The following is a 72,089-nucleotide window of genomic DNA, read 5'->3' as shown; positions in this document are numbered from 1 at the left end:
CAGAATCTCTCCTCTCTCTCATCAATTGGATTCCTTGAGCTCAGCCTGGTGTCTGGCCATGGATCTCTGCATCTGCTTCAATCAGTCACTGGACAAAGACTCTATGATGACAGCTAGGTTATTTGCTAGGCCAGTCACCAGAGTAGACCAGTCCAGGCACCCTCTGGACCACTGCCAGCAGACCAAGGTGGGATCATCCTTGTGAATTCCTGAGAGCTTCCCCAGTACCCTGCCTCTTCCTATTCCCATGATGTCCTCATCTGTCATGGTATCTTCCTCCCTGGCCTCCCACTCTGTCCCTGTTCCAGCTTGACCCTCCAATTTCCAGTTGTTCTCATCCCCCACTCCTCACACTCTGCCACCCCCTTACACCCACCCCACTTATGTCGATCTCATCCACTTCTCCTTCGTGTCAAAACATTCTTGTAGAACTAGATTTTGTTCCTGGGTGAACAAAATCCTTTTCTTTTTTCAGTAATTTAATAAAGAAAAAATTTACTACATAGAACTAATAAATTTTTGTACCATAAAAAAGAGAGACTTTGGTTTTTTCCCTTTTTTTTTATTAAGAATTTTTTCATTCATTTTATACACCAATCAAAGATCCCCCTCTTCCTTCCTCCTAACCCCAGGCTCCCCCTCCCACCCCACCCCACTCTCTCACCCACAAGAAGGCAAGGCCTCTCATGGGGAGGCACATCCAGTAGAGGCAAGTCTAAGCCCTTCTCCCTGCCTCAAGACTGCACCAGGTGTCCTATTATAGGTAGTCGATTCCAAAAAGCCGGCTCATGCACCAGAGATGGATTCTGATCCTACTGCCAGGGGGCCTCCCAAGAAGATCAAGCTACACAACTGTCTCACAGCAGAGGGGCCTAGTCCAGTCCCATGTAGACTCAACAGTCGTTGATCCAAATTTCATGAGTTCCCTCTACTTTGGTTTGGTCATCCCTGCATGTTTCCCCATCATGATCCTGATGCACTTGCTCATAGAATCCCTCTACTCTCTCTTTAACTGGACTCCTGGAGCTCTGTATGGTGATTGGCTGTGGATCTCTGCATCTGCTTCCATCAGTCATTGGATAAAAGCTCTATGATGACAGGGTATTTACTTGTCTGATCTCTGGGGCAAGCCAGTTCAGTTTAGGCATATTCTCCACTATTTCTAGTAGTCCAGGCTGGGGTCATCCTTGGGGATTCCTGGCAACTTCCCTAGCACTGGGTTTCTCTCTATCCCCATGATATCTCCTATCATGGTATCTTTCATTGCTTTACCACTCCACCATCCCATTCCCTTATGTTTTCATTCCCTATCACCTACCCTCCATTGCCCACCACAAATCCCCAGTTTACTCATGGAGATCTCATCTATTTCCCCTTACCAGGTTGGTCCATGCATCTCTCTTTGGGTCCTCCCTGTTAGTTAGCTTCTCTGGAGTTGTGGGTTGTTGCCTGATTACCCTTTGCTTTATATCTAGTATATATCTAGTATAAGTGGGTGCATACCATGTTTGTCCTTCTGAGTCTGGGTTACCTCACTCAGGATATTTTCTAGTTCCATCCATTTGCCTGCAAATATCATGGTGTCATTGTTTTTCTCTGCTGAGTAGTACTTCATTGTGTATATGTACCACATTTTCTTAATCCATTCCTAAGTTGAGGAGCACCCAGATTCTGGCTATTATGAATGATGCTGCTATGAACATAGCTGAGCATGCGTCTCTGTGATATGATTGAGCATTCCTTGGGTTTATACCCAAGAGTGGTATAGCTGGGTCTTGAGGTAGTTTGAGTCCCAATTTTCTGAGAAACCACCATACTGATTTCCAAAGTGGCTGTACCAGTTTGCACTCCCACCAACAGTGGAGGAGTGTTCCCCTTGCTCCACATCCTCTCTAACATAAGATGTCTGCAGTGTTTTTGATCATAGCCATTCTGACAGGTGTAAGATGGTATCTCAGAGTCATTTTGATTTTCATTTCCCTGATGACTAAGGATGTTGAGCAATTCCTTAAATGTCTTTTGTCCATTTGAAATTCTTCCTTTGAGAATTCTGTTTTGCTCTATGGCCCATTTTTTTAATTGGATTTTTTATTATGTTGATGTCTAGTTTCTCGAGTTCTTTATATATTTTGGAGATGAACCCTCTGTCAGATGTGGGGTTGGTGAAAATATTTTCCCATTCTTTAGGCTGTCATTTTTGTCTTATTTACCATGTCCTTTGCCTTACAGAAGCTTCTCAGTTTCAGGAGGTCCCATTTATTGTTGTTCTCAGTGTCTAGCTACTGGTGTTATATTTAGGAACTGATCTCCTATGCCAATGCGTTCAAGACTATTTCCTACTTTCTCTTCTATCAGATTCAGTGCAACTGGTTTTATACTGAAGTCTTTGATCCACTTGTACTTGAGTTTTGTGCATGGCAATAGATATGGATCTATTTGCAATCTTCTACATGTTGACATCCAGTTATGTCAGCATAATTTGTTGAAGATGCTTTCCTTTTTCCATTGTACAGTTTTGGTTTCTTTGTAAAAAATCAGGTGTTCATAGGTGTGTGGTTTGATGTCAGGGTCTTCAGTTTGATTCCATTGGTCTACATGTTGGTTTTTATGCCAGTACCAAGCTGTTTTTATTACTACAGCTGTATAATAGAGCTTGATGTCAGGGATTGTGATGCCTCCAGAGGTGACTTTGTTGTACAGGATTCCTTTAGCTATCCTGGGTTTTTTGTTATTCCAAGTGAAGTTGAGTATTTTTCTTTCCAGGTCTGTGAAGAATTGTGTTGGGATTTTGATGGGGATTGCATTGAATCTGTAGATTGCTTTTGGCAAGATTGCCCTTTTTACTATGTTAATCCTTGCATTCCTTGAGCATGGGAGATCTTTCCATTTTCTGATATCTTTGTAGCTAGAGTTTTCCTGCCTGGCCCACAGTCAGGACAAATCTCTCTCACCCGCCAGTCCCGCAGCAGCTCAGACCCAACCAAGTAAACACAGAGACTTATATTGGTTACAAACTGTATGGCCATGGCAGGCTTCTTGTTACCTGTTCTTACAGCTTAAATTAATCCATTTCTATAAATCTATACCTAGCCACGTGGCTCGTGGCTTACCGGCATCTTCACATGCTGTTTGTCATTGTGGCAGCTGGCAGTGTCTCTCTGACTCAGCCTTCCACTTCCCAGCTTTATTCTCCTCCTTGTCCCACCTATACTTCCTGCCTGGTCACTGGCCAATCAGTGATTTATTTATTGACCAATCAGCAACACACTTGACATATAGACCATCCCACAGCACAGTGTTTTATTTACCAACAAATCAGAGCAACACATTTGACATACAGAGCATCCCACAGCACTTCCCCCCCTATTTTTTCCAAAAAGGAAGGTTTTAACCTTAACAAAGTAAAATTACATATAATTTGGGAATTTGTGCGTAGCTTCTCTTACTACTTCCTGCTGGAGGGGGGCACTGTATCTAATGTGGACACAAAGAAAATTTTAGGATTATGTAATAGTCCATGAGGCTGTATCATCTGAGCCAGATGCCTTCAAACCATTCTGGATGTTGTATCATCTGGGCCATGGTGTCATCGGAGACCTTTCAGGGGGTCTTGGCTGGTCAAACCTAATGTATCTTAATCTGGAACAAATCCATAGCCTCTGGCTTTCTGTGGGAACAAAAGCAGAGTCTCCTTTCCAAAGCAACACATCCTTACATCCAAATTTTGAAGTCAAGGTATTTTTAAAATATACATATTGGTTTAACTCAACATCTTTTACGATCAAATGTTTTTCTGTAGTTAAAAATCCCAAAGACAACGCAATCCAGATTCTCTGTGTAATATTCATCTTTACATGGCTTATTTTTTATATTAATTTTACTGTCTCTTTAAAGACTTTATTTTTTAAAACTATGTTTTTGTTTATATAACTGTATATATCACCTTTTTTTGTCTCTTTCAAGCCTACGTATATTTTACACACATTGTAAACTATTACATCTGAATCTGTCTTATTGTGAATCTATTGCTTTAAACTGCAGCATTTGTAAGACTGAAACGGTGCTATCGCTGCTGGCTCCGCCCACCTCAGCTTCCCAACATGGCAGTGGTGCATTTACCGCCAGCTCTGGGAGCTATTGTGGGTCTATGCTTTTATCCAAGCAGCGTGTAGCCTAGAAACCTTTTTTGTTTTGTTCTAGCAAAAGCTAAATCCACCATGCAGCTTAATGTGTCACTTGCAGAGGCCTCATTCCCGCCATACTACAGATCGAGCATGCACGCCAGGAGCCCACCAGTAGCTCAAACTGGCAGCTGCCGCTCATTTGAGAGAGACAATTAGGAACTGTTTTTAGCTCTGTTTTAGAATCTTTTTTCTCAGTTTTTAGGTGGAAACTCTTGCCACCACATTGGACACCATTTGTAGCTAGAGTTTTCCTGCCTGGCCCACAGTCAGGACAAATCTCTCTCATATCTTCTTCAGTTTCTTTCTTCAGAGACTTAAAGTTCTTATCTTACTGGTCTTTCACTTGCTTAGTTAGTTACCACAAGGTATTTTATATTATTTGTGGCTATTGTAAAGTGTGGTGTTTCTCTGATTTCCTTCTTAGACCATTTATCATTTGTATATAGGAGGACTACTGATTTTTTGAGTTTATTTGTATCCTGCCACATTACTGAATGTGTTTATCAGCTGTAGGAGTTCCCTGGTAGAATTTTTGGGGTCACTTATGTATACTATCTGTCATATTATCTGCAAACAGTGAAAGTTTGACTTCTTCCCTTCCAATTTGTATCCCCTTGATCTCCTTTTGTTGTCTTATTGCTCTAGCTAGAATGTCAAGTACTATATTGAATAAATAGAGGGAGAGCTGACAGCTTTGTGTTGTTCCAGATTTTAGTGGAATTGCTTTGAGTTTCTCTCCATTTAATTTGATGTTGGCTGTTGGCTTGCTGTAAATTGCCTTTATGTTTAGGTATCTTCCTTGTATTCCTGATCTCTCCAAGACCTTTATCATGAAGGGGTGTTGGATTTGGTCAAAGGCTTTTTCAGCATCTAGTGAGATGATCATGTGGTTTTTTTCTTTCAGTTTGTTTATATGGTGTATTACATTGACAGACTTTCATATGTTGAACCATTCCTGCTTCTCTTGGATGAAGCCTACTTGACCATGGTGGATAATGTTTTTGATGTGTTCTTGGATTTGGTTTGCCAGCATTTTATTGAGTATTTTTGCATCAATGTTCATGAGGGAGATTGGTCTGTAATTCTCTTTCTTTGTTGCATCTTTGTGTGGTTTGGGTATCAGGGTAACTGTAACCTTATAAAAGGAGTTTAGTAATATTCCTTCTGTTTCAATTGTGTGGAACAATTTGAAGAGTATTGGTATTAGCTCTACTTTGAAAATCTGGTAGAATTCTGAGTTGAAAACCATCTGGTCCTGGGCTTTTTTTGGTTGGGAGACTTTTAATGACTGTTTCTATTTCCTTAGGGGTTATTGGACTATTTAAATAGTTTATGTGGTCTTGATTTAACTTTGGTATGTGGTACATAACCAGAAAATTGTCCATTTCTTTTAGATTTTCTAATTTTGTGGAGTAGAGGTTTTTGAAGTATGACCTGATGATTGCTGGATTTCCTCATTGTCAGGTGTTATGTCCCCCTTTTCATTTCTGATTTTGTTAATTTGGATGGTCTCTCTCTGCCTTTTGGTTAGTATGGATAAGGGCTTGACTATCTTGTTGATTTTCTCAAAAAACCAACTCTTTGTTTCATTGAATCTTTGTATTGTTCTCTTTGTTTCTATTTTATTGATTTCAGCTCTCAATTTGATTATTTCTTGGTGTCTGCTCCTCCTGGGTGAGTTTACTTCTTCTTGTTCTAGAGCTTTCAGGTGTGCTGTTAAGTCACTAGTGTGAGATTTCCCCAACTTCTTTATGTGGGCATTTAGTGCTATGAATTTTCCTCTTATCACTGCTTTCATAGTGTCCCATAAGTTTGGGTATGTTGTACATTGATTTTCTTTTTTTGGGTACTATTTATTTATTTATTCATTTGTTTATTTATGTTGAAGGATGGGTTGCTTTTTGCTTTTAAGGGCCATATATCTGTCTGTCTGTTTGTCCATCCATCCACCTATTATCTATCTTTCTAACTGTGTATCACCTACCTTTTTGCAAATGTGAGAGGAATTTCTGGGCTATATATTTATCAGGCAACATATACCTGCTAGGAACAGTTAAAGAGCAATGTTTAATACTCTGAGGGCAGGGAGTTCTTCAATGTGGCTACAAAGGACATTTCATAGAATCAAGTACATTCATTTTCATTGATCTCTAGGAAGTCTTTAATTTCTCTTCATTTTTTCCTTGACTCATTGGTGATTCAGTTGAGCATTATTCATTTTTCATGAGATTGTAGGCTTTCTGTGTTTTTTGTTGTTGTTGAAATCTAACTTTATACCATGGTGGTCTGATAAGATACAGGAGGTTATTCCAAATTTTTTTATGTGTTGAGATTTGCCTTGTGAACGAGTATGTGGTCGATTTTAGAGAAGGTTCCACGGGGTGCTGAGAAGAAGGTATACTCTTTTGTATATATATATATATATATATATATATATATATATATATATATATACACACACACATACAAATATATATACATTTGTAGAGAAAAGGTGCTGGTGAAAGAAACCCACCCTGACCGTGGAGCCCAGAACTAAGGAAAGATTGCTCATGTCAGGGCAGTAAGAAACACAGTTTGACTCAGTCAGATCAGAGCCATCTCTGCCCCTGGCCAACTGACTTGTGAAACCAGCCAATCACAGAGCAGGATAGTATAACCCTGGACCTGGGGCTGACTTCACACCCCCCCCCCCCCCCCCCCCCCCCCCCCCCCCCCCCCCCCCCCCCCCCGTCTTCCTGCATAAACTGCTCTGCATTGTCAGAGAAAAAGGTTGTTCTCTCCACCCTGGTAAAGGCAGCTACTCTCCTGGACTCCTCCTTCCCAAATAAATCTCTTTCTCAAAGGAGTTTTGGGTGTGAAAACTTCATTCACTGGCATAGAGAAGATCCTTGGTGAGATGTCCCCCAATGGACAAAACAAGAGAGAGCTAAAAGAGCAGAGCAAGGAGGAGCTGAACAGAAGATCTTTGCTGAGATATCCCTCAGTGGACAGAGCACCAGAGAACTAAAAAGTAACACTTTTCTCTGAAGCAGGAGGAGATTGCTACATTTCTTCAGGGGTTTCCCCTTTTTCAAAGTGAAGCAAAAGAAGAGACATCTTAGGCTGGAGAAGCAGAGCTCTGCTAGGAAGCCCCCTTTTGATTGGAAAGACTTTCCCCAGCCTTTTATTCTTAGGTAGTGTCTATCTTTGAGTATGAGGTGTGTTTCTTGCATGCAGCAGAATGATGGGTTCTGTTTTCATATCCATTCTGTTAGCCTGTGTCTTTTTATAGGTGAATGAAGTCCAATGATATTAAGGGATATTAATGACCAGTGATTGTTAATTCCTGTTATCTTTTGGTGGTAGTGTGTGTGTATTTCTCTCTCTCTTTTTTTTTTGAGATTTACTGCTGTGGGGTTATCTATTGCTTGTGTTTTCGTGGGTGTATCTGACTTCCTTGGGTTGGAATTTTCTTTCTAGTGCTTTCTGTAGAGCTGGATTTGTGGATAGATATTGTTTAAATCTGATTTTGTCTTAAACTGTCTTGTTCACTCAGTCTATGGTGATTGAAAGTTTTGCTGGGTATATTAATCTAGGCTGGAATCCACTGTCTCTTAGTGTCTGTATTACATCTGTCCAGGTCCTTCTGGCTTTCAGAGTGTCCATTGTGAAGTCGGGTGTTATTCTGATGAGTTTGCCTTTATAAGTCACTTGGCCTTTTTCCTTTGCTGCTGTTAATATTATTTCTTCATTCTGTAGGTTTAGTTGTTTAATTATTATGTGGCGTGGTCTTTTTTGGAGGGTCTAGTCCGTTTGGTGTTCTATAGGCTTCTTGTGTCTTCATAGGTATTTCCTTCTTTAAGTTGGGAAAGTTTTCTTCTATAATCTTGCTGAATGTATTTTCTGTGCCTTTGAGTTGGTATTCTTCTCCTTCTTCTATCTCTATTATTCTTATGTTTAGTCTCTTCATGGTGTCCTAAATTTCCTGGACATTTTGTGTTATGACTTTGTTGGCTTTAGTGTTTTCTTTGACTGATGAATCTATTTCCTCTGTTGTATCTTCAGTGTCAGAGATTCACTTTTCCATCTCTTGCATTCTGTTGGTTATGCTTGCATCTGTGTTTCCTGTTCATTTACTCAGATTTTCCATTTCCAACCTTCCCTCAGTTTGTGTCTTCTTTATTACCTCTATTTCAGTTTTCAGATCTTGGACTTTTTCATTCATTTGTTTAATTGCTTTTTCTTGGCTTTCTTAATGAGACTTATTGATTTCTTCCAATTTTTTTTTGACTTTTCTTCAAATCTTTAAGGGTAGTTTAAATTTCCTCTTTAAAGGCTTCTATCTTCTTCTTAAAGTCATTTTTAAGGTCTATTTCTTCTGCTTCTTTTGATTTGGGATGATCCAGTCTTGGTGGTGTTGTACCACTAGGTTCTGATGGTGTCATATTGGTCTTTATGTTGTTGACTGTATTCTTGCACTGGCATCTACCCATCTCTTCCTCCACTTTGTGCAAGTGCTGTCTGTGTCTGAGGGAGCCTCTTTTGGTCTGATTGATACCCTTGTTCTAATGGGAGCTCTTGGTCTAATCCGGTCTCTTGGTCCAATCATTGCTGATGTGTTCTGTGTCTCAGAGAGCAGATCTTAGTCCAATGGGCACCAGTGGGCTCTGTCTCAGGGAGCAGCTATTCCCAATTAATAAAAGATGGGACCTGTTTTCTGTTTCTAATTGGTACAGGGTGGGCTTATGTCTCTGGTTTTCACTAGTTACACAGGAGGCTGTTTTCTTGGCAAGGGGACAGGGTAAGAAGCAGCTAACCAGTCCCTGGAACTCCAATGGCTTGGGGGAGGGGTACAGGTTGTATCCCCAGGGCCTATGTGCTAGGGACCTGGTCTGCCCAGTCTGGAGAATGGTGTCTTACCTGTTCCCAATCAGTGCAGGGTGTGTTTATGCCTCTGATTTTCACTGATGTCATAGGGGGGCTGTTTTCCTGGCCAAGGGTCATGGGAAGAGGCCACTAGCTGGCCCCTGGGCCTCCAATGGCTTTGGGAGAGGCACAGGGTGTGCTCTTGGGGCCTACGGGCTAGGGACCTGTTCTGACCAGTCTGAAGATGAAGCCTTACATTGACATTGAATTCTTATCACCCAGAATTTTTCAGTATCCAGTACTTCAGCAGAGAGCAGTAGTGTCCCATGAGTGTTCTCCCCACCCATCATGCATTATTGATGGGCTTGTCTTGTGCAAGCCCTTTGCAAGCAGCCTCAGTTGCTATGAGATCATGCTACACTTGCTCTGTCATGCCCACAAGTCAGCATTTTCCAGCTCTTCTATTTCTCTTCCCATCTTCTACTTTCTTCCCATTCCCTCTCCTGCAGTGGTCCTGAGCCTTAGAGGTAATTGCATAGTGTTCTATTTAGGAGTTAACATCCAACCATTCTGTATGAATTTTAAAATTCATACAGACAAAAAACACAAGTAATAGCTCATGTTAGAGAGGAGGTAAAGTAAGTGGAACAATCCTCCATTGCTGGTGGGAGTGCAAACTTGTACACCTACTTTGGAAGTTAGTATGGAGTTTTCTCAGAAAACTGGGAATCAACCTACCCCAAGACCCAACTATTCCACTCTTGGATATATACACAAAGGGTGTTTAATCATATAATAACAATATTTGCCTAACTATGTTCATAGCAACTTGATTTGTAATAGACAGAACCTGGAAACCCTGATGTCTCTCAACCAAGAAATAAAGAAAATGTGATACATTTACCCAGTGGAGAATTACTCAGCTCCTTAAAACATGGACACCACAAAATTTGAAAGCAAATGGATCAAACTAGAAAAAAAATCATCCTGAGTGAGGTAACCCAGACTGAGAAAGACAATCATGGTATGTACTCACTCATATGTGGATATTAGCTATAAAATAAAGGATAATAATGTTATGATTCACAGAACCAGAGAGACTAGGTAGCAAGGATGATTCATGGGGGGAGGTACACCTAGATAACTCTGTGAAAGGGAAATAGAGGAGATTTTGTGAGTGAACTGAGGGCAGGTGGGCATGGAAATTTGATCGTTCAGGTTGAGGGAGGGAATGAAGGGGGAAAGTACTGAAAAAGACTAACAGAAAAGGATGCATTTCAGGTTCAGGTAAAAACTTGGCACAAGGCATTGCCAAGAATCTCCAAGGAAGACTCCAACTTAGACTCTTAGCAACAGCAGATATGTAGTCTGAACTGTCCATCTCCTATGACTAGATTGGTGCCTAGCCCAATTGTCATCAGAGAGGCTTCATCCAGCAGTTGATTGAAAGAGATGCAGACCCACAGGCAAACATTAGGTGGAGTTCAGAGAATCCTACAGAAGAGGGGAGAAAGAATTGTTGGAGCCACAGGGGTCAAGGACACCACATGAAAACTCACAGAATCAACCTGGGCTCATAGGGGCTCACAGAGTCTGAACTGCCAACCAGGGTGCCTACATGGGACTGATCTAGGCCCTTTGTATATGTATTATAGTTTTTTAGCTTGGTGCTCTTATAGGAATTCTAATAGTGGGAACAGGGGCCATCTCTGATTCTTTTACTGGCTTTTGGGACCCTAATCCACATACTAGGTCACTTTGAGAAGCTTTAATACATGGGGAAGTACTTAGTCTTACTGCAGCTTGATATGCTATATTTTGTTGATACTCATGGGAGACCTGCCCTTTCCTAAACAGAAATGGAAGAAGAGTAGTTTGGAGGGTGGGAACAGGGGGGGGGTTACTGGGAAAGATACTGTGAGGAGAGGACATAGAGGAAATTATGTCTGGAAAGTAAAATATACAAATAAATTTATTTTAAAAAGAAAAGGAAAAACAAACAAACCCCAAAATCAAACCATCTTACCAATCTCTCTGGGCAATAACATGTTCCTCTATCAATGGCAGTCTTCTCTCATACCAGTCAAACATGTTGTGTCTCCAGTTCCAAAAATACTTATGCCACTTTGTTACTCCATCTTTCCCACTTCTCCATCACATATTTATTCATCATAATGACATAGGGAGCTGAGGCATGTCATGCAGCACACCCTTTTGCCCAGACAGCTTTATTTGCAAATGTTCATTGCAATGAACTGTTGGTCTGCTTCAGGGCCTCTGGCTTCTGCTACACCTTCAATACTGACTCCTCTCAGATATCCTACTATTCTCTGGAGTCATGGAGATACTGTGGCTATGCTTCTGCAGGACTGACCCTTTCTACCTTCTCTAGCAGCTCATAGATAGGTTAAATATTGGGGGGAACCAATTCAAAGCCCTAGATCTGGGCCTTGGTGGATGCTGAGTAATTCAGCACTGGTCTTTGCTATGCTGTCCTCCACCCCAGAGGTGGGGGCAGGGCCAGTCCTGACTATTTTTAAGGTTCATATTATCTTATGTGTAGAAGTATTTTTCTTGTATGTCTGTGTTTGTTACATATGTGTCTGGTGACCATAGAGGGTGGGAGAAGGTATTGTGGGTTATCATGTGGGTAGTAGAAACTGAGTCCTTATTCTCTGAAAGAACAGTGAATGCTTTTAACTGCTCAGCCTTCTCCCCATCCCTACTTGTTTACTTGTTCAAAATATCATCTTAGCTTAATTTTGGTAATTTTTAATCTATGCAGAAATTCATCCATATGTTTTAGATTTTCCAGTTTGGTGGAATGTTCTTAAGGTAAACTCTAATAATTTTCTGAATTTCACTGGAGCTTATCATAATGACTCCATTTTCATGTCTTACTGTATTAGCTCTGTCATTCCTTCTTCCTTTTGGCTAGTTTATCTAAAGTTTGTCAATATTGTTTATATTGTGAAAGAACCAAATCTACTTCATGACTCTGTGGTTTGTTTTGTTGTTGAGCTGTTTTTGTTTCACTAATTTCATTACTGTCAGTGTTTTCTTTCCAGCTAATGATTTTGGTGTTTGACTTGTTACTTTTCTACAGCCCTAAGGTGAATCATTAAATTGTTGGACATCTCTTTGAACTCTTAATATAGGAACACTGACCTTTAAACATCTCATGTTTTTTTTTTCTACAGCCCTAAGGTGAATCATTAACTAAATTATTGGACATCTCTTTGATTTCTTAATATAGGAACACTGACCTTTAAACATCTCTCTTAGGACTGTCTACATTGCATCTCACAGATTAAAGTACATTGGTTTTAATTTTCATTTTATTGTAGGAATCTTTCTGCTCTTGATTTCTTCAAGAAATCATTCATAATTATATTGTGAGTTGTTTAATGTCCATGAGTTTGTTTACCTTCTAGAGTTTCTCTTGTTTATTTGTAATCATTTTATTGTTATTGGGTAGAATATAAGGAAATATTTCAGTTTCCCCATTCAGACGTTCAGACGTTCTTTGTGTCCTAATATACAATCTATTTTAGAGATAGTTCCTTGGGCTGCTGAGAACAAGCAGTATTCTGCAGTGTTCAGATAAAATATTCAATAGATGTCTTTTAAGGCAATTTTACATGTGATGTCATCTAATTCTGTTTACTCTCTATTGGGATGAAGCATTAATTGTTGGGAATGAAACTACTATGACACCTGGTGATAGTCTGTGGCTTTATATCTAATAGTATTTTCTTTATAGAACTGGGTACACATGTGTGTTGAATTGTAAAGTTCTCTCCATGAACTGTTGCCTTAATCAGTAGGAAGTAATATTTATCATTTCTCACTAGATTTACTTTCAAGTCTATTTTGTTAGCTTAGATCAGCAACACTTGTTTGTTTTCTAGCTCCATTTGCCCTGAACACCTTTTTTCATCACTTCATTGTAAGGTTATATCTGTCTCTTATGATGGAGTACAAACAAATATATACTCCCCACATTTTTATTCTAATCTTCTAGCCTGTGTTCTTTTAATTGGGAATTCACATTAATATTCAGTTAGTAGTGAAAGGTGCCTATTGATTACTGTCATTTTGATGATTTTGTCAAGGCGCTCAAGCTGTTTTCTTAACTGTTGTTCTAATTTGCTTTATTGTTTCAATGACAAAACGCACTTGTCAGAAACAATGTAGGGAAAGAAAGTGTTTATGTGGTTTCCACTTTCAGGTCACATTTATGGGAGATGTCAGGGCAGTATCTCCAGAAGGAACTGAAGCAGAATCTATTTTACTAATCTGCTTGCTAAATCACTCAGTGTTCCAGGCTAGGTTGATTCTTCATACAACCCAGGACCAGCTACCTATTCTGTGGGTGCTAACACATCAATCATCAATAAAGACAACATCTTAAATCCCTGGTCACAGGCCAATCTAATAGGGACAATATCTTAACTGAGACTTTCTCAGATAATTCTAGGTTGTATCAAGATGATTGTTGAAGTAATCTTATGCTTTTTGCAGTCTTATGGACACATCTGTTTTTTTCTCTTCAGTCTAAAAGGCTCCTATAATATGTTTTGTAGAGCTGTGTTGATGGGTATAAATTCATTTACATAATTTTAGCATGTAAAATTTTATTTCTCCTTGAGTTATGACAAGCAGCTTGGATGAGTACAGTAGTTGTCATTGGTTGTCTTTTATAACTTGAAGTATAGCTTTCCAGTCCCTCCTGCAATTTAAAGTCTCAGTTAACAAATCTGTTATTCTTACAGACCTTCCTTTACATTTGACTTGGTGTTCCTCTCTTGTGAATTTCAATGCACTTTATTTGTTTAGTTATAATATTATGGAGGGAGGTTCTTTTCTGGTCTAGTTTATGTGGTGTTTGAAATTTTGCCTTTATCTGAGTTGGCATCTGTTATAACAAAAAGCAACTTAGAGAGAAAAGGATCTGTTTTGCTTACAACTCCAGGTTACAGTTTATGATTGATGAGAAGGCTTGGCAGGAAGTTAAAATACTACATTCACAGTCAAGAACAGAGAGACAATAAATATGTTTACCCTTGCTTTCTTGACCACAGCTAGCTTCTTTCTCTTTCCTTATACTTTTCTGGATTCTGTAAGTAGGGAATGATGCTCCATCCTTCTACATTATCAATGAACTATCAGCACAACCTTTCAAAGACATGCCCACAGGCCAATGTAATCTAGAGTATTCCTCATTAAAAAAATCTCTTCCAAGGTGGTTATAGGTTGTGCTAAGTTAACACTAAGAGCTACTAAATACAACATCTCTTTTCCTAACTACAGGAAATGATCTTAAAAATGTTTTCTATATCTATGAACATTAGATTTCCTCTTTTCAGAGTGACAGATATCTTGGAATTCCCACTCCTATCTTCTTATTACGTTATCTTTGTTTTTTATTGGATTGTCTCAAGTACTCCACCTTGCCTTCACACTGTGATTTTTTTCCTTTAAAAATATCTTATATATTATGATCTGGTGTGTATGTGTGCATGAGTGTCTGTGTGTGTATATGCATCTCACAGAACATTTGTGAGAATCTGAGAACAACTTTGTGGACTCAGTTGTCTACTTCTAATGTATGTGGGTTACAGAGACAGTTTGGTCATAAGGGTTGTATGATAAGCACATTTTTATCCATTGTTATTTCATAATGCCACCATTCCCTTTTGTATCTCTATTTACTTCATTTACTATTTATTTGTTGCATAGATCACTTGTGCTAATTTCTACTCTTCCTTGTGCAATAAAGTTGTTTTCATAACTTACTTTTCAAAACTATGTCATTAGGAGCTGGAGAGATGCTTTGGTGCTCAAAATAACTTGATGCTTTCTAAGGGAGGGGAGTTTGTTTCCCACTACCCACATCAAATGGCTCACAATTTTCCATAGCTCTAGCTTCAGGGGAACTGGCACTCTTCTCATCTTTGCAGACACACAAATACACTGACTCATACTCATATGAAAACACACAAACATATACAAAAAGAAAAAATAAATCTTTCAAAAATTGTTTCATTAACTACAAGTTTCTAGGGTCTTGCATATTCTCTGCATGCTCATTTATAAAATTCTTTCTCTCTCTCTCTCTCTCTCTCTCTCTCTCTCTCTCTCTCTCTCTCTCTCTCTCTTTGTCTCTCTCCCCTCTCCCTTTCCCACTCCATCTCTTCTTTCCCCATCTCTCTCTCTCTCTCTCTCTCTCTCTCTCTCTCTCTCTCTCTCTCTCTCTCTCATGACTTATTACCCTCATTCTGTTAATTGTGATTACTAATGATGTCATACAACCTTGATTCATTCATTTGGTTTCACTCAACTGCTTATTTTATTGATGAAAATCATTCTTTCCAATGTCATACAAAATGCTATTCTTCCCATCCCTGTCATTAAATCTTTGTGTTTTTCTAGGACACTTCACTAGGAGGCAGGTACTTACTTGTCTGCTTACTGAACATTACTCCCCACTGACACTCAGATCTTGTGATTTTTTTTGTTGTTAGATACAGCCACTAGGTCTCATTACTGGATACACATAAATTAATATGTAACAAAATAATATATATCCAGGCATATTAGTATGGTGCAAGCCTGCAGTTACAACATTCATGGGATGGATTCAAGTCAATCAATAGTTCAAGACCTTTGTAGTAGGACAGGCCCACAGGGTCGAGGAAACTGACTCAAACCAGTTGTCAAAGCATGCACATAATGTACTTCCTTACAAGCCAACCTGGAGTCTGCCTGAAAGCCCAGCAACAGGTGCTGTCAGAGTTTCTAGTCACTGTCAGAGTTCCTGATTCTGCAGAGTCTGCCTGAGGGCCTAGCAACAGGCGCTATCAGAGTTCATGGTGTCTGTCAGAATTCCTGATTGTGCAGAGTCTGCCTGAGGGCCTAACCATAGGCACTGTCAGAGTTTCTAATCACTGTCAGAGTTCCAGATCATGCCCAGCCAATGAGGGACAACCATGTAATGCCACCAGATTGTGATACAGACTGGGTTCTGTGAGGAGCATATCTAAGGCCTTCCCCTTTATTTATTTATTTATTTATTTAAAATAAATATTTTTATTTTATAATTAATTTAATTTTGCATATTAGCCATGGATTCCCCTGTCCTCCCTTCTCCCACTCCCAGCCTTCCCCTCTTACCCATTATTTAATAAACGAGTTTGTTATTTGACTTCAACTAACTCTCAGTGTCTGTGCCATTGACACCATACCTTCTCACCACCTCCCCAAAGGGAGCTTTTAGGATCTGGTAACAATCCTTGTACATATTGAGACTGAGGTAGCCTTGTTGACACGTCTTTTCAATACCTACCTCCAAATAAACACATATCTTTTCAAATGACTTCCAAGGAAGATCCAATGTTAATTATCAGCTACATGTATGTCATTGGCTTATTTTTGGTGCTTGTACTAAAATGCTTTTGTTTGGTTTTAGACAGGACCTATTGTATCCCAGGTTGGCCATAAATTCTCTATGTACTGGAAAATGATATTGAACCTCTGGTCTTCTCTTGTCACTGCCTCCTGAGTTTTAGTATCATAGATGTATGACACCACATTTGGCTTGGCTTTTACCTTTTTTTTAAATATGCATAGGTAGGTGTGTTTATGATGGTGTGGTTACAAATGTGTAAATGTGGCTGTTCTTGTGCCAAAGCTTGAGGGTGGAAGACAAACACCAACATCAGGTGTTGAGCCTTAATTTTTACCTTGTTTGAGACAGAGTCTCTTTCTTCTTGTTCAGCACTGTGTGTGCCAGATTAGCTGGTCACAAGCTTCTGAGCATTCTCCCATCTCCACCTCCCATGTCATAGAAGGAGCACTAGGGTAACAAATTTACTGCATCACCATCTTTGAGTCCTTCCTGAGGATTCAAACTCAGGTCCTCACACATGCACAGCAAATGCTTTCCAGTGAGCCATCACCTGAGCCCAGCTTTCATTCTCTTTAAGTGGCTTAATTCTGTCGTGTGTTGTGCAGTTTATTTCTCTCTACTGCTTCTCTGTAGATCATTTACCCCCAGCTTTCAATCAAATTTTAGATTCTGTGGGAGCCCGTTCTCGGGTTCCTCGTGGCTTTACCCAGCATGTCCGCATAGAGAATGATTAGACCACGGGCCTGAGTGCAGGTGTCTGAGATGGTCTGCACTTGGCTGTGATGGGGAGGAGGTCTTTTGCTCCACCCCTTGGCGTCTCTATAAAATCCCTGGGGCAGAGACAGTCGGGGCCCGTTGGAATAGGTTCCAGGCCCTCTTGAGGCTATCCTTTATTTTCTATCTGTTTATCTCCGCAAGATTCTCCGCAATAAATCCTTCTATCTAATATTTCCTGCTACTCACACTCAAGAAAACTCTGGGGAACTGTGGGGGTGGTGGGTAAACGCCCCACAAGATTCCTTGAATTCATGTATCCTACTGCTCTGACCATGGTGTAACTCTTAACTTTTTTCCTGACTTGATTCAGTTAGTTCTTCAGATAATGGTGAACAATGCAAGTATGCAATGGAGACTGAGAAATGTAGAGAGAGCTCTAGACCAAGAATAGTGAGGACACTGTGACTGTTGAGAATATATCACAGTAGCCCTAGGAATGTAAGTGAAGCATTGGGGTGAAGGTAGAATGTTATTCCTGGAACGTCTCTAGTAGTCTGTTTTTAGGAGGCTAGGGTATTGAGGAGTCACTATTGAGAAGTGGTGGAAGCTTAGAGGTGGATGACAGGTTAAGGGGATCTCCCTCTGTAAGGGTTAAGATAGATCTTTAGACATGATGGTAATATAAAGTCCAAGCATGGCCATGCAAAGACCCCTCTGTCTTACTGTATTGGTATGATTGCTTTTCCCCAAAACATACCTCCATCATTGTAGCCCACCAGGAGGATGTCTCTATAAGACAACAGGGTAAATCTGTGAGATGAAGAGTTTACTAATGAACTTGATTTAATCAGCCCACTATCTTTGTGTATGTGTCAAACATCACATTGAATAGTGTCAATACTGGTTTGATTTTTCTTAGTAAAGCTGTGTGCCATTTGCAGAAAATTGAGGAATATCAGGCAGATCTCACTTTCATACTTTATAATCAATGTTTTCCTCTTCCCTTCACACAGTGGCATATGGATCATGGTTTGAGCACACCCATGCCTGGCTGTCCATGAGAGAAAGGGACAACTTTCTGCTGCTGAGCTATGAAGACATGAAAAAGGTAACTGACATTCTTACAGCAATCACAAAGCCTCTCACAAACTCACCCCATATGGCACCTCACATTCCTCAGTATCACCATGTCAGTGTTAAACCAATGAAGAGTCAATAAAAGTGAGATTATGCCCTATATCTTTTATTGACTTGAACTGGCATTTTCTCCCCAGCCTCCTTGTCCACCACCCACATCTTCTTTACCCTACTCCACCCTGGAGTAGGGTGGGGTAGCTCACACTTGTAATATAGGTGTTTTAATTCTTTCTATGCAATACATTTGATACACCTAATTATCCAGTGGTCAGTGGGGAATGGGTAATGTCATTCACTGTTATGCCCAAATTCATGTCATCTCCCCTTGATGGCAAGGAGAGGGATAAAGGCAGGAAATCCATCTATGAATCTTGGGAGAGCACAAGTATTGAAGTTACATGAACAGCACTGAGTGATACTCAAATTTGACCAGGCATGTAGAGGGTGTAGCCAGTCGGGGAGGACTGTGCCCTGTGATCTGCAGTACAGAGGGTTCTGCATGGTGGGCTAGAATCCACTGGAGATCTCAAAATTCTTAGTAGAGAATATCTAAAATGTTTCAACATTTAGTAATGACACATATGTAAATAGATGGATAGGTGATACCCTTATTAGATCATTGCAGGTTTCATTTTATTGAAATGCCCTACAGATGGTTGTCAATATGTTTAAGTACTGTGCATATGTCTCAAATTTCTCTTATTTTAAAAATTAAAAAAGAATCTTGGCAAGGTGTCACATGACTCTAAACTTAGCATTGACACAGAGAGAGTCAAGATTCAGGTGATCTAGGTTATCCTTGTTTGTATGGTGGGTTTGAGGTCAACCTTGGCTATAAGAGACATTGTTTCAAAAGATCATTAATTAAAGTAATTTTAAGTTCATTTGTGTATTTTATTTTCATATAGTTAAAAATACTTCCTCTAAAGATGAACACAAAATAACGACACCAATCATATAAGCATAAAAATATTCTCATTTGATCAGCAACTCAAAAGTTTAAGTAGTTTCAAAGTTATTAGTGAAAGGTAACCATCATTTACATATCACAGATAAAGAAATTAATTGTCCTTTTAACTGAAAAAGAAGGTTCTGTCCCTTGTGCATGGGCAGCCTTCTGGGAATCCGGTGTGGGAAGGGGCTTGGACCTGCCTAGGCTCAGTGTGCTGGGCTCTGCTGACTCCCCATGGGAGACCTCGATTTGGAGGATGTGGGGATGCAGGGTGGCTTGGGAAAGAGGGCTGGGGGGTGGGAGGAGGGGGGAGGGGGGTCTGTGGATAGCATGAGGATTGAGTAGAAAATTTCTTAATAAAGAAAAATAAAATAAAATAAAAAAAATAAACACACACACACACACACACACAAGAATACCAAAATAAGTCTGAATCTAAAAAAAAAATTCATAAGGGAGCTGGAGAAATGGCTCATTGGTTAAAGAGGAGTCATGCTTAGCAGAGCACCTAAGTTCCATTCCTGTCACCCATTTCAGGTGGCTCATAACTGCCTAACTGCAACTTTAAGAGATCCATCAACCTCTTCTTTGCTCCTTGGGAAACAAACACACACACACACACACACACACACACACACACACACACACACACACACACACATACACACAATTAAATATGAAATGTGTTTGACAAATACATATATAATGATCTCTCATGTAAAGAAGTAAGAGGGATCCTTCAGACTTTAAATGTTTTATTTACACTGAATTACTTTTATTTGCATATCTGAGTGTGAATATAAAGCATGGAACATGAGTAGAAGTCAGAAGACAGTTTGCAGGATCAGTTTTCTCCTTCCACATAGGTTCAGGGGATCAAACTCTGATCCTCACAATTGGCCACAACTACCTTTACCAGCTGAGCAATATTGCCCATAAAATAGGATAGGGGACATGCACTGTAGCATGGAAGTCCTAATAGTCATCACGACCCCCCAAAAAGGGAAATAATCTACCTCCCAAGCCATTAGAGCTCTTCAGTATGGGACTTGTCCTAGAGATCATGTGCCCCACCGATGACAGACTTCTGCTGCTTGACCCTCTGCAGGTATCCACAGCTGCTGTGATTTGATATTTGCTACATCATGATGAACACATGAAGATATACTATGAGGACTTTTGGAAATTAATTGTTCAACAAATGGTTTCTTCTTGGTTTCCCTATAACCTCTGACCCTTAACCCATTTCTTACTAAACATCCATAACATAAATATTCTCTATCCAGAACCCTAAGCTTAGGTCTGATCTTTCCATCATCCTTTTATATATTTTTTTATATATTTTATATATTTTATATATTATAATTTGATATATTCTCTTCATTATATCATCTAGGAATTTTTTTTTGTAAAATGATTTTTGAGACAGGGACAAACTATATAACCTTGGTTGGTTGTCAAATCTCAATGAAGAGCAGGCTGCTCTTGAATTCACAGAGATCTTCCTGCCTCAACATTCTAGGTACTGGTTGACCATGCCTGGCTATTTTTAAATTATAGCTACAGGGTTGAGGGGGTTTTGGAGGAGGGTTTGTGCACATGAGTACATTTGCACAGGAGACCAGAAGCTGTCATATACTCTCAAGCTGTTTTTATAGAAGGTTGTGAGCTCCCCAAACTGGGGTCTAGATATTGAACTCCGGAACCCTGGAAGAGCAGCAAGCAATCTTAACCTCTTAGTTATATATCCAGTCTCAGTATATTTTATAACTCCTTAAACAATTTTATCAATAGAGTGTGAAGTCTGTTAGAAATATTTTTAAAATGATTCAAAATTTGATATTTCTGAGAATCCCTGGAAAAAGTGACATAATATCCAAGAAGAGGAATTTGAAAATACTGGGAAACTTTTTCCCACATTGGTATTATTCTTAAATGTATCAGTATTTGATGAATAAGCATACTTCTTTTAAATTAAAATTAATATAAATACCATGTTACAAGTAATCTGAAGGGAAATGGGGAAAACAGGGATGTATACTAACTACAGAGGGGATGTAGATACATATAGAATAAGGAAAAAATGATGAATTTAATGTTTGTATAAAATATCATAAGGAATCATATTATAAAGAAATAAACATATAATTTCTAAGAAAATTTCTTTTTTAAAAATGTGTAAAACATTACCCTCTGGGTTTTTGGAACTTAGTGCCTATGGTGAGACACTTTGCGTAGCCTTGGTGCAGGGAGGAGGGTATTGGACCTGCCTCAACTGAATGTAACAGGCTCTGCTGTCTCCCCATGGGAGACCTTGCCTTGGAGGAGGCGGGAAAGGAGGGTTGGTTGGAGGAAAATGCTGGAGGGCTGGAGGAGGGAGGACAGGGGAATCTGTGGTTGGTATGTAAAATGAATAGAAAATATCTTTATATATATATGTAGCTAGAGTTTTCCTGCCTGACCCACAGTCAGGACAAATCTCTCTCACCCGCCAGTCCCACAGCCGCTCAAACCTGACCAAGTAAACACAGAGACTTATATTGCTTACAAACCGTATGGCTGTGGCAGGCTTCTTGCTAACTGTTCTTACAGCTTAAATTAATCCATTTCTATTAATCTATACCTTGCCATGTAGCTCGTGGCTTACCGGCATCTTCACATGCTGTTTCTCATCGTGGTGGCTGGCAGTGTCTCTCTCTCAGCCTTCCACTTCCCAGCTTTATTCTCCTCCTTGTCCCGCCTACACTTCCTGCCTAGCCACTGGCCAATCAGTGTTTTATTTATTGACCAATCAGCAACACATTTGACATACAGAACAACCCACAGCATATATATATACACTTTACAAAAATAAAATGTGTAAAACAAATCTACATTTTATTTTTGCAAAATTTTATCAAAGATCATACAGAATTTAAAACAACTCATTAAATATCCATAGATAACTTGGCTTAATGCAGACTTAATTCAGGGGATTACAAAGCCATGGGGATTTATCATCTTCATATGAAGGTCACCTGGTATGAAATGTAGAATTTCCAGTTTCAGATTTAATAAATCTAATATATTTACAAAATAGAATTACCTCGCACATTCTAGGGGTAGGTTTGGAGATCAAATATCAATAGAATAATCACAGCCAACATGCATTTTGTGGATTAAAAAAGGCTTCATCTAAAGTTAAGCTGTGGAATATAAAGGTAATTCTAAAGAATTAGTAATTTTAAAGCCATCAGAATCTATGACAAACACCTTGTCCTTCACTCACCATCAAAGATACAAAAATATGTTAAGATGTGTATGAGATAATGCAGTTGGTTTCCTAGTTTCTTTTTTCTTTCTTTTTTTATTGTTAAGGAATTTTCTGTTCATTTTACATACCAACCACAGATTCCCCTCTCCATCCCACCCCCCGCCCAACATTCCTCCAACCCACCCCCCATTACCACCTCCTCCAAGGCAAGGCCTCCCATGGGAAGTCAGCAGAGCCTGGTACATTCAGTTGAGGCTAGTTGAAGCCCTTCCCCCTGCATCAAGGCTATGTGAAGTGTCCAACCATAGGCACTGGGCTCCAAAATGTGCACTCATGCACTAGGGATGGATCCTGATCCTGCTGCCACGGGGCCCCTTAAACATTTCAAACAAAACAACTGTCTTGCCTATGCAGAGGGCCTAGTCCAGTCCTGTGGGGGCTCAGAAGCTATTGGTCCACAGTTCATGAGTTCTTAGTAGTTTAGTTTTATTGTTTCTGTAGGTTTCCCCATCATGATCTTGATGCCCCTTGCTCATAGAATTCCTCTTCTTTCATCAACTGGACTCCTAGAGCTTGGTCTGGTGCTTGGCTGTGGATGTCTGCATCTGCTTCCATAAGTTACTGAATGAAGTCTTTATAATGACAGTTACAGTATTCACCAGTCTGATTACTGGAGTAGGCCACTTAAGGCATCCTCTCCGCTATTGCTAGTAGTCTAAGGTGAAGTCATCCTTGTGGATTCCTGGGAACTTCCTTACCACCCTGTTTCTCCCTATTCCCATGAGGTCTCCAACTATCATGGTATCTCTTTCCTTGCTCTCCCATTCTGTCCCTGACCAGCTCAAACATCCCGTTGCCTTATGTTCTCACCCCCCATCCCCTACTCTCCTTTGCCCCTTTCACACCCAGTTTGCTCAAGGAGATTTCATCTATTTCTCCTTTGCAGGGCAATCCATCCATCCCTATTTGGGCCCTCCTTGTTTGCTAACTTCTTTGGAGCTGTGAGTTGTAGTCTGGTTATCCTTTGCTTTATATCTGGTCTCCACAAATGAGTGAGGGAGTACATACCATGTTTCTCCTTCTGAGTCTGGGTTACCTCACTTAGGATGATATTTTCTAGTTCCACCCATTTGACTGCAAATTTCATAATGTCATTTTTTTTTTTTACTGTGGAGTAGTACTCCATTGTGTATATGTGCCACATGTTGTTTATCCATTCTCTGGTTGAGGAGCATCTAGGTTGTTTCCAGGCCATTATGAATATGTTCTGGCCATTATGAATAATGCTGCTATGAACATAGCTGAGCATGTGTCCTTGTGGTATAATTGAGCATTCCTTGGGTATATGCCCAAGAGTGGTATAGCTGGGTCTTGAGGAAGGTTGATTCCCAATTTTCTTAGAAACCACCATACTGATTTCCAAAGTGGCTGTACAATTTTGTAGTCCTTCCAATAGTGGAGGAGTGTTCTCTTTGTTCCACATCCTCTCCACCATATACTGTCATCAGTATTTTTGATCATAGCCATTCTGACAGATGTAAGATGGTATCTCAGAGTCATTTTGATTTGCATTTCCTGATGACTAAGGATGTTGAGCAATTCCTTAATTGTCTTTTGGCCATTTGAGAGTCTTCTGTTGAAATTCTGTTTAACTCTGTAGTTTAGTTTTTAATTGGATTGTTTGGTCCTTTGATGTCTAGTTTCTTGAATTCTTTATACATGTTGGAGATCAGTCCTCTGTCAGATGTGGGGTTGGTGAAGACCTTTTCCCATCCTGTAGGCTATTTTTTTTGTCTTATTGACTGTGTCCTTTGCTCTACAAATGCTTCTCAGTTTCAAGAGGTCCCATTTATTAATTGTTGTTCTCAGTGTCTGTGCTACTGGTGCTGTATTTAGTAAGTGGTCTCCTGTGCCAATGCACTGATGACTACTTCCTATTTTCTCTTCTATTAAGTTCAGTGTAACTGGACTTATATTGAGGTCTTTGATCCACTTGGACTTGAGTTTTGTACATGGTCACAGATATGGATCTACTTGCAATGTTCTACATGTCAACATCCAGTTATGCCAGCATCATTTGTTGAAGTTGTTTTTTTTCATTGTACAGTTTTGGCCTTTTTTTGTGTGAAAAATCAGGTGTTTATAAGTGTGTGAATTAATGTCAGGGTCTTCAATAATATTCCACTGGTCCATGTGTCGATTTTTATGCAAGTACCAAGCTGTTTTTATTACTATGGCTGTATAGTAGAGCTTGAGGTTAGAGATTGTGATGCCTTCAGTGGATGCTTTATTGTACAGGATTCTTTTAGCTATCCTGGGTTTTTTGTTTTTCCATATGAAGTTGAGTATTGTTCTTTCCAGGCCTGTGAAGAATTGTGTTGGGATTTTTGATAGGGATTGTACTGAATCTGTAGATTGCTTTTGGTAAGATTGCCATTCACTATGTCAATCCTATCTATCCATGAGCATGAGAGATATTTCCATTTTCTAATATCTTTTTCGATATCTTTCTTCAGAGACTTAAAGTTCTTATCATACAGGTCTTTTACTTGCTCAGTTAGAATTACTCCAAGGTATTTTATATTATTAGTGGTTATTGTAAAGTGTGGTGTTTCTCTGATATCTTTCTAAGTTGTGTATAGGTGGGCTACTAAATTTTTTTGAGTTAATCTTGTATCCTGTAGAATTACTGAAGGTGTTTATCAGCTGTAGGAGTTCCCTGGTAGAATTCTTGGGATCACTTATGTATACTATCATAACATCTGCCAATAGTGAAATTTGACATCCTTTTTTCCAATTTGTATTCCCTTGATCTTCTTTTGTTGTCTTCTTGATCTAGCTAGAGCTTCAAGTACTATATTGAGTAAATATAGGGAAAGTGCCCAGCCTTATCTTGTTCTTGATTTTAGTGGAATCTCTTTGAGTTTCTCTCTATTTAATTTGATGTTGGCTGTCAGCTTGATATAATTTTTCTTTATTATGTTTAGACATGTTCCTTGTATTCTTGATCTCTCCAGGATGTTAATCATGAAGGGGTGTTGGATTTGGTCAAAGGCTTTTTCAGCATCTAATGAGATGATCATGTGGATTTTCCTTTCAGTTTGTTTATATGGTGTATTATATCGACAGATTTTTGTATGTTGAACCATCCTTGCATCCCTGGGATGAAGTTCACTTGGTCATGGTGGATAATTATTTTGATGTGTTCTTGGATTCAGTATGTCAATATTTTATTGAGTATTTTTGCATCGATGTTCATGAGTGAGTTTGGTCTGTAATTCTTTTTCTTTGTTGCATCTTTGTGTGGTTTGGGTATCAGGGTAACTGTAGCCTCATAAAAAGAGTTTGGTAATGTTCCTCTTGGTTCTATTGTGTGGAACAATTTGAAGAGTATTGGTATAAGCTGCTCTTTGAAAATCAGATAGAATTCTGTGCTGAAACCATCTGGTTCTGGGCTTTTTTTGATTGGGAGACTTTTAATAACTGCTTCAATTTCCTTAGGGGTTATTGGACTATTTAAATAGTTTATGTGGTCTTGATTTAACTTTGGTATGAGGTACCTATCAAGAACATTGTCCATTTCTTTTAGATTTTTCCAATTTTGTGGAGTATAGGTTTTTGAAGTATGACCTGATGATTCTCTGGATTCCTCATTGTCTGTTGTTATGTGTCCCTTTTCATTTCTGATTTTGCTAATTTGGGTTCTCTCTATCTGACTTTTGGTTGGTTTGGATAAAGGCTTGTCTATCTTGTTTATTCTCTCAAAAATCCAACTCTTTGTTTCATTGATTCTTTGTATTGTTCTCTTTTATTGATTTCAGTCTTCAATTTGATTATTTCCTAGCATCTGTTCCTCTTGGGTGAGTTTGTTTCTTTTTGTTCAGGTGTGCTATTCAGTCACTAGTGTGGGATTTCTCCATCTTCTTTACGTTGTCACTTAGTGCTATGCATCTTCCCCTTAGCACTGCTTTCATAGTGTCCCATAGGTTTGGGTATGTTGTACTTTCATTGTCATTGAATTTTAGGAAGTCTTTAATTTCTCTCTTTATTTCTTTCTTGACCCATTGGTGATTCAGTTGGGCATTATTCAGTTTCCATGAGATGTTGATATCTATTAAGTCCATTTGAGTCATAATATCTGTTAGTTCCCTTATTTCTCTGTTAAGTTTCAGTCTGGCAGATCTGTCATTTGGTGAGAGTTGGGTGCTGAAGTCTCCTGCTACTAGTGTGTGGGGTTTGATGTGTGATTTATGTTTTAGTAATGCTTCTTTTACAAATGTGGGTGCCATTTTATTTGGAGAATAAATGTTCAGAATTGAGACTTCATATTAGTGGATTTTTCTGTGATAATATGAAATGTTCTTCCCAATCTCTTTCAAATATTTTAGTTTGAAGTCTATTTTATTAGATATTAGGATAGCTACACCATCTTGCTTCTTAAATCCATTTGATTGGAAAATCTTTTCCCAGCCATTTCCTCTGAGGTAGTGTCTGTCTTTGAAGTTTAGGTGTGTTTCCTGTATGCAGCAGAAGGATGGATCCTATTTTCATGTCCATTTTGTTACCTGTGTCTTCTTATAGAGTCCATTGATATTAAGTGGTATTAATGACCAGCAATTATTAATTCCTGTCATATTTTGGTGATAGTGTTGTATGTTCTCTTCTTTGGTATTTGTTGGTGTGGGATTATCTATTACGTGTGTTTTCATGGGTGTATCTAACTTTCTTAGATTGGATTTTTCCTTCTAGGTCTTTCTGTAGGGCTAGATTTGTGGATAGGTATTGTTAAAATGTGGTTTGATCATGGAATATATTGTTTACTCTGTCTATGGCAATTGAAAGTTTTGCTGGGTATAATAGTCTGGGTTGGCATCCATGGTCTCTTAGTGTTTGCACAATATCTGTCCAGAACCTTCTGGCTTTCAGAGTCTCCATTGAGAAAACAGGTGTTATTCTGATGGGTCTGCCTCTTTATGTTACTTGGTCTTTTTTCTTTGCATTTGTAATATTTTTTCTTTATTCTGTATGTTTAGTGGTTTGATTGTTTTTTTTTTTTTTGGTTTTTCGAGACAGGGTTTCTCTGTGTAGCTTTGCGCCTTTCCTGGAACTCACTTGGTAGCCCAGGCTGGCCTTGAACTCACAGAGATCCACCTGGCTCTGCCTCCCGAGTGCTGGGATTAAAGGCATGCGCCACCACTGCCCAGCCTAGTGGTTTGATTATTATGTGGTGAGGGGACTTTGTTTTTGAATCCAGTCTATTTGGTATTCTGTAAGCTTCTTGTATCTTATATAGGCATTTCCTTCCTTAGGTTGGGAAAGTTTTCTTCTATGATTTTGTTGAATATATTTTCTGTGCCTTCAAGTTGATATTCTTTTCCTTCTTCTATCCCTATTATTCTTAGGTTTGGCCTTTTCATGGTGTCCCAGATTTATGGCAAGTTTTATATTATGACTTTGTTAGCTTTAATGTTTCTTTGACTGATGAATCTATTTCCTCTATTGTATCTTCACCACCAGAGATTCTCTCTTCCATTTTCTTGCATTCTATTGTTTTTTCTCATATCTTTAATTACTGTTTGTTTACTCAGATTTTACATTTCCAGCATTCTCTCAGTTTGTGTCTTCTTTATTGTCTGTATTTCAGTTTTCAAATCTTGAACTTTTTCCTTGATCTGTTTAATTGGGTTTTTTTCATTTTCTTGGCTTTCTTTAAGGGATTTATGATTTCTTCCAATTTTTTGTTTGTCTTTTCTTCAGTTCTTTAAGGGAATTTTTCATTTCCTGTTTAAAGAACTCTATTATCTTCTTAAAGTCATTTTTTAAGTTCAATTTCTTCTAATTTTTCTGCATTGGGATGTTCAAGTCTTGCTGATGTACAACAATTAAGTTCTTGTTATGACATATTGGTCTTTATTTTGTTGACTATATATTTGCACAGGTGTCTACCCATCTCTTCCTCCACTCATTGCAAGCAGTGTCTGTATCTTTGGGAGCTTCTCTTGGTCTGATGAATACTCTTGGTCCAATGGGAGCTCTTTGTCTAATCAGAGCTTTCGGTCCTATCAGTGCTGATGAACTCTGTCTCATGGAGCAGCTGCAGTCTCAGAGGGTTGGTGGGTTTCAGTGGGTGGGGTGGGTCTTGTAGATTACAGGGTCTGGTGGGTGATAGCAGTAGTCTGGGCTGGCTGCAGGAGACCTGCCTGCTGTCTTGAAACTGGGACTGCAATGGGTGGTGGTGTGTAGTACAGGGTAGTGCTTCTGGGCCCAAAGCCTAGAGGTTGGGGTCATCTGCTATGAGAACAAAGACCCACCTCTTAATCCAATAGGTGCTGGTAGACTCTCTCTATTAAAATTTCTTATCTATGTTGACAATGCTCCTCAAAACTGTTGTCTGATGAAAACACAATCACCAGGCATGAAAGCCCTCTTTTGATTTGTGGACAGAGTTCTCTGAGAAATTTTCAAAACTTATAAGGTATTCCTGTTGCCCTTATGTGCAACCCTCTCCCCCCAGGTGGAAAGTAAGTCCTGATTGCTGAAGACATCATACACTCCAGACACATGGCACAGAGGACACAAGCTGATATGAAAGCATCCTCTTTAGTACAAGCTTAAGTTGTACCAGACGGAGCCATGCAAGCTTCAAATGAAGGGAAGTAACCAATAGTCCCACCCACCTTAAAACCAATATACCACAACAATGGCATGACCTAACTTTAAGAGAGCAGTAGCATGCATACACTGATGTTAATCAACAGCTCACTAATTTGTCTTATGACCAACACAAGTGAGAAATCATGGTAGGTACTAGAAACCTAGCCAATTACCCAGGCCTATGATGTGATGGATCATGGAGGAGAACCTACATCTACCAGCCTACTAAACCAGCATAACTCCCAACTACACTGTAACTGTTTGTTCTTATGCCTACAGATAAATTTAACACTCACCCCTCATCAGTGAAACTTCTGTTTACAACAGATTTAGATTGTTACACAAAATGTAATAGTCATTGTACACCACAACCAAAGAAAATGTAGAGTTGTGGATCCCAGTCCCAACTGATGCACCCACAAAATAACTCCTGCATTTAAGGTCAGAGATTATTGTCCAAGAGGGAGAGGAAAGAAAAACTAGTGGACTAGGAAGATTGCCATCAGATTGTATCTTCTAGAAATGTCAGAGTTGCTTCACCTATGATGTCAAGTCTTACTAACATAGCTGTCTAAAGATGACCTGAGCAACAACACCAGTGGACATGATAGCATTTGAGGGGAAATCTCAAGAGGCCTCAACCCTAGACAAAGAATTACAGGCAACTAAGGAATTCTGAGAATGGAAGAAATAGTTTTCCCCAGGAGAAGAGAACAACAGTTGGGTATCTAATACAAAATGATAAGTCTTGAAAAAAATGTAAATAAAGGAAAATTGTACATACTGAGTAGGTTATACTTATATATTTAGGAATAATATATTCATATGAACAATGAAAGGAAAAGAGGTCATGAATTTGAAAGAGAGTGAGGTAGAGCACATGAGGGGGTTTGGATAGAGGAAAGAGAAAAGAAAGTGATGTAATTTTCTTTCAAATGCTAAAAGAATTTTAATTAAAATTATCCAAAACTAATAAATAAATGTGCTTGTTATGATTTAGTTTATCTAAAGGTCTAGAGACTAAAATACTTGCCTAGAGTCTACTAATAAGGGGCCGAGGGGTTGTGGCTCAGCAGTAGAACACAGATCTAGAATTGCTCAAGTGACGCACTGGGGGTGTGGCTTAGTGGCAGCATACCTGCCTGGAATCTACAGGTGAGTGATTGGTAACATTTCTCAGCCATTTTCCACTAGCATAGCATTAATGAGACCTTGGTTCAATCTCTAGCACCTAGAAAGGAAAACAAACAAACAAACAAACAAAAACAAACCAAAACCAAAACCAAAGAAAACATCTGCTATAAGTTTAGTTTAGGCTTCCAAACTCACCCCAAAGTATTTGTTCCTATGTCAGTCTTTATAAACTATCACCAAATTCATCTTTTCTGATTTAGCTCAAATTGCAACCCCTCTGCAGCTTTTCCCTACTTTCCTCTAACTTAGAAGTGGGGTTTCCCTTACTTTCCCACATCTGAGGCCATGTAGAAAACCTAGGTGGTAATTGGGAATCACAACACCAAGCACCCATGTTTGGGGTGCACACTGAACTGGGATGTGGGTGTGTTGCAGCCTCCTAGTGGCTATTAGCATCACAACAGCTATGAATGCCTAAGCTTCCCCTTTGCTCTGGCAGATAAATACCTTTGCTCTTCTTTCGGACACTCCTGGACCACAAATTGACAAGAAAAACCAGTCATCAGGGACTGCAAAGAACCCAAGTTCTTTTTCTAGTTCCCTTGTCAGGTGGTTAACAACTGCCTGTAACTCTCCATCCATACAATCCAACACCCTCATTACCTTGGAGGACCCCTGCACTTCTGTGGACTTATCCAATGCCACACATACATAACAAATAAACAAACAAAGAAATCCAGCTGAGGTTAAATGAAGTGTTTAATGATAAATAATTATTAAAAATGAATAATAATGTAGACATATATGTGTGTGGCTAGGGCCCTCAGAAACTAGAAGACAGCATCATACGCCTGAATTATGTGTAACTGGAGATACACATGGTTTTGAGCCATCATATTGGTTCTAGGAATCCAACCTGTGTCTTCTGCAAGAGTAGTATTTTTAAAGATTTATTTACTTCCTGTGTATAATTTTTGCCGTCATGTCTGTCTGAGTGTTATTTGTGTGCCTGGAGGCCACAAATGACAGGAGAAAAGATTCAATCCCTGGAACTGAATGATTGTGGGACACCATGCACATGCTAAGAACTGAACCCAGGTCCCCTGGAAGAACAGCCAGTTCTCTCAACTACTGAACATTCTCTACAGCTTCTACCTTTATTTTTAGCTGATCTCAACGTACTTTTGGGGATTTCGAAGTCTGACCAACACAGCTGCCTAAATATGAGTTGAACACAGAGCAAACATGTACAAGGGAAAGCTCAGGAGACCTCAGCCCTACACAAAGAACTACAGGCAAATAAGGAACACTGAGAGCAGGAGGAATAGACTGCCCCAGGGAAGAGCTCACCAAATGGTTCACCAATATTCTTGAAAATATACAAGGGATGGCTGCCCCAGTTGCAGGCCAGCAGGGAAGACTCCAGTGGGCAGGCATCCCCAGCAACAACCCCCCGCCATGGACCCTGCAATCTATAAAACCCACTCACTCCCCCCAAACCTACTCATTCCTACTGTGACCTCAGAGGCTCCCTGGGACACAGAATCTGTCAGCTATGATTGAATAAAGAGGTGAGTGACTCTACTTCGACCCAGAGAGTCCTGTCTCTAGGACATAGGCTCTGGGGCACAACTCACGCCCCTCCGCATCACTGCCCCAATTGCAGGCCAGCAGGAAAGACTCCTGCAGGCAGGCCTCACCATCAACACCCCTCATCAGAACCTACAATCTACAAGACCTTCTCCCTCCCCCAAAGCCACCACATCTGATACATCTGCAGTGAATCCATTCAACCTAACACTTGGAAAAAACACAGAAGAGGGGACAGAAAGGCCCCAGAGGCTAAGGATCCCGGTTGATAGTATATATACCCTAGACATGACAGGAAAATACACTTATGAACTCTCAAAAGTATATTTAGTGAAAGGTACCATCATAATCACACCAGTTGGTATAGAAATAAGGACAGGGAAATTCTACATGGTCTTACCTCTAGATGAGGGAATACAGCAGGCCAACAGCTGCTGAAAGAGAATCAGCTGCCTCAGTAGGGAAATCCCATATTGGTTGTCCAATCACAAGTGCTCAGCTCAGCATACATTCACATACAAACAGAACTAATTGGACTCAGTAAGTTATATGTACATGTGATCATATACATAACTACACATAAACTGAAAAGTAAAGAAGAGATCCTAAATATGGGAAGGGAGTGTGGTACTGGAGGGGGAGAGTGTGGGTGAGAGCCATAGAGCACAGCTAAGGAATTGAGTTTCTCAAAAACTACCACTACTTTTTAAAAAAAGAATTACATGTGGTAACATTTTGTATGATCTCTGTAACTTTTATGCACATTTGAAACTATTCTGAACACTGAATTGTATTAGAAAACACTTTAAATTAAGCCCCATTTCTATGTCCTAGTACTTGTTATTGAGTTTCTGGTTTGGGATCATGAACTCAGGCTCACAGATTCTGCAGAATGATCTCTGAATGAGTTCACAATTGCTTAACACAACAACCTTTGACTGGTTGTTACATTATTTCTTCCAGTCAGTAGTTATTTCACAAGGAACTGTGGGGTGTTACTGATTTCTTTGCCTGCACTATAAATATTACCCTCACCATTTGGTCGAAGCTGAAAAGGTGGCTAAAGCTGTATCCTAACAGCACCCACAAAGAGCACTTTGTCATGTCAGACTACCTTTGGTTTGAAGGGATACCTTTCCCTACTGAAGAGTATAAAAAAGAAACAATTGAAGAATCTCGTGATAAGTTTGTGATCAGAGATGAAGACACAGCCATAGTGACTTACCCTAAATCAGGTAAGAACTGTTAGTGAGAATGATCCTGAAGTGTATGAGGAAGGATAGGGCTTTGATCATCGTTCATTTGGGTGATGAGTGGACTGCTCTATATATCTGATGTTAAAAATGTTTTGTGGGCATGGAGAGCTGTGTGTGAGTGCATTTTCACTCAGACAAAGAACTCCAGCCTGGTCTGTGTGGGGAGAGGGTCTCTAAGCCATGCGAGCAATGCCAGTGGATCCTAAGGCAGACTCTGGCATTGTTCTGTCTCTGTGTGGAGGAGAGGTGAAGAGGGAAATGATGAAAATAAACAGAAGAAATAGCACCAAGGTGTAAAGGCATGGATGCAAGAATATGTGGAGGAGAGGACAAGGTCAGGTAGAAGAAGAATTACCATGGACCTTGTTGAGGGAGTGAAAACAGTCTCAAAACTCAAGAAACCAAAAAGAAAGAGCATGGGCTTTGGGGAGGGTTGTTTGCGGGTGGCAGAAGCACTGAACACAGGTAAGTTTTATGCTGCTGTCATTGACAGTGAAAGAACACGGAAAAGCCAAGGGCGGTGGAATGCATGAAGAAGATTCATACAATGGCCCAGAGAAGAGAGCTAGAGAAATACCCAAGGACAAGTGAACATATAAACATAAATACAAGTGTGTGTGGTAAATAGACAGAAGGGGATTTATTCACCTAAAGAGAAGCAGTACTCATACACATACTGCAGCATGGATACATCTCAATTGCTTTGCATTAAAAGAAAGGAGCTAGTCTCAAGGACAGAATCCACAATTATATCCCTGTGAAGTATCTGGGAAAGTCGAACTCACAGCACAAGAATGTAGAATGATAAGGGCCAGAACTTCAGGGGATGTTCAGGTGGAGTTAATTGAGTATAGTCTCAGTTTCTCCATGTGAAGCATTGGCAATGTACTGGATGAATATACTTTGTACTTAGAGCATGTGGACATTGTGAACCCCACAGGTCTGTGTGCTTGGAAACAGCTGCACTGTAAATTGTACAGGTGTACAATTTTCTTCTTGAGGCTTTTTAACAAGTACTGTTGAAATGAGTGACCATTATGTTTCCTTCTTCAGGAAGTCACTGGCTAATTGAGATTGTCTGCCTGATTCAGACCAAGGGGGATCCCACTTGGATCCAATCTGTGCCTATCTGGGACCGCGTACCCTGGATAGAGACTCAAAATGGATATAAAATATTAATCAGTAAGGAAGGACCACGCCTCTTCAGCTCCCACCTTCCCTTCCATCTTTTCCCCAAGTCATTCTTCAGTTCCAAGGCCAAGGTCAGTGTCCAGTGGTTGAGAAATCTTTGACCAAATGCTCTTTGAACTTCATCTACATTGATGGGCCCTGGAGCTCTTGCTGAAATGCACTTGGATTGTGTAGGTTGTGGGTGGGAACATGAGATTCTCATGCACTAAGTGGTGCAGATGTGTGTCCACCTCAGACTATATCAGAGTACCAGAATGTCAAATACTACACAGTGATCCTGGGCAGATAAATGAGAGAAAGTGAAATATCAACTAGAGCATTCGGGAAGTACAGATACAGGTCAAGCAGAGGGCACACTCTAGTGTACAGTGGACATTACTGTTTTGCTGTCATCAAAGTCAATTAGCTAATCTTGATTCTACATAAATCCCGTGAGCAGTGTGTGAATCACCCCAGATAGAGTTGCTCATAGGAAAGCAGCCTGACCAGGCATCAGTGCTCTAATCATGGAGATTGTTCAGCAGTCATGGCTCATCTGTACCCACTGTGTGTTGCTCTATCTAGGTGTCCATTGATGTGATTAGCCACAAGAATCATACACATCACTGATTGAGGATCTCTAGAAGGGATCAGAAATATCCAGGTTCTGACCTATCATAGTTTCTTGTTAGTAAGAAAGTTTTTTGGAAGTCCCTGAACCATGGAGCCTAAAAATATTTTATGCTTAAACTGCAAAGACAAACTTAGAAAAATTTCCTCTCTTGAAAATATCGTAGGGAACTTGTGACCATTCAGTTATATGCATGTGCATTATTGAGATTTGACACATACTTAGCTGGGAAAGTTGAGGCCTAAAGAGTTGAATTCTAGAATAATGTCACAAAGAGTGGTGGTACAAAATATAAATTTCCTTTTATTAAAATTATTGTTTATTTTAATTTCTTTCTTTCATTTTGATTATAATATTACATACATCATCCCCCCTTCCTCCCTCCAAGCTTTCCTTCTTTCTCTCTTTCAATTTTGTGGTCTCTTTTTTCTTTAATTGTTGTTATATCTGTATATGTATCTATGTATTTCTCAATATTTAAATGTAATCTGCTCAGTCTATATGTTATTGTATGCATGTTTTCAAGGCTGAGCATTGGGAATTGCATAACCAGCTGTTATGCTTTTCCCAGGGAAAGTCTATTTCTCCAACTCTCTGCATATCTGAGTTGCCTGTAGGTCTTTGTGTTCACTATTGTGCAATGACACACTGGCTTTGAGCTCTGCACCATGATTCTTCTGAAAATTATATTTGGTAGTTACAGTTATGGAAAATACTTAGTTTCTCATATTGTAGATAGATTTAGTACAGTATTCATCTCTGAGTATATAAGATGTTCTTTTACAGTAGATGGATGGTTTTTCACACTGTAAGATATTGATCTTTACAACTAGAGAATCAGTCTTAGATTTTTGTTATTGTTGTTTTGTTTTTTAAAGTATTAGTGGCCTGAGTAATTTTGCTGTTACATGTTTGTAAATGAAATAAAATTATGAAAGAGGATTCTCACTATAGATATTTTGCACTTATGTAAATATTTTGTCAAATAAAAATAATGTTTTTAGAAACCTCATGGAGATTTGATTGACATTTCATATAAATTGTGCAAGTTAAATGGTTTCAAATGACTATGTTGACCTTCATGTACATATTTTTCTGTTTCAGGTGATCTATTTAATCAGAAATCCCAGAGATGTTCTTGTGTCTGGTTATTTTTTCTGGAGTAAGATGAAATTTGTTAAGAATCCAGAGTCACTGAGAACTTATTTTGAATGGTTCCTCAAAGGAAATGGTGAGTGTCCTATTAAATACAGGACTTGGGGGAGCCTCAGAGCCATTTTTAATGATAAGGTGAGATATAGCTCAGGTTGGTCTTGAACTCTATATAGCCAGGGACAGTGTTGAAGCTCTGCTCCTCCTGCATCCACTTCTTGAGTTCGAGTACTAAAAGCACCTATTACCATGTTCCCTCAATTTAATGCTGGGGCTCACACCCACAAGATTATGTATTTTATCTAATTTGTTTATGTCCCTAACATTTAGTGTATTCTGTAGTCTTCAGTTGTCTTTATTAAGAAATCGGGTGTTATTCTGATGGGTTTGCCTTTATAAGTCACTTGGCCTTTCTCCTTTGCTGCTCTTAATAACCTGTCTTTTTTCTGTACGTTTAGTTGTTTAATTATTATGTGGTGAGGGGCCTTTTTTTGGGGTCTAGTCTGTTTGGTGTTCTGTAGGCTTCTTGTATCTTCATAGGCATTTCCTTCTTTAGGTTGGGAATGTTTTCTTCTATGATTTTGTTGAATGTGTTTTCTGTGCCTTTGAGTTGGTATTCTTCTCCTTCTTCTATCCCTATTATTCGTAGGTTTGGTCTTTTCATGGTGTCCCAAATTTCCTGGACATTTTGGGTCATGACTTTGTTGGCTTTAGTGTTTTCCTTGACTGATGGATCTATTTCTTCTACTGTATTTTCAGTGCCAAAGATCTGCTCTTCCATCTCTTGCATTCTGTTGGTTATACTTGCATCTGTAGTTCCTGTTTGCTTACCCAGATTTTCTATTTCCAGTATTTCCTCTCTTTGTGTCTTCTTCATTTTTCTATTTCTCTTTTCAGGTCTTGGACTGTTTCCCTCATCTGTTTCATTACTTTTTCATGGTTTTCTTTCAGGGATTTATTGTTTTCTTCTGCTTTATTTGTCTTTTCTTCTAGTTTTTTTTTATAGTGTTCTTCCCATTTTTTGGTTGTGTGTTCCTCAGTTTCATTTTTGATTTCTACTTTATAGGCCTCTAGCATCTTCATGATGTTATTCTTAAGGTTGCTTTCTTCTGCTTCTTCCATTTTGTGATGTTCAGGTCTAGCTGTTGGAGGAGGGCTACGTTCTGGTGATGCTGTATTGTTCTTTATTTTGTTGTATGTACTTCTACCTTGATGTCTGCCCATCTCCTCATGGATTTGTTCTTGGTCTTATCAGCGCTCTTGGTCCAGACAGAGCTGACAGATTTAGGAAGCCTCTCTCTGGTCCTGATGGAAGCTCTCTTGTCCAGATGGGAGTTCTGGGCAGGATGGGAGCTGGGGGGTGGTCTCTGAGTCTCAGGAAGTTGCTGGGGTCTCTGAAAGATGGGTGTGGGGGCAGGGTGTGGAGATTGCTGGGTCTGTCTGGGGTCTTGGAAAAGGGGAACATTCCCATGGGGTCCCCCCGATGGCCAGCAACTGGGGCCAAGTTGGGCAGGTCTTCCCAGAATGGCTGGTGCCCAGGGATGGGACCTAGGGGCAGGCCTCCCTGGGTATGACCCCAGGCACTCACCTTTTGTCCAGATGGGAGCTCCTGGGCGGGATGGGAGCTGGGGGCTGGTCTCTAAGTCTCAGGAAGTGGCTGGGATCTCATGCGGATGGTGTGGGGGCAGGGCATGGAGGGTCTGCCAGTGAGGGGGGTCTTGGAGGAGGGGAACCTTCGGGGGAGCAGGTTCCGCCCAATGGCCAGAACCTGAGGCCAAGTTGGGCAGGTCTTCCCTGGAATGGCTGGTGCCCAGGGATGTTCTCCTTGTATTAAGGCTGGACAACGCATCCCACTATGAGGAATAGGTACCTAAAATTCAGCCTAAGAAATAGGGATGGGCCCTGCTTTCGTCACTAGGAGTCCTACAAGCAGATCAAGCTACACAATTGACACACATGTGTAGAGGCCCTAGGTCAGTTCCATGAATGATCTTTAGATGTCAGTCCAGAGTCTGTGAGCTCCTATGAGCGCATGTCATTTGTTTCTGTTGGTACCTTTGGGATAACCTTGACCCAACTGACTCATCCAATCCTTCCTCTATCACTTCAATAGGATTCCCTGAGCTAGGCCCAGTGCTTGGCTCTGGGTCTCTCTATCTGTTTCCTTCAGTCACTGGATGAAGGCTCTCTGATTACAATGTGGTGAGTTACCACCCTGCTTACAGGAGATGGCCAGTTCAGGCTTCCTATCCACTATTGCTAATAGTCTGAGCTCGAGTCATCCTTGTAGATTCATGGGAGTTTCTCTTACCAGGTTTCTACCTGACCCCAAATGCCTGCCCTCAAGATGTCTCTTTCATTACTCTCCCACTCCAACTATGCCTCCAGCCTAATCTCTCATGTTCCCATCCCAGTCAACCCATCCCCTTTGGGCCCTCCTTGTTACCTAGTCTCTATGGGGCTGTTTATTCTAGCATGGTTATCCTTTACTTTACAGCTAATATCCACTCTTGAGTGAGTACATACTATGTTTGTCTTTCTGTGGCTGGGATACCTCACTCAGGATGATTTTTTCTAGTTCCTCCAGTTCCCTCAATGCTATTCCTGGAACGTCTTAGTAGTCTGTTTTTAGGAGGCTAGGGTATTGAGGAGTCACTATTGAGAAGTGGTGGAAGCTTAGATGTGGATGACAGGTTAAGGGGATCTCCCTCTGTAAGGGTTAAGATAGATCTTTAGACATGATGGTAATATAAAGTCCAAGCATGGCCATGCAAAGACCCCTCTGTCTTACTGTATTGGTATGATTGCTTTTCCCAAAAACATACCTCCATCATTGTAGCCCACCAGGAGGATGTCTCTAGAAGACAACACGGTAAATCTGTGAGATGAAGAGTTTACTAATGAACTTGATTTAATCAGCCCACTATCTTTGTGTATTTGTCAAACATCACATTGAATAGTGTCAATACTGGTTTGATTTTTCTTAGTAAAGCTGTGTGCCATTTGCAGAAAATTGAAGAATACCAGGCAGACCTCACTTTCACACTTTATAATCAATGTTTTCCTCTTCCCTTCACACAGTGGCATATGGATCATGGTTTGAGCACACCCGTGCCTGGCTGTCCATGAGAGAAAGGGACAACTTTCTGCTGCTGAGCTATGAAGACATGAAAAAGGTAACTGACATTCTTACAGCAATCACAAAGCCTCTCACAAACTCACCCCATGTGGCACCTCACATTCCTCAGTATCGCCATGTCAGTGTTAGACCAATGAAGAGTCAATAAAAGTGAGATTATGCCCTATATCTTTTATTGACCTGAACCTGGCATTTTCTTCCCAGCCTCCTTGTCCACCACCCACATCTTTTTTTTTTCGTTTCATTTTTTTTATTTTTTAAGAGTTTATATCTTTTTATTAATTTATTATTTTTATTTTGCAATACAATTCAGTTCTACATATCAGCCATGGATTCCCTTGTTCTCCCCCCTCCCATCCCCCTCACCTTCCCCCCACCCCACCCCCCATATCCACCTCCTCCAGGGCAAAGCCTCCCCCACGGACTGAGATCAACCTGGTAGACTCAGTCCAGGTAGGTCCAGTCCCCACCTCCCAGACCGAGCCAAGCGATCCTGCATAGGCCCCAGGTTTCAAAGAGTCAACTCATGCAATGAGCACAGGACCTGGTCCCACTGCCTGGATGCCTCCCAAACAGATCAAGCCAATCAACTGTCTCACCCATTCAGAGGGCCTGATCCAGTTGGTGACCCCTCAGCCACTGGTTCATAGTTAATGTGTTTCCATTCGTTTGGCTATTTGTCCCTGTGCTTTATCCAACCTTGGCCTCAACAATTCTCGCTCATATAAACCCTCCTCATTCTCGCTAATTGGACTCCCAGAGATCCACCGGGGCCTAGCCATGGATCTCTCCATCCAGAATCCTCAGTAGTTGGATGGGGTTTCTAGCATGACAGTTAGGGTGTTTGACCACCCCATCACCAGAGTAGGTCAGTTCGGGCTGTCTCTCGACCATTGCCAGCAGTCTGTTGTCACCCACATCTTCTTTACCCTACTCCACCCTGGAGTAGGGTGGGTTAGCTCACACTTGTAATATAGGTGTTTTAATTCTGTCTATGCAATACATTTGATACACCTAATTATCCAGTGGTCAGTGGGGAATGGGTAAAGTAATGTCATTCACTGTTATGCCCAAATTCATGTCATCTCCCCTTGATGGCAAGGAGAGGGACAAAGGCAGGAAATCCATCTATGAATCCTGGGAGAGCACAAGTATTGAAGTTACATGAACAGCACTGAGTGATACTCACATCTGACCAGGCATGTAGAGGGTGTAGCCAGTCGGGGAGGACTGTGCCCTGTGATCTGCAGTACAGAGGGTTCTGCATGGTGGGCTAGAATCCACTGGAGATCTCAAAATTCTTAGTCGAGAATATCTAAAATGTTTCAACATTTAGTAATGACACATATGTAAATAGATGGATAGGTGATACCCTTATTAGATCATTGCAGGTTTCATTTTATTGAAATGCCCTACAGATGGTTGTCAATACGTTTAAGTACTGTGCATATGTCTCAAATTTCTCTTATTTTAAAATTAAAAAATAATCTTGGCAAGGTGTCACATGACTCTAAACTTAGCACTGACACAGAGAGAGTCAAGATTCAGGTGATCTAGGTTATCCTTGTTTGTATGGTGGGTTTGAGGTCAACCTTGGCTATATGAGACATTGTTTCAAAAGATCATTAATTAAAGTAATTTTAAGTTCATTTGTGTATTTTATTTTCCTGTAGTTAAAAAAGACTCCCTCTAAAGATGAACACAAAATAATGACACTAATCATATAAGCATAAAAATATTCTCATTTGATCAGCAACTCAAAAGTTTAAGTAGTTTCGAAGTTATTAGTGAAAGGTAACCATCATTTACATATCACAGATAAAGATATTAATTGTACTTTTTACTGAACAAGAAACAAATTGTGCAGTCTGTCAGAGAAAACACTTGCCCATTCTTACAACAGCTCAAAAAATTTAGTTGAGGAGAAGAAGCAGTCTTATAGGCACTGTGTACCTTTTAGAAGTAGACTGTGGTGATAATGAAGGTTGCTGATAGATGTAACTTTTTTGTTTTCATTTTATTTCTCTTATTAAATTTTTTATCATTGAAAACGTTTTTACATTTAAATATATTCTGATCTATTCTTTCTCTCCCACAACTTCTTCCAAACATTCTCATTCTCCTTACCCACATAACCTTAAATTCTTTCTGAAAAACAAACAAAATCCAAATAAAACAAAATTCCCCCTGAAAGAAAACAAAATAAAACTATACCCAAAAAGAAAGAAATAAAAACACTGAACTACAACCAAATAAAAGCACACGCACACACACCCCCCCCCCCACCCCCCCCCCCCACACACACCCCAATAAAACTGTGGAGTCTATTACATGTTGGTCAACTACTCTTTCATGTGAAAACTTTCCTGGAGTGGTTGATATATCCGAGGTCACATTGGAGACCATGGGTTTTCCCTTTTCCAGGAGGTATATATGACAGTTTATATATACCTGTACCTTTGTTAACCTTTACCCTAGTGGCTAGATTTTCATGCATTCATTTTTAAAAAATATAACAAAATAAAGTACAATCTGATGAAGTAATATTATCCCCTCAAAGTTGGACAAGACAAACCAACAGAAGGAAATCAGCACAAGAGAAGGCACAAGCAGAGACCCACCTGTTCGAACACCCAGGAAGACCACAAAATCACTAAACTCTATACCCCTAACATATAAGCAGAGGATTGGTGCAGACTGGTGTGGCACTATGCATGCTGCTCCAGTCTGTGGGTTCATATGAGCTTTTTTTTTTTTAAATTTATTTTGCAATACAATTCAGTTCTACATATCAGCCACAGATTCCCTTGTTCTCCCCCCTCCCGTCCCCCTCACCTTCCCCCCAACCCCCCCCATTCCCATCTCCTCCAGGGCCAAGCCTTCCCCACAGACTGAGGTCAACCTGGTAGACTCAGTCCAGGTAGGTCTAGTCCCCTCCTCCCAGGCCGAGCCAAACAATCCTGCATAGGCCCCAGGTTTCAAACAGCCAACTCATGCAATGAGCACAAGATCTGGTCCCACTGCCTGGATGCCTCCCAAACAGATCAAGCCAATCAACTGTCTCACCCATTCAGAGGGCCTGATCCAGTGGGGACCCCTCAGCCATTGGTTTCATATGAGCTTTTTTATGTTGATGTGGATGGTCATATTTTCTTAGTGTCCTCCCTCCTCTCTGGTTCTAACATTCTCTCCTCCTCCTCCTCCTCCTCCTCCTCCTCCTCCTCCTTTCTTTGAGCTCTAAAGTGAGAGATTTGGTGGAGACATATCATGTAGGGTTGATTGTTCAAAAATATCTCAAACTTTGAGTATTGTCTGCCTGTGGATCTCTATTTTTGTTCCCAACTTCTTTGGGAGAAATCTTCTCTGATAATGGCTGAACAAGGCACTAATCTGAGCAAAGCAGAACACCATTCATAGTCATTTTTTCACTAATTTTTTAGACCAGTACTACTTGGTTTTACCCTAGGTCCCCAGGCTATCTGGTCTCTGGTCAACAAAGCAGTGTCAGGTATGTTTCATCTCGTGGAGTGGGCCTTAAGTAAAATCCATTATCAGTTGGTTACTCCCATGAGCTTTGTGGCAACATTGCCCTAGCATATCTTGCAGGTGAGACTATGTAATTGGACATTTTTTGTCCTAACTGCCTAGTCCTGGATAACCAACTCAGAGCCTGAATGTGAATTCGAAATGCTTGGCTGATAGCTCAGGCTTATTGCTAGCTAACTCTCACCTTTAAATTAACCCATTTTTTTTTACATTTTTACAATAATAATTTAATGAATATACTGTAATATATTTCTACTTGTTGTTTGAGAAATGCATAGGATGCATTTTGAAGATATTCACCACCCAATTCCTCCCATTTTGTCATCCCAAGTCTGCCTCTACATCTGTGATGCCCAACTTATATCTTCTTCATTACATTAATTTTTTTTTTTACTTTTCCAATTTTTTTTTATTTTGCAATACAATTCAGTTCTACATATCAGCCATGGATTCCCTTGTTCTCCCCCCCTCCCATCCCCCTCACCTTCCCCCCAGCCCCCCCCATTCCCATCTCCTCCAGGGCAAAGCCTTCCCCACAGACTAAGATCAACCTGGTAGACTCAGTCCAGGCAGGTCCAGTCCCCTCCTCCCAGGCCGAGCCAAGCAATCCTGCATAGGCCCCAGGTTTCAAACAGCCAACTCATGCAATGAGCACAGGACCTGGTCCCACTGCCTGGATGCCTCCCAAACAGATCAAGCCAATCAACTGTCTCACCCATTCATAGGGCCTGATCCAGTGGGGACCCCTCAGCCATTGGTTCATAGTTCATGTGTTTCCATTCATTTGGCTATTTGTCCCTGTGCTTTATCTAACCTTGGTCTCAACAATTCTCGCTCATATAAACCCTCCTCATTCTCGCTAATTGGACTCCCAGAGATCCACCCAGGGCCTAGTCATTGATCTCTGCATCCAGATCCCTCAGTAGTTGGATGAGGTTTCTAGCATGACAATTAGGGTGTTTGGCCATCCCATCACCAGAGTAGGTCAGTTTGGGCTGTCTCTTGACCATTGCCAGCAGTCTATTGTGGAGGTATCCTTGTGGATTTCTGTGGACCTCTCTAGCACTTTGCTTCTTCCTATTCTCATGTGGTCTTCATTTACATGGTCTCCTATTCCTTGTTCTCCCCCTCTGTTGTTGATCCAGCTGGGATCTCCCGCTCCCCTAAGCTCTCTTTCCCTTGACCCTTGCCTTTCATTACCCCCCACTCACGTCCAGGCTGTTCATGTAGATCTCATTCCATTTCTCTGTCATTGGGCGATCCCTGTGTCTTTCTTGGGGTCCTGTTTTCCAGGTAGCCTCCCTGGTGATGTGAGTAGCAGACAAGTCATCCTTGTTCCACATCTAGTATCCTGCTATGAGTGAGTAATACCATGTTTGTCTTTCTGAGTCTGGGTTACCTAACTCAGGATGATTTTTTCTAGATCCATCCATTTGTCTACAAACCTCATGATGTCATTGTTTTTCTCTGCTGAGTAGTATTCCATTGTGTATATGTACCACATTTTGTTTATCCATTCTTCAGTTGAAGGGCATCTAGGTTGTTTCCATGTTCTGGCTATTACAAACAATGCTGATATGAACATAGCTGAACAAGTGCTCTTGTGGTGTGGTTGAGCATTCCTTGGGTATATGCCCAAGAGTGGTATAGCTGGATCTTGGGGGAGATGGATTCCCAATTTTCTAAGAAAGCGCCATATTGATTTCCAAAGTGGTGGTACAAGCTTGCATTCCCACCAGCAGTGGAGGAGAGTTCCCCTAGCTCCACATCCTCTCCAGCATAAGGTGTCTTCAGTGTTTTTGATCTTATAGTCCTATACTATCTTGGAAAAGTTCAGCAGTCACTTGTCTTGCATCCTCCTGGTCCAGTTTATACAGTAGCTCTCAGCAGTTGAAGCAAGGGCAGTTTCTTTACCCCGTGGCCAGCTTTCACCATAAAAGAACAAACTTCATATGGAGTTTCTTTGATACCCATCATCCTTTTTGGAGTAATTGGTGCTGCCAGGAGCAGAGATGTCTCACCATCAAGAAAAGTCTAGGTTCTTAAAACATTTTAAATATCATATTCTGTGAAGTGTTTGAAGATTGCCTATATATCTGGAATATATCTCTTTTTACGTAGAAGACCTAACTAACGTGATTATAAGTTTGTTATTATAGATGGCTATAAATCTGTATTTCTTAACTATATATTACACTTTAAAATTAGTTGCATAAACATAATACCTGAAACGAGTAGAAATATACACACAGTATCATAAAATTAACTTTAAATTTGTAGCAATAAACCAAAATCCATACCAATGTAAAATACATAAGATTAATTCTTGGTTTTTGGGTTAAAGTAGATTCAATAATGTACCATTTTATCCTATCATTTCTCTATTTCTCCTTTTTCTTTTCAGAACAAGATTCCTGAATATAATTTTCTTGTTTAGCTTTTTTCCTGATCATTACGTATTACAATTTGTATCTAACTTCCCAAACGATGACAAACATTCATAATTTATTTTTGGGAACGTGGATGTGGTTCTGTAGACTACTTCCTATTGACTGTGGGTGCTGGTAATCTTTTGTGGATCCTGAGAAAATTTAGGATTATGGTCACATCATGACTGAAGTACTCTGTGAGGTTGGATTATCTCAGCCAGCAGCCTTGAAGTTGTTCTGATGCAGAACTCAGAGGGAACTGCAACAGAGGCACTCTCAAATGTTGCATCATCTGGGTTAATCTTTCCAATTGGAAATTATTCAGGGGGTCTTCCTCATTCAAACCTGATTTTTATTAACCTGGAATAAATCCAGAACCTCTCATTTCCTGTGGAAATAAAAGCAGATCCTCTTTCCCAAAGTAACATATCTTTTAACTTAAATTTTGATGTCAAGATAGTTTGAAAATATATAGGTTGGTTTAACCTAGAAGCTTTCATAATCAAATATCTCTTAGCAGTATCATTTATTAATGAGTAGTAAAAAATTAAGACAACACAATAACATACAGTATCCAGAATCTCTGTGTGTTTTCCATATTTATGTGGCTTATTATTTAAGGAATTTACTTTATTTTAAAGCTATGTTTTTTAATCAAGGACTATATATATTCTTTTTTTCTCTGTCCCAAGCCTATGCATATTTTTAAACACACTGTGACCTGTTTAGAGGCCCTTTTTGTCTGAATATGTCCTCACTGCACATTGATAAGCTTTTCTGTCTGCATGAACAAAAAAACTGCAGTGTAACTTAAATCATGGCATACTGGTGCTAGCTCCTCCCCCTTGGTTCACTGACAGTCTAGTTTCATGGCAGAGGCATGTTTACCACCAGCATTGTGAACCATGTTTACTTCCTGATCTCTGAGAAGTTTCTAGGTCCATGCTGCCATAATTTGCTATGTTTACATTTTTTAATAGTTATTACAGGCTGAGGGGACTTTCATTCCCAATTCAGTCTATTTGGTGTTTTGTATGCTTCTTTCACTTTGATGGGCATGTCCTTCTTTAGGTTAGAGAATTTTTTCTATGATTTTGTTGAAAATATTTTCTGTGTCTTTGACCTGGGTTTTCTTCTTCTTCCTCTATTCTTACTATTAGACTTGTTCTTTTCATAGTGTCCCAGATATCCTACATGTTTTGTCACAGGAATTTTTTAGATTTAACCTTTTCTTTGACAAATGTATCAATTTCTTCTATGTTGTCTTCAATGCCTGAGATTCTCTCGTCCATTTCTTGTATTGTATTCGTGAAGCTCACATCTGAGATTCCTGTTTGAGTTCCTAAGTTTTTCTTTTGCAGATTTCATTCAGTTTGGGTTTTCTTGATTTATTCTATTTCCATTTTCAGATCTTTTATTCATTTCCTTCCACTGTTTGTGTTTTCATAGATTTCATTATGGGATTTATTTTGTCCATCTTTAAGGACCTCTATTATCCCCATACAGGCTATTTTAGGGTCATTTTCTTATTCTGCAGCTATGCTGAAATACTCAGTGCCTGTTGTAGTATGGTTTCTGGGTTCTAGTGAAGACATACTGTCTTGGATGTTATTGACTGTGATTTTAGGTTATCATCTAGGTATTTGGGATTGGGAAAATTGTAATTCTAGGTGGTGATATCTGGTGTTGTCTTTGTTGTGTGGTGTGTCCTTCCTTACTTTTTGTTGCTCTGTCTCAGTCTTAGGAGAGTGTGGTGGCTATGTGTTGGTAGTAAATTCTTCTGGGATCCTGATAAGTGTGGCCACTGGGGGTTCCAGGTATAGAAAGCTGACACTTAGCAATGGGGATCGTCTAGGAGAGGGTCATAAGAAGGTCCATAGGAGGGAAGAGAGCAGAGTTTTCTACAGGAGCTGCTTAGTTAGTCACCTGAGAATGGGGCCACTGGGTGAGGTCAGGCTACTGCAGAAGGTTCAATATAAATCTGTGAATAAGCCTGAGGAATATACTTGGAAGAATGGAGGGAGAGATGAAGATCTGCAGTCAGCCTATTGGTTTTCCTGGTTAGAGTGCCTGTAGGTGCTTAGGGAGTGTCTTCTGGATTTAAGGATTTGCTAAGACAAAACAATGAGCAGGGGGAAGGAACTTTGGAGGTTAATCTTTGTGTTATTCATATGAGACAGTGACATTTAGGGGAAGGAGACTTTAGCAGGTATTCTACACAGAGCTGGGAAGAAGACTAGGAGACTGGACTTGAATGAGCAAATGGAGACGTGACGATCTGCATTTAGCCTAACTGCTTCCCTGCTCAGCTTGGCCTGTGGATTCCCAGAGAATGCATGAAGGAGCTGAGGTGTACAACAAATCAATGCGTTGGTGTAGGGATGTTATGAGGGGTAGCTGATGCAGTTGTTCTGCTTACAGAGCTGGGGATAAAGCTAAGGGATTGGACTCAAAGGAATGAGGAGAAGGTCAAAATCTATAGCTAGTTTACTTCCTACCTGGCCACAGTGATCTTTGGTTTGCAAATGAGGGCCTGTTGGAGTTGGATGTTGGGATAGTACAGTGAATTGCAGGACTGAGGTTAGAAGATCTGTGAAATCCACTCTAGTCTGGGGGGAGTTTCCACAGATTCTCTGTGGCATAACTGGGCATGAGACTGGGGTATTGGATCTAGAGGAGCACAGTGAAAGGTAAAAATCTGCAGTCAGCCTACCTGCTTCCCTGGCAGGAGTCAAAAAATAATTCTTTTTTTATAATTTGATTTAATATTACATATCAGCTGCGGATTCCCCAGTCCTCCCTCCTCCTGCCCCCCCCCCCGGCTCTCCCCCCAGCCCACCTCCCAATCCCATCTCCTCCAGGGCAAGGACTCCCCTGGGGATTCAGCTCAACCTGGTAGATTCAGTCCAGGCAGGTCCAGTCCCCTCCTCGCAGGCTGAGCTAAGTGTCCCTGCATAGGCCCCAGGTTCCAAGCAGCCAGCTCATGTACTAAGGACAGGTCCCAGTCCCAGTGCCTGGGTGCCTCCCTAACAGTTCAAGCTGATCAACTGTCTCACTTATCCAGAGGACCTGATCCATTTTGGGGTTCCTCAGCTATTGGTTCATAGTTTATGTGTTTCCACTAGTTTGGCTATTCGTCCCTGTGCTTTTTCCAATCTTGGTCTCAACAATTCTCGCTCATACAATCACTCCTCTTTCTTGGCAATTGGACTCCTGGAGCTCCACCTTGGGCCTGGGCATGGCTCTCTGCATCTGCTTCCATCAGTCATTGGTTGAGATTTCTAGCATGACAGTTAGGGTGTTTGGCCATCCGATCACCAGAGTAGGTCAGTTCAGGCTGTCTCTTAACCATTGCCAGCAGTCTATTGTGAAGGTATCTTTATGGATTTTTTGGGACCTGTCTAGCACTTTGCTTCTTCCTATTCCCATGTGGTCTTCATTTATCATGGTCTCTTTTTCCTTGTTCTCCCTCTCTGTTCTTGATCCAACTGGGGTCTCTCGCTCCCTTAAGCTCTCTTTCCCTCGACCCTCGCCCTTCATTACCCCCACTCATGACCAGGCTGTTCATGTAGATCTCTTCCATTTCTCTGTCACTGGGCAATCCCCGTGTCTTTCTTGGGGTCCTGTTTTCCAGGTAGCCTCCTTGAAGTTGTGAGTAGCAGTGTAGTCATCTTTGTTTTACATCTAGTATCCTCCTATGAGTGAGTACATACCATGTTTATCTTTCTGAGTCTGGGTTACCTCACTCAGGATGATTTTTTCAAGATCCATCCATTTGCCTGCAAACCTAATGATGTCATTGTTTTTCTCTGCTCAGTAGTACTCCATTGTGTATATGTACCACATTTTGTTTATCCATTCTTCAGTTGAAGGGCATCTAGGTTGTTTCCAGGTTCTGGCTATTACAAACAATGCTGATATGAACATAGCTGAGCAAGTGCCCTTGTGGTATGATTAAGCATTCCTTGGGTATGCCCAAGAGTGGGATAGCTGGGTCTTGAGGGAGATTGATTCCCAGTTTTCTAAGTAAGTGCCATATTGATTTCCAAATGGCTGTACAAGCTTGCATTCCCACCAGCAGTGGAGGAGAGTTGCCCTTGCTCCACATCCTCTCCAGCACAAGGTGTCTTCAGTGTTTTTGATCTTAGCCATTCTGACAGGCATAAGGTGGTACCTCAGAGCTGTTTTGATTTTCATTTCCCTGATGATTAGGGATGTTGAGTAATTCCTTAAATGTCTCTCAGCCATTTGAACTTCCTCGGTTGAGAATTCTCTGTTTAGTTCTATAGCCCATTTCTTAATTGGACTGTTGGGCATTTTGATGTTTAATTTCTTGAGTTCTTTATATATTCTGGATATCAGCCCTCTGTCAGATGTGGGGTTGGTGAAGACCTTTTTCCATTCTGTAGGCTGTCGCTTTGTCTTGTTGACCATGTCCTTTGCTCTATAAAAGCATCTCAGTTTCAAGAGGACCCATTGATTGATTGTTTCTCTCAGTGCCTGTGCTACTGGTGTTATATTTAGGAAGTGATCTCCTATGCCAATGTGTTCAAGACTACTTCCTACTTTCTCTTCTATCAGGTTCAGAGTAACTGGATTCATGTTGAGGTCTTTGATCCATTTGGACTTAAGTTTTGTGCATGGTGACAGATATGGATCTATTTGCAGCATTCTACAATTGACATCCAGTTATGCCAGCACCATTTGTTGAAAATGCTTTCTTTTTTCCATTGTGCACTTTTGGCTTCTTTGTCAAAAATTATATGTTCATAGGTGTGTGGATTAATGTCAGGGTCTTCAATTCGATTCCATTGGTCCACATGTTGGTTTTTATGCCAGTTCCATGCTGTTTTTATTACTGTAGCTCTATAGTAGAGCTTGAGGTGAGGGATTGTGATGCCTCCAGAGGTTGTTTTCTTGTACAGGATTCTTTTGGCTATCCTGAGTTTTTTGTTCTTCCATATGAAGTTGAGTATTATTCTTTCCAGATCTGTGAAGAATTGTGTTGGTATTTTGATGGGGATTGCATTGAATCTGTAGATTGCTTTTGGTAAGATTGCCATTTTTACTATGTTAATCCTGCCTATCCATGAGCATGGTAGATCTTTCCATTTTCTGACATCTTCTTCAATTTCTTTTTTTGGGGACTTAAAGTTCTTGTCATATAAGTCCTTCACTTGCTTAGTTAGAGTTACCCCAAGGTATTTTATATCATTTGTGGCTATTGTAAAAGGTGATGTATCTCTGATTTCCTTCTCAGCCTGTTTGTCAATTGTATATAGGAGGGCTACTGATTTTTTTGAGTTGATCTTGTATCCTGCTATGTTGCTGAAGGTGTTTATAAGCTGTATCAGTTCCTTGGTTGAATTTTTGGGGTCACTCATGTATACTATCATGTCATCTGCAAACAGGGAAAGCTTGACTTCTTCCTTTCCAGTTTGTATCTCCTTAATCTCCTTATGTTGTCTTATTTCTTTGGCTAGAACTTCAAGTACTATATTGAATAAGTATGGGGAGAGTGGACAGCCTTGCCCTGTTCCTGATTTTAGTGGAATTGCTTTGAGTTTCTCTCCATTTAATTTGATGTTGGCTGTTGACTTGTTGTAAATTGCCTTTATTATGTTTAGGTATGTTCCCTGTATTCCTGATCGCTCCAAGACCTTTATCATGAAGGGGTGTTGGATTTTGTCAAATGCCTTTTCTGCATCTAGTGAGATGATCATGTTGTTTTTTTCTTTGAGTTTGTTTATGTGGTGTATTACATTGATGGACTTTCTTACGATGAATCACCCTTGCATCCCTGGGATGAAGCCTACTTGACCATGGTGGATAATTGTTTTGATGTGTTCTTGGAGTCTGTTTGCCAGTATTTTATTGAGTATTTTTGCATCAATGTTCATGTGGGAGATCAGTCCACAGTTCTCTTTCTTTGTTGCATCTTTGTTTGGTTTAGGAATCAGGGTAATTGTAGCCTCATAGAAGGAGTTTGGTAATGTTCCTTCTGTGTCTATTGTGTGGAACAATATAAATAGTATTGGTATTAACTCTTCTTTGAAGGTCTTGTAGAATTCTGCACTGAAATCATCTGATCCTGGGTTTTTTTTGGTTGGGAGACTTTTAATACTGATTCTATTTCCTTAGGGGTTACTGGAATATTTAAATAGTTTATCTGGTCTTGATTTACCTTAGATGTGTGGTACCTATCCAGAAAACTATCCATTTCTTTTTCCAGTTTTGTGGAGTAGAGGTTTTTGAAGTATGACCTGATGATTCTCTGGATTTCCTCATTGTCTGTTGTTATGTCCCACTTTTCATTTCTGATTTTTTTTAATTTGGATGCTCTCTCTCTGTCTTTTGGTTAGTTTGGATAAGGGCTTGTCTATCTTGTTGATTTTCTCAACAAACCAACTCTTTGTTTCATTAATTTTTTGTATTGTTCTCTGTGTTTCTATTTTATTGATTTCAGCTCTCAATTTGATAATTTCCTGGCATCTATTTCCTGGGAGACTTTGCTTCTTCTTGTTCTAGAGCTTTAGGTGTGCTGTTAAGTCACTTGTGTGAGATTTCTCCAACTTATTTATGTGGGCATTTAGTGCTATGAATTTCCCTCTTATCACTGCTTTCGTAGTATCCCATAAGTTTTTGTATGTGGTGTATTCATTTTCATTGATCTCTAGGAAGTCTTTAATTTCTTTCTTTATTTCTTCCTTAACCCATTGGTGATTCAGTTGGGTATTATTCAGTTTCCATGAGATTGTAGGTTTTCTGTAGTTTTTGTTGTTGTTGAAATCCAACTTTAGACCATGGTGGTCTGATAGAACACAGGAGGTTATTCCAATTGTTTTGTATCTGTTTAGATTTGTTTTGTGGCCAAGTATGTGTTCGATTTTAGAGAAGGTTCCATGGGGTGCTGAGAAGAAGGTATACTCTTTTTTTGTTAGGATGGAATGTTCTGTAGATATCAATTAAGTCCATTTGAGACATAACATCAGTTAAGTCCTTTATTTCTCTGTTAAGTTTCGATTTGGCAGATCTGTCCAGTGGTGAAAGTGGGGTGTTGAAGTCTCCCACTATTAATGTGTGGGGTTTCATATGTGATTTAAGCTTTAGAGTAATGTTTTTTTCTTTGTCTTTTTTTTTTACATATGTGTTTGCCCTTGTGTTTGGGGCATAAATGTTCTGAATTGAAGCTTCATGTTGCTGGATCTTTCCTGTGATGAGTATGTAATGCCCTTCTTGATCTCTTTTGATTGATTTTAGTTTGAAGTCTATTTTGCTGGATATTAGAATGGCTACACCCGCTTCCTTCTTAAGACCATTTGATTGGAAAGTCTTTTCCCAGCCTTGTATTCTTAGGTAGTGTATATCTTTGAATTTGAGGTGTGTTTCTTTTATGCAGCAGAAAGATGGGTCCTGCTTTTGTATCCATTCTGTTAGCCTGTGTCTTTTTATAGGTGAATTAATTCCATTGATATTAAGGGATATTAGTGACCAGTGATTGTTCATTCCTGTTTTTTTTTTTTTGGTGGTAGTGTGTGTGTACTTCTCTTCTTGGAGTTTTACTGCTGTGGGTTTATCTGACTACCTTAGGTTAGAATTTTCCTTCTAGTGCTTTCTGTAGGACTGGGTTTGTGGATAAGTATTTTTTAAATCTGGCTTTGTCTTGGAATGTCTTCTTCACTCTGACTATGATGATTGAAAGTTTTGCTGGGTATATTAGTCTAGGCTGGCATCCATGGTCTCTTAGTGTCTGCATTACATCTATCCAGGTCCTTCTGGTTTCAAAGTCTCCATTAAGAAATCGGGTGTTATTCTGATGGGTTTGCCTTTATAAGTCACTTGGCCTTTCTCCTTTGCTGTTCTTAATATCCTTTCTTTATTCTGTACATTTAGTTGTTTAATTATTATGTGGCGAGGGAAATTTTTTTTTGGGTTCTAGTCTGTTTGGTGTTCTATAGGCTTCTTGTATCTTCATAGGCATTTCCTTCTTTAAGTTGGGAAAGTTTTCTTCTATGATCTTGTTGAATATATTTTCTGTGCCTTTGAGTTGGTATTCTTCTCCTTCTTCTATCCCTATTATTCATAGGTTTGGTCTTTTTATGGTGTCCTAAATTTCCTGGACATTTTGGGTCATGACTTTGTTGGCTTTAGTGTTTTCTTTGACTGATGAATCTATTTCTTCTACTTTATCTTCAATGCCAGAAATCTGCTCTTTCATCTCTTGCATTTTGTTGGTTATACTTGCATCTGTATTTCCTGTTTGTTTACCCAGATTTTCTATTTCCAGTATTTCCTCTCTTTGTGTCTTCTTCATTTTTCTATTTCTCTTTTCAGGTCTTGGACTGTTTCCCTCATCTGTTTCATTGCTTTTTCATGGTTTTCTTTCAGGGATTTATTGTTTTCTTCTGCTTTATTTGTCTTTTCTTCTAGTTTTTTTTTTTTTACAGTGTTCTTCCCATTTTTTGGTTGTGTGTTCCTCAGTTTCATTTTTGATTTCTTCTTTATAGGCCTCTAATATCTTCATGATGATATTCTTAATGTTGCTTTCTTCTGCTTCTTCCATTTTGTGATGTTCATGTCTTGCTGTTGGAGGAGGGCTAGGTTCTGGTGTTGCTGTATTGCTGTTTATTTTGTTGTATGTACTTCTGCTTTGTTTTCTGCCCATCTCCTCATGGATTCATTCTTGGTCTTATCAGCACTCTTGGTCCAGACAGAGCTGACAGATTCGGCATTTCAGGAAGCTTCTCTGTTCCAGATGGGCACTGGGGGCTGGTCTCCAATTCTCAGGAAGTAGGGGGGTTTGTCTCGGGCAGATGGGTGTGGGGGCAGGGCATGTAGACTGCATGGTCTGCCAGGGGGATCTTGGAGAAGGGGAACCTTCCCGGGGGACCCAGCTTGATGGCCGGAAACTGGGGCCAAGTTGGGCAGGTCTTCCCTGGAATGGCTCATGCCCAAGGATGGGACCTAGGGGCAGGCCTCTCTGGGTATGACCCCAGGCACTCACCTCTGGTCCAGTTGGGCACTGGGGGCTGGTCTCCAATTCTCCGGAATTGGGGGTTTCCTCGGGCAGATGGATGTGGGGACAGTGTGTGTAGACTGCAGGGTCTGCCGGGGATCTTGGAGAAAAGGAACTCTCCCAGGGGCCCCACCTGATGGCCAGAAACTGGGGCCAAGTTGGGCAGGTCTTCCCCAGAATGGCTGGTGCCCAGGGATGGGACCTAGGGGCAGGCCTCTCTGGTATGACCCTAGGCACTCACCTCTGGTCCAGATGGGTGCTGAGGGCTCCAAAATATAATCCTTACTGAAAAATATTAAGGAGTATAAAAACAGGAAAACTGGATTATTCAAAAGGAATTTGATCCCTTAATGGTATCATCCAGGAACAGAAAGTTTTCACATAAGTAGCAATATAAAAGACTCTTTTGTCTTTTTTTCTTTTTATTAAGAGTTTTCTATGCATTTTACATATCAACCATGGATACCCTTGTCCTCTCTCCTCTCACCCCCCAGAATTACCCCCAACCCACCCCCCATTCCCACCTCCTCCAAGGTAAGGTCTCTCCTTGGGAGTCAGCAGAGCCTGGTACATTCAGTTGAGGCAGGTCTAATCCTCTCCTACCTGCACCAAGGCTGGGCAAAGTGGCTCAGCATAGGCACTAGGTTCCAAAAAGCTGGCTCATGCACTAAGGGCAGGTCCTGATCTCACTGCCTGGGGGCCCCCTAAAGAGTTCAAGCTGAACAACTGTCTCACTTATCCAGAGGGCCTATTCCAGTTCCATCGGGGTTCCTCAGCTATTGGTTTACAGTTCATGTTTTTCCACTAGTTTGGGTAGTTGTCTCTGCAATTTTTCCAATCATGGTCTTGATATTTTTTTGCTCATATAATATCTCCTCTTTCTCATCTATTGGACTCCTGGAGCTCCACCTGGGGCTTGGCCATGGATCTCTGCATCTGCTTCCATCATCACTGGATGAAGGTTCTATGATGACAGTTAGGTTGTTCGGCCATCCGATAACCAGGTCAGTTTGGGCTTTCTCTCGACCATTGCCAGTAGTCTATAGTGGAGTCATCTTTGTGGATTCATGGGGACCTCTCTAGCACTCTGCTTCTTATTTCCATGGTGTGTTCATTTATCATGGTATCTATTTCCTTGTTCTCCCACTCTGTTCCTGATCCAGCTAGGACCTCCTGCTCCCCTAAACTCTCTTTCCTATGATCCTTGCCCTTCATTACCCACCCTCCTTACCCCCAGTTTGCTCATGTAGATCTCATTCATTTTTCCATCGCTGGGCGATCCCTGTGTCTTTACTAGGGTCATCTCTACTAGCTGGCCTCCCTGGAGTTGTGAGTCTAGTATCTAGTTGTGAGTCTAGTATTATGTCTAGTATCCACTTATGAGTGAATACATACCATAGTTGTCTTTCTGAGTCTGTGTTACCTCACTCAGGATGAATTTTTCTAGTTCCATCCATTTGCCTGTAAACCTCATGATGTCATTGTTTTCCTCTGCTGTGTAGTAATCCATTGTGTATATGTACCACATTTTCTTTATCCATTCTTCAGTTGAAGGGCATCTAGGTGGTTTCTAGGTTCTAGCTACTACAAATAATACTGCTATGAACATAGTTAAGCATGTGCCCTTGTGGTATGATTGAGCATTCCTTGGGTATATGCCCAAGAGTGGCATAGCTGGGTCTTGAGGGAGATTGATTCCCAATTTTCTGAGAAAGCACCACACGGATTTCCAAAGTGGCTGTACCAATTTGAATTCCCACCAACAGTGTAGGAGTGTTCCCCTTGCTCCACATCCTCTCCAGAATAAGCTGTCTTCAGTGTTTTTAATCTTAGCCATTCTGACAGGTGTAAGGTGGTATATCAGAGTTGTTTTGATTTGCATTTCCATGATGACTAAGGATATTGAGCAGTTCCTTAAGTGTCTTTAAGCCATTTGAGAGATTCTTCTGTTGAGAATTCTCTGTTTAGCTCTCTAGCCCATTTTTTTTTGTTTTTTCGAGACAGGGTTTCTCTGTGTAGCTTTGTGCCTTTCCTGGAACTCGCTTTGGAGACCAGGCTGGCCTCGAACTCACAAAGATCCGCCTGGCTCTGCCTCCCAAGTGCTGGGATTAAAGGCGTGCGCAACCACCGCCCGGCTACTCTAGCCCATTTTTTTAATTGGACTGTTAGATATTTTGATTTCTAGTTTCTCGAGTTCTTTATATATTCTGGATATCAGCCCTCTGTCAGATGTGGGGTTGGTTAAGATCTTTTCCTATTCTGTAGGCTGTCATTTTGCCTTATTGACTGTGTCCTTTGCCCTGCAAAAGCTTCTCAGTTTCAAGAGGAGCCATTTATTAATTGTTGCCCTCAGTGTCTGTGTACTGGTGTTATATTTAGGAAGTGATCTTTGGTGCCGATGCATTCAGGACTACTTCCTACTTTCTCTTCTATCAGGTTCAGTGTAACTGGATTTATGTTGTGATCTTTGACTTAAGTTTTGTGCATGGCAACAGATATGGATTTATTTGCAATCTTATACATGTTGACATCCAGTTATGCAAGCACCATTTGTTGAAGATGCTTTCTCTTTTTCATTGTTCAATTTTTGCTTCTTTTTCAAAAATTCGGTGTTCAAACATATGTGGATTAATGTCAGGGTCTTCAGTTCAGTTCCATTGGTCTATATGTCAGTTTTTATGCCAGTACCAAGCTGTTTTTATTACTGTAGCTCTATAATAGATCTTGAAGTCAGGGATTGTGATGCCTCCAGAGGTTGTTTTCTTGTACAGGATTCTTTTGGCTATCTTGGGTTTTTTGTTTTTCCATATGAAGTTGAGTATTGTTCTTTCCAGGTCTGGAAGAATTGTATTGGGATTTGGTGGGGATTGCATTGAATCTGTAGATTGCTTTGGTAAGATTGCCATTTTTACTATGTTAATCCTGCCTTTCCATGAGCATGGGAGATCTTTCCATTTTCTGATATCTTCTTCAATTTCTTTCTTCGGGAACTTAAAGTTCTTGTCATATAGGTCCTTCACTTGCTTAGAGGTACTCCAAGGTATTTTATATTATTTGTGGCTATTGTAAAGCGTTGTATTTCTCTGATTTCTTTCTAAGCCCATTTGTCATTTGTATATAGGAGGGATACTGATTTTTTTGAGTTAATCTTGTATTCTGCCACATTACTGAAGGAGTTTATAAGCTGTAAGAGTTCCTTGGTCGAATTTTTGGAGTCACTTATGCATACTATCTTGTCATCTACAAGTAGTAAAAGTTTGATTTCTTCCTTTCCAATTTGTATCCCCTTGATATTCTTTTGTTGTCTTATTGCTCTAGCTAGAACTTCAAGTACTATATTCAATAAATATGGGGAAAGATATTTGCCTTGTCTTGTTCCTGATTTTAGCAGAATCGCTTTGAGTTTTTCTCCATTTAATTTGATGTTGACTGTTGGCTTGCTGTAAATTGCCTTTATTATGTTTAGGTATGTTCCCTGTATTCCTGATCTCTCCAAGACCTTTTCTCATGAAGGGGTGTTGGATTTTGTCAAAGGCCTTTTCAGTGTCTAATGAAATGATCATGTGTGTTTTTTCTTTCAGTTTGTTTATATGGTGTATTACATTGATAGACTTTTGTATGTCGAACCACCCTTACATCTCTGGGATTCATTGATTTCTTCCAATTTTTATTTTTCCTTTCCTTATTTCTTTATGGATTTCTTCCATTTTTTGTTTGCCTTTTCCTCAATTTGATTTTCATTTTTTCTTGAAAGGCTTCTAGCATCTTCATGATGCTGTTTTTAAGGCCGCTTTCTCTGCTTCTTCTACCTTGTGATGTTCAGGTCTTGCTGTTGGAGGAGGGCTAGGTTCTAGTGATGCTGTATTGCTCTTTATGTTGTTGTATGTATTTTTGCCTTGACATCTGCCCATCTCCTCCTCTAATAGGTATAAGAGGTGCCTGTGTCTGAGCGAGTTGCTATTGTCCCACTCTGAGCTTGTTGTGTCTGTGTCTCAGGGGGCCCCTCTGGGTCCAATGTTAGATCTTGGTCTAATTGGAACAGGCAGATTCTGTGTCTCAGGGAGCTGCTCTTGGGTCAACCCAAGCTTGTTGATTCTGTGACTCACAGAGCCACTCTTGGTCTAATCAGTGCTTTGGTCCAGTCAGAGCTGACAGATCCTGTGTTTCAGGAATCCTGTCTTGGTCCAATGAGAGGTGGCAGATTCTTCATCTCAGAAAGCCACTCTTGGTTTAATGAGGGGTGGCAGATTCCCTGTCTCAGGAGGTTACTCTTGTTCCAATGAGAGCTCTTTGTCCAATGAGGGCTGGCGGTTTCGTTTCCATGTCTTGGGAAGTGGCTGGGGTCTCAGTCGAGTGTGTATGGGGGCAGGGCATGTAGATTGCAGGGTCCACTGGGGGGGACTTGTTGAGGGCGGCCTTCCTGCAGGAGCCCTGCCTGCTAGCCAGCAAATGGGACAGAGATGGGTGGGGGTTTCCGGGGACCAGCTGTGTTCCAGTGATGGGTCCATGGGGCAGGACTCTCTGGGTATGAGCAGAGTCACTCACCTCTTGGTCCAATCGACTCTTTTGTCTTTTATAAAGTCTTTTACTTTCTCATCATAAAATTCAATATTCCCCAGGAAGCTTCCCTACTAAGATGTCTCTGTTGCATTGTAGTGCAGTTTCTCAAAAGTCTCCTGTCCAACCATTCAACACATTCTTTTCTGTTATTGCCATGGTTGTTTACCTTCCAATAATATATTAACTGAATCTGTGATAAAATATGTAATAAAAGTTTTGAGACAATGATATCTTCAAGCCCCCAGAAAAAGAGCTGGAATTCAAAGGCAGAAAGGCAGAGAGTCTGCCTTCTTGTGACTATTTCCTAGTATTAACCCAGTTGTGGCAGTGCACAGTTGTAATTCCAGAATATGGGTATGTGAAGTAGGAAGATTGTGAATGTGATGCCCATCTGAGTTATAGCATGAGATTATAACTGAAAACAAACTAATATTTCCCAGAAGTATCCCCAAGTAATAATTATTGAGATCAGTCTTATGAAAGAGTAAAACTATATTATTCTCATTTACCCATAGAATACAGTATTACATGATGTAAACATTAACCCCTCTCATATTCTTTGTGCACATTGCCTTCATTTCCATGGATCATTGTCTAGAATTATTTCTATAAATCTCTTTGAACATCACAGGGCAGATTGGGTATGGTGGTGCACACCTTTAATGCCAGCATTTAGGGGGCAAAGGCATGTAGGTGGATCTCTGACCTCTTTGAGCTTGAGGTCAGTCTCGTCTTCAGAGCAACTTCCATCCCACCAGACAGGGCTCCATAGTGAGACCCTCTCTCAAGAAAAACATCCCAATGCATTTAGTAGGTGGGTTGTCATAAACTTGTGAACACTACAGAGATGGAAGGAGGAGGATCAGCTGTTCAATGAACTCATCCACTAGGAAGTAAGTTTGAGAACAGCATCAGTTTTATGAAACCCTATCTCTAATATCCTTTCCTCCCTAGAAGAAATTACAGACTGTGTCTTTTAGGGCCACAGATCAGTCTCATTTCAAGCCCACTCAATATACGTATGCTGTGTGGGACTCCCGTCCTCTCAACATTCCCTGTACCTTTCCTAACCCCCTTTCAATGCTTTCTCATTTTATGGTGCCATTTTTTCTTCATGTCCCCTTTTCACCCTCCATCCATAGTTCCCATCTCTGCATCAGTTGTCTCAGAGCTTTCTGTTGATTACCTTCATTTTTGTTTCTTCTTCTTTTAGGATGAAAAGAGCACCATAAAGAAGATTTGTGACTTCCTAGGAAAGAAATTAGAGCCAGATGAGCTGGATATGGTCCTCAAGTACAGCTCCTTCCAAGCCATGAAAGAAAATAAAATGTCCAATTTAAGTCTGATCCCTGAAAATCTGGCTTCTAATGATTTGGTTCTCTTGAGAAAAGGTGAAGAAATTTTTGAGCTTTAAATTTGTCAGAACATGTGGAGGGCTTGTTGTTCCACTGAGACTCACAGACTTTAGAGGGGAATCATTCCATTGTGACAAGGTGGACTTCAGTAGCTCTGAAAGATGAGCACGTTGGGATCGCAGAGGGTTTTGTCTGGTATAATAAACGGAAAGCAAAAGGGTAGACATGTTGCAGTGAGACTTTGTAAGGCTCCCTGCATCATAGACCTCAACTCTAAAGGAAACAGTGTGTGGGACCAAAGATATATCAGGGATGATAACCACAGAAAACACTTCCATTCACGGCTGGAAAAGATGTTGAACATGCCAAGATTGCTGTCACACACCAGGCTGAGTATAGCCTCCATAAAGACTAAGCAAATTATTCATCAGGGTTACAACCTGATGGTACTTGCCAACCTAAATTTGGATTGCTGCAGGATCAGGGCTACTCAGTTTGTTCTGAACTGCCTCTCCAGGTATGGGAATATTCATCTTCTCTATGTCTGTGCTACCTCTCTATGCTGGGAGCAGATTGTGGGTGTGATTTCACAGCTGTAAAGTTGAGGAGCAACTTTGCCAGAAAGAACCACACCTGGAGTGTCACCTTTACCTAATTAACAAATAATTGGTGAGATGGGACTGGGCATTGAAGAAGGAATGAATTATATGTCAGGTCTTTGGGGACAAGTAAAGAAAATGGGTATATATGCAAGAAGGAGAGAGTTATGGGTTTAATTTTCTTCTCCTAATTTTCTTGACATGCTTCAGCCTTGATCTTCCATGCTCCTCCACTCTAGATTGTAAGGATCATGTCCTAGAATATAAAGACATCAGGAGTATACATGTAGATAAGTAAGTTAAAGTGGCTAGCAGATTGCATTTAATCCAATACTCCAGGTGTCCTCACAAGAGGATGTTTGGGCTCAGATTTAAGCACACATACATGTCACTTCAAGAATATTGTCATCTATACACTATGGAGTGAGACCCCTGGAGAATCCACTGCTATTGACAAATAACCTCAGACTCCTGTGCTTCAGACTCTGTGGAGACAGAGTTGTCTGTACTAGAACTGAGGTCCTACATAAGAAGAGAAGTTGCCTATTCTTGGATTTCCTGTAATGAATCAGAATTTGGCAGAGGTAAAACAGGATGTATACATAAAAGGCTTTAATGAAATGCCAAAAGGAATGAAATGTCTTGTTTAATAGGGAAAGACTATGGAAACTAAAAAGTAGAAGTTTTGTTAGAAACACAATGGAGCAGATTCAATAGAATTAAGGACACAATTCCATGAACAACTGTCATTTCCTCTTTTCCATGTAGATTCTTACAGGATGAGACCACAATGGGATTTTAGTTAAGTCACTTCCAAAACATAGTAATTTTTCATGTATCATATACCTTAGGAGGAATATATGTGTTTATATATGTGAATATATATATAAAGTTCTGTCAAAAAACTTGATCTGAGTCTATAAATAATTTGCAATTTAATTAGAGTAATTTTATATGACATTCATTTCTTTTGTATTTGAAGTTAACTTTTACTCTAGGGAATTATTTTTCTTCTACTCACTCTCATTATAAGCCGTAAGTCCCATTGGAAATCAGGTCATTGAAGGGGGAGACCAACTTCATTACTTCACTATAGTAATTACTCACCCCACCCTGATTCATGACTTCATTATAGAGGATGTTGGGAATCACTTTTAAAAGAATAAGACACATGAGGATAATGCTGGTCTTTTCAATCCCTACATCATATTGGTTCCTTTTTTAAATCTTGAAGGTATGAGTGATCAAAGATTAATTCTAAAATTAATTTAATTACTTACCATTAGATACCTAATTCTCTAAATCATAATGCATGAAAAGATTTGCTGTTATTCTGGCATTAAGTAGGAAGAATTCTCTAGACCTGTTTTCACTGTCCTTTAGTTGCTCTTCTCAGGACCAAAAAAAATACCTTTTGTTGCCTCTGGAGAGCTACTCTGAAGAGCTACTCTTTACCTGGGAGACTCAATCATCTGGCTAGGGGGATGAATCTGGTTTTAAGCTTTAAGCAATAATTATCTACAAACAATTTTGGTCCTTATGATTCCATATTTAGATACTGCAGGAAATACAGACCAGAGAGCTATTCATTCCCATTCATCCACTGTTCAGTTGACAGAACTTTTATAAAGACATTGTCACAATGAAGACATGTGGAAGGATACATCTTCTGACAAACTTCAAGAGTTTTGGACCTCATTACTTCATAGTGGATGTTTCCTAAACAGAATGCTTGAGCCATTAATCATTCTCACTGGTGTCCTTAGAAGGCATTAATCTGACACACAGAGGGAAGAATACCTAGAGAGAAGCCCACTATCTTCAGGCCAATAAAAAACCAGGGAAGGTCTGGACAACAACCTTTTGTGAGACCTGCAACCCCCAGAGCTATGATGAAGTTCCTTTCCAACAAGATTTATGCTCTGAAGACTTAGGGTTATCCTGTCCCCGGACACACCAGAGTTTGAGTAGATTTTTAGAAAGAATGAATGAAGAGAAATACATGCTTGTAAGGACCACAAGATTTTGACATAATTCGACTTAAAACTTCTTGTGTGTACCTGCAAAGACATGCTTCTCTCATCTGGACTGATTCAATCCAAGTGGGCAGCCATATTGAATTTACTGAGATTCTGGTAGCTCAGCGTCCAGTCTGGCTTATCAAGAGCCAGGTGTGCTTTGGGAAACAATAAAAAAAACTTACTCTAATAATGAAGATAATAACAAAGCTGAGAATAACACTGGATACCAATAGATTCCCATCTTATTAAGAAATTTTCTATTCATTTTACATACCAACCACAGATCCCCCCTCCTCCATCTTCCCGCCCCCTAGCCTCCCTCCCAACCCTCTCCCCATTCCCACTTCCTCCAAGTCAAGGTCTCCCATGGGGAGTCAGCACAGCCTAGTATATTCAGCTGAGGCAGGTCCAAGCCCCTACCTCCTGCAATAAGGCTTGTATAAGGTGTCACATCTTAGGTACTAGGCTCAAAAAAGCCTGCTCATGCATCAGAGATGGATCCTGATCTCCATGCCTGGGGTTCCCCAAACAGTTCAAGCTAAACAACTGTCTTGCATATCCAGAGAGCATAGTTCGGTCCCATGGGAACTCCACAGCTATTGGTCCACAGTTCATGAATTTTCATTAGTTTGGCTAGCTGTCTCTACGTTTTCCCATCATGATCTCAATGTCCTTTGCTTATAGAATCCCTCCTCTCTCTCATCCATTGGACTCCTAGAGCTAGACCTGGTGCCTGGCTGTGGATCTCTGCATCTGCTTTCATCAGTAACTGGATGAAGGCTATATGATGATAGTTAGGGTATTGACTAATCTGGTGACTGGAGTAGAGCAGTTCAGGCACCCTCTTCACTATTGCTAGTAGTTTAAGGTGGAGTTATCCTTGTGGATTACTGAGAACTTCCCTAACACCTTGTTTCTCCTTGTTTCCATGATGTCTCCATTTATCATGGTATCTCTTTCCGTGTTCTTCCATTCTGTCCCTGTTCCAGCTTGAAACTCCCATTTCCTTGTTCTCATCTCTCATCCCTTGCCCTCCATTACTCCCACCTCCCCAGTTTGGTCATGTAGATCTCATCTATTTTTTCCTTCTCTAGGCTAGCTGTATGTCCCTCTTTGGGTCCTCCTTGTTAGCTAGCTTCTCTGGAGCTGTGGATTGTAGTCTGGTTATCCTTTGCTTTATATCTAGTACCACTTATGAGTGAGTACATACCATGTTTGTCCTTCTGAGTCTGGGTTACATCACTCAGGATGATATTTTCTTTTCCTTTTTTTTTGTTGGTTTTTCGAGACAGGGTTTCTCTGTAGTTTTGCGCCTTTCCTGGAACTCACTTTGTAGACCAGGCTGGCCTCGAATTCACAGAGAGATATTTTCTAGTTCCACCAATTTGCCTGCAAATTTCATAATATCATTGTTTTTTACTGAGAAGTGGTACTCCATTGTGTATATGTACCATATTTTCTTTATCCATTCTCCAGTTGAGGGGCACCTAGGTTGTTTCCAGGTTCTGGCTATTACGAATAAGCTGCTATGAACATAGTTGAGCATGTGTCCTAGTGGTATGATTGAGCATTCCTTGGGCATATGCCCAAGAGTGGTATAGCTGGGTCTTGAGGTAGATTGACTCCCAATTTTCTGTGAAACCACCATACTGATTTCCAAAGTGTCTGTATAAGTTTGCACTCCCACCAACAGTGGAGGAGTGTTCTCTTTGCTCCACATCCTCTCCACCATAAGCCGTCATCAGTGTTTTTGACCATAGCCATTCTGAGAGGTGTATGATGATATCTCAGAGCCATTTTGATATGCATGTCCCTGATGACTAAGGATGTTGAGCAATTCTTTAAATGTCTTTCAGCCATTTGAGATTCTTCTGCTGAGAATTTTCTGTTTAATTCTGTGGTCCATTTTTTAATTGGATTGTTTAGTATTTTGTTGTCTAGTTTCCTGAATTATTTATATATTTTGGAGATCAGTCCTCTGTCAGATGTGGGGTTGGTTAAGATCTTTTCCCATTCTGTAGGATGTCATTTTGTCTTACTGGACCATATCCTTCACCCTACAAAAGCTTCTCAGTTTCAAGAGGAGCCGTTTATTAATTGTTGCTTTCAATGTCTGTGCTACTGGTGTTATATTAGGAAGTGGTCTCCTGTGCCAATGCATTCAAGACTACTTCCTACTTTCTCTTCTATCAAGTTCAGTGTAACTGCGTTTTATGTTGAGGTCTTTGATCCATTTGGACTTGAGTTTTGGGCATGGTGACAGATATGGATCTATTTGCAATGTTCTACATGTTGACATCCAGTTATGCCAGCACTATTTGTTGAAGATGTTTTTTCCCCCCATTGTACAGTTTTGGCTTCTTTGTCAAAAATCAGGTATTCATAGGTTTGCGGGTTAATATCAGGTTCTTAAATTCGATTCCATTGGTCCACATGTCAGTTTTTATGCCAGTACCAAGCTGTTTTTATTACTATTGGTATATAGTAGAGCTTGAGGTCAGGGATGGTGATGCCTCCAGAGGTGGTTTTATTATACAGGATTCTTTTAGCTATCATGGGGTTTTTTGTTTTTCCATATGAAGTTAAGTATTGTTCTTTCCAGGTCTGTGAAGAATTGTGCTGGGAGTTTGATGGGGATTGCATTGAATCTGTAGATTGTTTTTGGTAAGATTGCCATTTTTACTATGTTAATTCTTCTTATCCATGACCATGGGAGATCTTTCTATTTTCTGATATCTTTTTTGATCTCTTTCTTCAGAGACTTAAAGTTCTTATCATACAGGTCTTTCACTTCCTCAGTTAGAGTTACCCCACTGCATTTTGTATTATTTGATATTTTTTGTGGTTATTGTAAAGGGTGATGCTTCTTTGATTTCTTTCTCAGCCCATTTATCATTGTATATAGGAGGGCTACTGATATTTTTAGTTGATCTTATATGTAGCTTAACTACCATAGGTGTTTATCAGCTGTAGGAGTTCCCTGCAGAATTTTTGGTGTCACTTATGTATACTATCATATTGTCTGCAAATACTGAATGTTTGACTTTTTCCTTTCTAATTTCTATCCCCTTGATCTCCTTTTGTTGTCTTATTGCTCTAGCTAGAACTTCAAGTACTATATTGAGTAAATGTGGGGAGAGCCAACAGCCTTGTCTTGTTCCTGATTTTAGTGGAATTGCTTTCAGTTTCTCTCCCTTTAATTTGATGTTGCCTGTTGGCTTGGTGTAATTTGCCTTTATTATGTTTAGGTATGTTCCTTGTATTCCTGATATCCCTAAAACCTTTATCATGAATGGGTGTTGCATTTGTAAAAGGCTTTTTCAGCATCTAATGAAATGGTCATGTGTTTTTTTTCTTTCAGTTTGTTTATATGGTGCATTACATTGACAGATTTTCATCATGTTTATCTGGTCTTGATTTAACTTTGGTATGTGGTACCTATCCAGAAAACTGTCCATTTCTTCCAGATTTTCCAATTTTGTGGAGTACAGAATTTTGAAGTATGATCTGATGATTCTCTAATTTCTGCATTGCATGTTGTCTCCCTTTTCTTTTCCGATTTTGTTAATTTGGATGCTCTCTCTCTCTGTCTTTTAGTTAGTTTGGATAAGGGCTTGTCTATCTTGTTGATTTTGTCATAGAACCAACTCTTTGTTTCATTGATTGTTTGTATTGTTCTCTTTGTTTCTATTTCATTGATTTCAACCCTCAATTTGATTATTTCCTGGCGTTGATTCTTCCTGGGTGAGTTTGCTTCTTTTTTTTCTAGAGCTTTCAGATGTCTGTTAAGCACTAGTGTGAAATTTCTCCAACTTCTTTATGTTGGCATTTAGAGCTATGAATTTTCTTCTTAGCACTGCTTTCATAGTGTCCTATAAGTTTAGGTATGTTGTACATTCATTTTTCATTGATCTCTAGGAAATCTTTAATTTCTCTCTTTATTTCTTCCTAGACCCATTGGTGATTCAATTGGGCATTATTCAGTTCCCATGAGATTGTAGGCTTTCTGTAATTTTGTTGTTGTTGAAATCTAACTCTAAGGCATGGTGGTCCGAAAAATATGTTATTTCAATGTTTTTGTATCTGTTGAGATTTGCTTTGTGACTGAGCATGTGGTTGATTTTAGAGAAGGTTCTATGTGGTGCTGAGAAGAAGGTATATTCTTTGTGTTCGGTTCAAGTATTCTGTAGATATCTATTAAGTCCATTTGATTCATAATGCCTGTTAATTCCCTTATTTCTCTGTTAAGTTTCAGTCTGGCAGACCTGTCCATTGGTGAGAGTGGAGTGTTGAATTCTCCCACTACTAGTGTATGTGGTTTGATGTGCGATTTAAGCTTTAGTAATATTTCTTTTACAAATGTGGGTGTCCTTGTATTTGGGGCATAAATGCTCAGAATTGAGACTTCATCTTGGTGGATTTTTCCTTTGCTAAATATGAGGTAGTATGTGTCTTTGCAGTTGAGTTGTGTTTCTTTTTTTTTTCTTTTTTTTTTGATTTTTCAAGACAGATTTTCTCTGTGTAGCTTTGGAGCCTGTCCTGGAACTCATTCTGTAGCCCAGGCTGGCCTCAAACTCACAGAGATCCCCCTGCCTCTGCCTCCCGAGTGCTGGGATTAGAGGAATACACCACCACTGCCCAGCAAGTTGTGTTTCTTTCTTTTTTTCTTTCATTTTCTTTATTAAGAAATTTTCTACTCACTCCACATACTATCCACAGATCCCCCCTCCTCCCTCCTTTCACCCCCAGCCCTCTTTCCCAAGCCATCCTGCATCCCCACATCCCCCAAATAGAGGTCTCCCATGGGAGTTGTGTTTCTCACATGTAGCAGAAAGTTGGATCCTGTTTTGTATCCATTTTATTTGCCTGTGTCTTTATTTATTTATTTATTTATTTTTGTTTTTTTGGAGACAAGGTTTCTCTGTGTTGTTTTGGTGCTTGTCCTGGATCTCACTGTGTAGAGCAGGCTGGCCTTGAACTCACAGAGATCCTGTCTGGCTCTGCCTCCCAAGTGCTGTGATGAAAGGCATATGCCACCACTGTCTGGCTTAGGCTGTGTCTTTTATAGGCGAATTGAGACCATTGATATTAATGGATATTAATGACCAGTGATTGTTAATTCCTGTTACTTATTTATTTATTATGTATACAGTGTTCTGTCTGCATATATGCCTGCTGGCCAGAAGAGGGCACCAGATCTTGTGCTGGGAATTGAACTCAGGACCTTTGGAAGAGCAGGCAGTGCTCTTAACCTTTGAGCCATCTCTCTAGCCCTCCTGTTATTTTTTGGTGGTAGTGTTGTGTGTTTCTCTTCTTTGGTATTTGTTGGTGTGGGATTATCTATTGCCTGTTTTCATGGGTGTATCTAACTTCCTTTTGTTGGATTTTTCCTTCTAGTGCCTTCTCTAGGGGTGGATTTTGGATAGGTATTGTTTAAATCTGGTTCGATCATGGATTATTTTGTTTTCTCCATGTATGGTGATTAAGAGTTTTGCTGGGTATAATAGTCTGGGTTGGCATCCATGGTCTCTTAGTTTCTGCATTATGTCTGTCCAGGACCTACTGGTTTTTAGAGTCTCCATTGAGAAATTCAGGTGTTATTCTGATGGGTCTGCCTTTATATGTTACTTGACCTTTTTCCTTTGCAGCTCTTGATATTGTATCTTTATTCTGTATGTTTAGAGGTTTGAATATTATGTGGTGAGGGACTATTTTTTTTTGATCCAATCTATTTCGTGTTCTGTAAGCTTCTTGTATCTTCATAGGCATTTCCTTCTTTAGGTTGGGAAAGTTTTCTTCTATGATTTTGTTGAATATATTTTCTGTGCCTTTGAGTTGGTATTCTTTTTCTTTTATCCCTATGATTCTTAGGTTTGGCCTTTTCATGGTGTCCCAAATTTCCTGGACGTTTTGTGTTATGACTTTTTTGGCTTCAGTGTTTTCTTTGAGTGATGAATCTATTTCCTCTATTGTATCTTCAATGCCAGAGATTCACTTTTCCATCTCTTGCATCCTGTTGGTTATGCTTGCACCTGTAGTTCCTGTTCATTTCCTCAGATTTTCCATTTCCAGTATTCCCTCAGTTTGTGTCTTCTTTATTATTTTGATTTCAGTTTTCAAATCTTGAACTGTTTCCTTCACCTGTTTAATTGCTTTTTCATGGTTTTCTTTAAGGGATTTATTGATTTCTTCCAATCTTTTGTCTTTTCCTCAATTTCTTTAATGGAATTTTTCATTTCCTCTTTAAAGGCCTCTATCATCTTCTTGAAGTCATTTTTTAAGGTCGATTTCTTCTGTTTCTTCTGCATTGGGATGTTCAGATCTTCCTGATGTAGAACAACTAGGTTCTGATGGAGCCATATTGGTCTTTATTTTATTGAATGTATTTTTGCACTGGTGTCTACCCATCTCTTTCTCCACTTGGTGCAAGCGGTGTCTGTGTCTGAGGGAGCCTTTCTTGGTCCAATGGGAGCTCTTGGTCTAATCAGGACTCTTGGTCTATTTGATGCTGATGGACTCTGTGTCTCAGGGAGCAGCTCTTAGTCCATTTGGCATTGACATGCTCTGTTTGAGGGAGCAGCTGCAGTCTTGGAGGGTTAGCGGGTTTGGGAGGGGTGGAGCTTTTGGTTGCAGGGCCTGGTGGGGGATGGTGTTAGTCTGACCTGTCTGAAGGAGACCTGCCTACTGACATAAGGTTGGGAATGCAATGGGTATTTGTTTGGGTGTGCAGGGTTGCACCCCTGGGCCCAAAGCCTAGAGGCTGGGATATTTGTATATGAGGACAAAGACTCACCTCTTAGTCCAATCAGCACTGGCAGGCTCTGTCTCAGGAAGCAGTTGCAGTCTCCAAGGGAGGGTGGGGTTTGGGGGAGGTGGGGCTTAAGGGTTACAGGGTCTGTGGGGGATGGTGGTAGTCTGACCTGTCTGAAGGAGATGTGTCTACTGGCCTGAAAGTGAGACTGCAATGGATGGTGGTGTGGGGGCACAGGGTTTAGTCCCTGGGCCCAAAGCCTAGAGGTTGGGTTGTTCGGCTATGAGGACAAAGACTTTCCTTTTAGTCTAATTGGCATTGGCAGGCTCTGAACAGATTACACTTTTATAGTCATATCAATTAATGTCATATTACTTAAATATGGTGTATCAATAATTACCATTTAATTATGAATACTTTATATTTTCTTTAATAACACCCCTGGGAATTTAAAGTTAACTTAAATGATACATAAGGAATGTAATATCATGAGGAAAACCTTGACTTCTACTGTCAGCCTTTTTGGCTTCAAGTTCACTTTTGTCATTATTATGCTGGGTAACATCTCAAGGACTTTTTTTTTCTCATCAGCAAGATGGAAACAAGGCCAGTACCTTCCTCACTCATTCATGAATGCTTTCAACAATTCCATACTGAGTATGTTCTATGTGCCTGATATTATTTGATGAATGAAACCTTTGCTGATGAAGGAAACATTTTACTTTCTGAATATATTAGATACATATTTCAGGCATCTTTACAAAAAGGAAATTCATCAAAGTGTCACAGTTATGAAATAAAATACAGCAAAGATGGGGCCTGCAGAGTTCTTCATGGAGGGAAGAGAGGAAGAGGTGGTCACAGTGGCGTAAACTAGGAAACCAAAAACAGGAAGTGAGTATATGGAAGACATCAGCACTCTAGAAAGAAGGAACACAAAATTCAATGAGAGCCGTTGCAAAATTTGACATCTCTAATGTCAAAACTAAAGACATACAAAATGGAGTGTTGAGAACCAAAATCTGGCAAAAAGATATGGTAAAAAGATCATGTAGGTCTTGATGCATCACCAGACACCATGCTGACTGAAAACAGAAATCTTGGGATGTTCCCAGCTGGCAGTATCTGGGTCTCCTGCATCTGATGAAAGCATCAAGATGATTGGCATGTAGCTCACAACAGTGTGCATCTCCAGCTCAAGGGGATCTGATGCCTCAAAGCTCTACAGGAAACTGCATTCATGTGTACCTACACACATATAATTAAACCATTTTAAAAGAGCTTTTAAAAGTTGCTTGCATGTTTTACAGAACTTTTATAAGTAAACATTAAAATTTAGAAAGAAGAATTGAAACCTGTTTGGATAATTGACGTAAGAAACTGTTGGATTGGACAGAGTGATGGAAGCCGGTATAGTGGGAAGCAGGAAAAATATCAACATCTAAAAGGTAGAGCTAGTATGGAAGCTATTAAAATGTGTAGCTGATATGATGAAATAGGAGAAGAGGGGACATTATCAACACAGTGGTAGAAGACTGATGTAAATTATGTTAAGGGAATAAGATGTGTTCTCCAGGAAGTCACTGGTACTTCTACTTTATTAACTGTGTGGTCCTTGTCAAGCAGATGGTAAGAGCATGTGAAGGAAGGACCGAGAGCAGTGTTGAGATCATCATTAACCCATTTATGTGTCTGATTCATATTTTCTAGGCACGACTGGGGACTGGAAGAATCATTTTACAGTAGCCCAAGCTGAAGCCTTTGATAAAGTATTCCAGGAGAAAATGGCTGGTTTCCCTCCAGGGCTGTTTCCATGGGAATAAATTCTTAAAACTTAAAAAAAATATATATGGAGAGTGGGGTTTATTTTCCTGTTCTTGTACATGTGAATGACTGGGTGTGGTCACAGAATAAATACTGTTATTGAATTGTAGAGTTTTGTTTTTTCAGATATTAAGTGATAGAAGTATTAGTAGTGGTAATAGTAGTGGAGGTAGTTGTAGTGTGTGTGTGTGTGTGTGTGTGTGTGTGTGTGTGTGTGTGTGTTTTCCATATTTCTGTGTACAGTGCCTTCAGTTGTCAGAAGAGTACATTGGTTCCCATGGATTTACAGTTATATATTGCTATAAGCTACCTGCATAGTGTGTTGGAACATAACTCAGGTCCTCCACAAGGGTAGTACAGTGCTCTTGACCTCAGAATAATCTCTCTAGCTCTAAATCTTGGAGTCTTGATTCATCAAATATTTGCTTCTTTTATTCATGGTTTGTTATACATTATCAGCAAACTCCAATATGCTTCATGGAATCTCAGCTTAAAATAATTCTTGTAACATTTTAAACATAAAAAAAAACTGCAAGAAACTTTAAGTGATTTTTATTCTGTGTCTTTTTTGCAAAAGAAATAAAAAATTGTATTTATAGAGACTTTGAAACTTCATTCATATAGCCTAAGGTGTAAGACCTTTGTAAACTTACACTTCTGCTCAGTATTTTATACCTGTATTTTACTTTTTCTTTTTTTTTAATTTTTAGTGGGTGTATAAAATATTGGGTTACATTAGGAAACTTTGAAACAGACATGA

At 40.0% G+C, this 72,089-nt stretch overlaps 1 protein-coding gene across 1 annotated transcript; it reads left to right on the top strand.

Moving 5' to 3' along the window:
- The first annotated feature begins 32,982 nt into the window (after positions 1-32,982).
- Positions 32,983-71,328, top strand: LOC128094382 (bile salt sulfotransferase 2-like). The gene is made up of 6 exons (XM_052712733.1): positions 32,983-33,115; positions 34,190-34,398; positions 36,042-36,168; positions 39,171-39,265; positions 59,993-60,170; positions 71,216-71,328. Exons 1-6 carry the CDS (start codon positions 32,983-32,985, stop codon positions 71,326-71,328), a joined length of 855 nt encoding a protein of 284 aa, XP_052568693.1.
- The last annotated feature ends 761 nt before the right edge of the window (positions 71,329-72,089 follow it).

Source organism: Peromyscus californicus, unplaced genomic scaffold (assembly GCF_007827085.1).
Source record: "Peromyscus californicus insignis strain IS unplaced genomic scaffold, ASM782708v3 Scaffold_4__1_contigs__length_199733344, whole genome shotgun sequence".
Taxonomy (NCBI): domain Eukaryota; kingdom Metazoa; phylum Chordata; class Mammalia; order Rodentia; family Cricetidae; genus Peromyscus; species Peromyscus californicus.
This window is presented reverse-complemented; position numbering and strand designations above follow the sequence as displayed.

What these genes read in the sequence shown, in the direction of transcription:
- LOC128094382 (XM_052712733.1), top strand. Translation starts at nt 32,983, where the DNA reads ATGTCAGACTACCTTTGGTTTGAAGGGATACCTTTCCCTACTGAAGAG. An exon ending in AGTGACTTACCCTAAATCAG is followed by an intron (nt 33,116 to 34,189) that starts GTAAGAACTGTT and finishes TTCCTTCTTCAG; the next exon opens with GAAGTCACTGGCTAATTGAG. An exon ending in ATGGTTCCTCAAAGGAAATG is followed by an intron (nt 36,169 to 39,170) that starts GTGAGTGTCCTA and finishes CCCTTCACACAG; the next exon opens with TGGCATATGGATCATGGTTT.